This window comes from Candoia aspera, chromosome 1 (assembly GCF_035149785.1).
Source record: "Candoia aspera isolate rCanAsp1 chromosome 1, rCanAsp1.hap2, whole genome shotgun sequence".
NCBI classification, from domain to species: domain Eukaryota; kingdom Metazoa; phylum Chordata; class Lepidosauria; order Squamata; family Boidae; genus Candoia; species Candoia aspera.
This window is the reverse complement of record NC_086153.1, coordinates 13,281,027-13,341,974: the sequence shown is the minus strand read 5'-3', so window position 1 is coordinate 13,341,974 and position 60,948 is coordinate 13,281,027. Positions and strand designations below refer to the sequence as shown.

The 60,948-nt window shown below is 41.1% G+C and overlaps 1 long non-coding RNA gene across 2 annotated transcripts; it reads left to right on the top strand.

The window, feature by feature from the left end:
- The first annotated feature begins 12,244 nt into the window (after nucleotides 1-12,244).
- Nucleotides 12,245-32,447, top strand: LOC134501734 (uncharacterized). Of its 2 annotated transcripts, XR_010068429.1 has the most exons (4): nucleotides 12,245-12,353; nucleotides 29,591-29,676; nucleotides 31,047-31,081; nucleotides 32,041-32,447. It is a non-coding gene; the product is annotated as an uncharacterized LOC134501734 (long non-coding RNA). The 2 variants fall into 2 exon arrangements; XR_010068403.1 differs by lacking the exon at nucleotides 31,047-31,081.
- Nucleotides 32,448-60,948: the final 28,501 nt, after the last annotated feature.

The following is a 60,948-nucleotide window of genomic DNA, read 5'->3' as shown; positions in this document are numbered from 1 at the left end:
TCCTCAAATGCTTCTCAAAAACCAAGCACAGTAGTCCTCATTTAGCAACTGCCTCATTTAGTGACTCCTTGCAGTTATGACAGTGATGAAAAAGTAACTTTATGACCAATCCTCTCATTTATGACCTTCACAGGTCTGTTGTCCTAACTACCAGGAAACACACTGAGACAATGACTTGGTCTCTAATATTTATTAGTAGTACTTAACAAGAATCCTAACAAACTGAGGAAGTGTGGGAAAAACCCAGCCATATAAACCCCAAAGGTTAAGGCGGTCCCGATCTGTGTCTCTTTGAATGGCTGAACAGTTCCTCAGTGCTACGCATGCGCTTGACAGTCTGGGTGGGAGCCCCCTGCTCGCCATCCTTACTCATGACATCTGTAAAGCAAAGGAAAGCTGAAGTAAGATCCTAAGCACAGTCGCCGTTTCACTTAGCAACCACTTCGCTTAATGTCCGAGTTGCCAGTCCCAATTGTGATCACTAAACGAGGATTACCTGTATACAAAACCTGTTGTAAAGGAAGACACATAAGGGACCCTTGAGCCCTTTATAATAGATCCAAATTTTTATTTGTTTATTTATATTTGATATACCAGGCTTATATGCTGCTCCGATCTCTGTGTTAAAACAAACCAAGTTTACCATGTTGTATGACTGCAAACATGAGGTTGTGACTGGTCAGATAATAGCTGATACAGTATGTTAGAATGATGGAATTGCTGAGGTAGACATCTGATCTGAGTAGGGGAAATTTAATCTCAGACTGTCTTTCTTCATCCCTCCCATCCGCTGGGAATCCCTGATTTTGGAAGGCTGCAAATAGAGACATGTTTAGAAGTAAGGCACAGCGAGCAGTGAATCTGTGGGTACTAAAAGGCATCCTTACCCCTCTACTGCCAGACAAGGGGAGAGATTTGTTTCACAAAATGAGCAGGGAAGCATCCGATGTAGAGGTCCTGGCTTTGCCCTGCTGTCCTGTTGCCGGAGGAGGTTTTGGTAGAGTTGCTTGGCTCCAGCAAAATGTCTCATTGGTTTCTTTGCTCAGTCCTGTAGTCTCTCATCCCAAGAAACCACAATTTTTAATAAGATGTTGACAGTAAAAACTGTCACCATCAGATGTTTCCATTTCATCAGTTATTAAAAAGCCATGCAGCTCTGCATGTTTTACATTACATTATGGCCCTGTTCTTTGTTCTCTGTGGAAATCAGCCCCTCCTCATTTTTCTCTCAGGCGGTACATTGTAGAATTTGAAATCGAGAGTTCAAGCAAACATGCTTTGAAGGGGGTTAGATAACTACTACAGAAGATTGGTATTTCCCTTGGTGCAACGAGGAAGAGCTGATGGGAGGCGGGCAAGCAGAAATAAGGGAAGGATCAACGGCTTGTTCCTTTTGCTTTAAATGTGCTGTAAAAGGAAGACACAATAAATGAGATGGGGTCCCCGTGTCAGTGTTGCAGGGAATGATGGACCTAGCTGTTTGTCACAGGGTGGGCCTAAGAATGGTCACATTTGATGCAGCCCCCAAATATATTTTGTTTGATCTCCTGCTACATTTTCAGCCTGCAAACCTGCTCACTCCATTTAGTTCTTCCCTCCTTCCTTCCCATCTGCATCACTTCTCCTCCTTTTTGATCCCCCAGCTGGTTCCAATGTGCAATTTTTTTCTGTGTTTTGTAAAGTACCTTCTGATGTCCCAGTCTAGCTTATGTGGATGTGGGATTTTCAAGTTCTCCCAGTTTCAATTCTGCATCGCATCTGAGCCCAGACAGGTTCAGCCAGATACTGCCATCACTTGAGGCCTATAAAACATGTGCGCATGAGCGCACGCACACACACACACACACACTGGGGAGAGAGAATGAAGCAGAGGTAGGCGACATCCTAGGGACACATTTTCAGAGCACCTGATGAGTGAGTCACAAAATGACTGCCCTGGTGGGCCTAACTTTTTTGGGGGTGCCTTCAAGTCAGTTTTTGGCTCCTGGCAACTGCCTGGACAAGTCCCTGCAGTTTTCTTGGCAAGGTTTTTCAGGAGTGGTTTGCCATTGCCTCCTTCCTAGGGCTGAGAGAGACTGACTGGCCCAAGGTCACCCAGCTGGATTCGTGCCTTAGGTGGGACTAGAACTCCCAGTCTCCCAGATTCTAGCTTGGTGCCTTAAGCACTACACCAGACTGGTTCATGGGCATAACTACTCACTAACACATTTACTAGGCCTACCAGATCAAGGCTGAAAATGGATAACCACTATCCAGAGTCAGGTGGTGCTGAAATTGAAATAAATACATAAATAGATAGGAATGGGGAGTTAGAAATTTCTGCATTTCTCTACTGTCATCTAATGGTTGTCTGGAGTTCTGCATCTCAGAACTGGTAGTCTTTTCCTGGAAGGTAAAAATCCCCCTGCCTCCCCCAATGATAGCAGATTTTCTGTGAGCTCTAAAAGGATACTTGGAGATATATATGATGCTTCCCCCCTATACTGTATATGTACCATTGTCTGAATTCTATTTTTGTTTTTGTTTTTTAAAGCTAATTTGAGAAGCAGTGCTAATTCCCATATTTTGTTCCCTTTGAAACAGCATTCCATCCAAGGACAGATCAACCCCAAACTTGCTGGCATTTTGAAAAGCCACTAACACTTTTGGGATTGACAGTATTTTGGCTTCCTCTTTAAGCTGATGATTGGTGTCACTGTGATTGTTTTCTTTCATCTGTTCACAAATAGGAAGGTTTTATGGTTGTCATAGACTGCTGGTTTCTTGTTATAATTGACTATGTTATTGTTTAGATTTTATCCTTTGTAAACTGCTTAGAGAGTCTTGGAGAATTCAGGGGCATATAAATTCGGCAATAAATACATAATGAATAAATATTTTCTTGGATTCATTCTGCGCCTTATACAGGGGCATCTGTGGAGGAGTGTGTCTATATGTGTGTCAAAAAACTCAAGATGTCAACCATGATGGTGTGATTGAAGCACTGCTCCATTTTTCCATATATTGTGTCTGGTTGTAATGGATGTAGAAAATGGGCGGAGCTTCATTTATGGCCACCATGTTGATTATTTTGGCTCTCTTGCTATGGATGCTCCTGTCTTGAAGACTCCTCAATTGATTTTCTTATTTTATCTCTTTCTTAATGAGCCCCAAATAGATGTGTTAAGCTTCTCATAGCGTTAACGTATGTACCTATTTGAAATAAAAACAAATCTGATTCAGATGTCCAAAAATATGGGCCCAGATTCCTTCAAAGGGGTGCCTGTGTCTGGCCCTTGAAGATGGACCTGAAAAAGTGATACTGAAGGCCTCAAAGAAGCCCATTTCTGGGTCAGACCAATCTATACAACTACTGCTTTCCAGTAATGCACAGTGCAACTTTTAGCTGCTCTTAATAACATTAACATAAGTTGTAAATCTACGGTTTGTTTTAAATAGCACACTTAAAATCCATTGATAACAACCTTTCATCAGGCTCTGTAAAAAATGTGAACAAATAAACCAAGCAACTCAGCTTAAAAAAATGCAAAACTGAAGAAATAATTGCCTTATTACTGTGCTGTGTAAGGGGTGGGGGTGCGGGAATCCTATTTGCATTTCATTCATCAGTCATTAGATTTTCTGTTACATGAAGTTGATTGCTTGATGCAATTTGAATGTGATGTGATTTGTATTCCATCTCCTGGGTTGACCTATAAAATTCTAAATGCTCTCCACCCACCACCTAGAAATGATCCCTTTCCATGTGTGCCATAGCCATTTTGGTGAAGCAAAAACCTTATCCTCTCTGTGTTAAGTTCTGCTGAATTTTATCTGATACTTAAGAGCTTGCCTGTAAGATGTCTTGCGTGTGCACCCAAAAATCCGTCAGGGAACTGACTTGTCTACAATGCAGCAAATCCTGGTATACTCAGTCTGCATAAGATATGGGAAGCTAGGCCTCTTGAAATTGCCTATTCTGTTTCTGGGCAGAGGCTCACACAGTGGCATGTAGAAAAAGTCTCTTGTGAATTGATCCCATCATTTCTCATTCAGTGTGCTGAAAGCGAGTTTGCTTTTGAAATTACTTTCAAAGGAAGAGAGAATCTTGATAAAATTCTCATGGTGGAGCTCCGTATGCAAATGTCCCATATGCAAATGTGCTTGCATTTATTTGGTTATAAAATAGCAAAGGTGTGCATGTAACTGTCCTGTCTTTCATGACAAAATGTACTTTCCAGTGGTCTGTAGCTTCTCTGACTTCCAAGGCTTTTAGCACACCCCAAGAGAAGAAAAGTCTTCCTCTGGTCTGTTTGCAGATGGGGGAGTAGAAGCAGCCAAGGAGGCTGCAAAGTGATCGATATAGCACTTTCCACCACTTTGGACAAATATAAATGTAAATATATTTGGAAATGAATTGGGAAGTGATCATACTGCAGAGTTCAAGCTTTAAGAATCAGGTTTATTTCTAAGAAGGTCTTGGGTGGCTGGTTGCAACCTGGCTTTGTTTGGAAGGAGGAAAAGGACCAAGTAAGCTGACGTAGTCCAGAACATCATCAAAACAAGCTGGATAGAGGGGATTGCAGGGAGAAATCCTACCAATTTGCTATATGGAAAATGTGTTTTTGTGATTAACCATGCCCTTTATAGCTACTACTGTTTTGTGAAAGTGACTATGACATTTGGGAAAGCATCAACTAGCCCCCAAGAGTTGGGAATCCCTACTGTCCCTTCTGCCTGCACACACTCCTTCTGCCTAGTGTTTGCTGGCTTAGAGTCTTCATTCATTCATTCATTCATTCATTCATTCATTCATTCATTCATTCATTAACTCACTCACTCATTCATTCATTCATTCGATTTATATAGCCACCCCTCTCACTTTTACATGACTCTGGGTGGCTTATACATTATTAGGAATTCATTCATTTAGGCACTCAGTCACTCACTCATTCAGTAATAATAATAAGAAAGTATGTCAGTGTTTAACAGGTTATCCTCACCACCCTTCCCAACACATTCAACCGCATTCAGTGGGCTTGTTGTTTCCATTTTAGTTATGAGGTTTTTATACCTTTTGAAACCTGTGAAGATATAATAAGGATTGATAGCTCAGGGGTTAAGAGGAATTTATCTCCACAGCCTTTGCTCACACGCCATTCCCTTGCCTTGTCCTTTGAAGGATAAATGTCTTATTCAGACAAATCCCAATTGCTTTTCCAATAGACTCAGATTGCAGTGGCTCCATGTTTACTATCAACCACGTAAAAAAGCACTCACTCAACCACCCAGCATTCAGCAGCAAGCAGCAAAAGATGGGAATGGCTTCCTCTGGGTGAGTCCTCAATCCTTGGAGGAACAGAACTGTACACAGATCTTCTCTGGAAAGGAGCAGATTGGTAAAAGTGTGTCAAATAGATTTGGAACAGGCATTGGGGTCTGCAGGGATGAAGGTGGTGGCCATAATGGGCAAGATGGTGGAGACAGCATTGGGATGCAAGACCTGACCCTTTGAATGTGCACACTGGGAATAAGTCACCGGATGCCAGTTTATATGGTTTAGTTTGTTTAATTTACACCATGGATGCATCATTCCATAAGGGTAGTTCTTGAAGCAATGTTTACTAAACTTTAGTGCAACTGATGGCTTTCAGGATAGAAACAGTTCAGTTTTTTTCTAGTACCCTTCACCTTTGCATGTGTTTACTGTACCTCAGTTCTGTCCTTTTTCTGCATTTTCTAAAATTCCCAATGAAAATTTCTGTTTATGTTCAAAAACGTATTTTGAAAGGAATACCTTCCTACCTACCTACCCTGTCTCAGACTTTTTTTTCCCCATTCAATTGTGTCTGATTCTCGGAGACTGCCTGGACAGGTCCCTGCAGTTTTCCTGGGAACGTTTTTCAGAATTGGTTTGCCATTGCCTCCTTCCTAGGGCTGAGGGAGAGTGACTGGCCCAAGTTCACCCAGCTGGCTTTGTGCCTAAGGCAGGACTAGAACTCACAGTCCCCCAGTTTCTAGCCTGATGCCTTAACCACTACACCAAACTGGCTCTCATCTCAGAAATATCGATTTGCAAAAAAAAGCTTGTACAAAATATGTCATCAGTTCATACCAGGATACCAGAATCCCCTTTCCGGGAGAGTTGGGCGGTGAGAGAAATTTGAAATATAAATAAATAAAATAAATACGCAATGACAAAATCTTCAAGCATTTCTAAGTGTTCTATTTTAATCCCCACCCCACCACCACCGTCCCAGAATATTTAGGCCAATTTAAGTATTTCCTCCTCCCTTTTCTGTTGAATTTCTGCTCAACTTTTGAGTTGCTTGTTCTCCCTCGCTGATAAAATTTTGGTTAGTGGAGTCCAGGGGAAAGATGCTTTTCAGTCATGGCAATAAGATTATGGAATTATTTCTCTATTTTCCTTCTTGCCTTTTCAATACTGTAGATAGGGAGATCTGTATTATTTCAGGTGCCTTTTAAAAAAATTAAATTTCGGGGGGGGGAGGGAGGAGGAAGAGATGTGTTTTCTTATGTTTCAGCTATTTTTATTGCTGTCAGTTGATTGTCAATAGTTCATCTTAACCTTGGTGAATGTCATTCCACTGTATAATATTGTAAGCAGTGATTGTCCTGAGAAAGGTAGCACATCAGTGCCAATAAATTGTTATAAACGAGGGACTAATACAGCGCCATTTTGGGCATGACCTTAAATACTATAGGTCATCAATCAGGCTTATATATTTTGGAATTCCAGAAATGAGACCATACTTAATAACTAATCAATACCATTCCTAAATAATATTTGAGGCTAATGACGTATAAGGTATTTAATAACCGCCGGTATCAGTTACAAAGATGTCTTAAACATTTAATGGGGAATTTAAGACGTTCAGTTCAATGAGAGAAAGACAAAGAATCAGTTCAAAGAAAGGTGGGAGAATCCAGCGATTATGAGGATGACTCACTTCAATAGAGCCACAGGTTCAGCCAAAGCAGACAAATAAAAATAAGGAGGTAATGATAAAGTTCCCTGCCTCTGCAAAGGAGGAAAGGTTTATGGCATCTTCTTCAAGGAAAGAAGGCAGGGAGTTTACAAGTTGTAGAGTCACAGAGACACACATACACAAAAACCACCCAGAGTCACTGGGAGTTGGGTGGCATATGAATTTAAGTAGTAGGAGTAGTACAAGTAGTAAGTTACATCAGTGTATTTCAAACTTGGCCACTTTAAGATGTGTGGACTTCAACTCCCAGAATTCCCTAGCCAGCCATGCTGGAATTCTGGGAGTTGAAGTCCACACATCTTAAAGTGGCCAAGTTTGAAAAACACTGACTTACATGCTTAAAGGGGAACACTTTTGGCACAGGCACAGCCTTGCTTCTGAATGGAGAATATAAGAGACAGAAGGCTGTGTTCCTGGGGAGAAAGAGAGGATCAAGAATTCTCAAGATAGAGAAAGGGGGAAAAATCACTTTGCAGCGCTGGACTGCGTGGATAAAGAAAAGACTGAGAACAAGAGGAGAGCTGTCAGTTGCTGCGTTCTCTTCTGCATAAAAACCAAAAAGGAAAAAAAAAGAGAAAAGAATTTGGTTGAGCAGGACTCCTTTCTTCTCCTCTTCTCACTTGCTGGATGATCGAGGGCCTTTTTTATACCTTTCCTGGGGAATTTGGCAAATCCAATTAAACCCAAACCAAATTCTCACTTCAGGATTTAGGAGGTTGTCAATAAAGTGTCAAACAAAAAGAATAATTATCTTTCTGGCTGAGGGAAGAGGGAAAAGGAGGAGAAGATTCTTTAGCCGAAATCTTGGTGTGAGACAAGACAATGATGATTATCCCAGCAAAAGGCTTAAGTGAAAACTTCAAGCCCTTGACAAAATTGAACCTTGGAATTACAGATTATTCTAATCTCAGGATTTAGTTTGTTATTATAAGAGTCTCTCTCTCTCTCTCTCTCTCTCTCTTTCTCTCTCAGGATCATATGCTGTTTCTACTTGAGCTAAGATAGGACTGATTTCTAATACTGCCTGATTTCTAATTCTTAATTTTAAGTAGCTGTGGTTGTAAAATGTGAAAGAGATTGTAAGGGCAGATAGAGAATATAGAGAACTGAAAACTGAGGAGGAAAAATCATATCTTAGTTCCTAAAAACAGTTATTGGATAAAGACAAGTATAAGATATCAAGGTGGGATATAAATTCAATAAATAAATGTAAAAAGGTGATGCTGAAGATGTGAGGATGTGTATAATAGAGCTCAGTGTCTAGTTTGGTTTAGGGCTTTTCTTCTGCGCATGAGCCAAGGATAATGACCAATAAGAAATAAAAATAAGAGTAAAACCCATTGTGGCCTCCATCTTCAAGTACTTCACCCATTGTTTGGTTGCTTCCATTCAATCACACCCTCCTTGCTGATTGACTGATTATGTACCATCAAGATGTTTTTAACTCCTAGCAACCACATACATAGATTTTCTCCATGACAGTCTATCCTTCACCTGTTCTTTCAAGCCTCCCAACAGTGCACTCATTGCCACTGAGTCCAGGCTCAAATTATCCTACTTTGGACACATTATGTGAAAAATGAGCTCTCTAGAAAAGGCTGTAATGTTGGGAAAGGTGGAAGGAAAGAGAAGAAGAGGACGATCAGCAGCAGGGTGGATGGACTCAATTACAGTGGTGATGGGTGCCCCACTGGAAGATCTGAAAGACCAGGTTAGATCATCCTGGAGAAAATCTATTTATGTGGTCACTAAGAGTCAACACTGACTTGATGGCACATATCAATCAATCAATCAATCAGTCAAGGCATTAGAAAAAGCTTTCCTTACTTCTCAGGGTAGGAAAAGATAAGCCCAAATTCTACTAGATTAATTTTCTTTTGACATTTGCCTTATTTTTTACCCTGCACTAGTTGAACCTTAATTTAGCTCTTAAGTATGGAACCTCTCATAGATTTATGCTAATCATCTTTAAATTTGTGGGTGCAAATGATCCAAACGAATGGGAGGTTTCCTGAGCATCTTCAATTAAAACGTCTGGATGCACTCCAGTCCTTCCGATCCCTTCCTTAAACCAGGAGGGAGTGATAATGAGCAAAAGCTAATAGAGCTATAAAACTCTGTATTTGCATAAGTAATACAGGGCTAATGCTTGGGCAGAATTAAATTTGAAATGAAAATATTATTAAAACAGCCATTAGTGAATTTTGAGAAATTATGGGACAGGTATACTTGGCAGCTGGCTGGAGCAGATAATTCCAAGTGGAAGTCTACTTGAATGAGAATTCTGTAAGAAGCTGGAACCATTTTCGTCTATGACATTTATATAAAAGTCATTTATGTTTTGACATTTGATATTTGGATTGGTGCTACAGAGTATCAGCCATCCTTCCATTTCCCCACCAAACTTGATGCAATTTTCTAATTAAAGTTCCATCACCGAACAGGCAGTAATTGCTTTAGCTAATCATGATTTGCATATTGTGAATTCTAGGTAAAATAGGCCACTTGGCAAGGAGAGTTATTACAAAGTACACCAGGCTCCTAGGAAGGAGTAGAGAGATCTTTTGAAGCAGAAGTAAAAATAAATCACTTCCAAGCCTTGGCGCTCTTAGGATTAAGCGACAAAGAGTGGTTTTAAGACCTGTATTCCAGGAGTCCCAAAACAGTTAAGTGAGTGGTGAGGTAGTCATAGGTGAGATGACAGTGGCGTAGGTGGGTGGTAATTACAAACAGCTATGGCTCTTCATGGCTCAACAGGCTGAGAATATCTCTTTTTCTCAGTTCCTTCCGATAATATCAAGTATCTAATCCGTTCTCCCTTTTTTTTGACAGAGAACACTGAAAAATATTGGAAGACTTTTTATTCTTTCCAACTGAATGGACTGTTGTAAAGAAATTATGTAAAGGGGCTCAAGATTTTCTCTGTCAATTTGCCAGTGGGATAACTCCTGAGAACAAAGCAAACAAGACTTAATCATTTTCTGCGACATCCTTTTATGTATTTGAAGATTAGTATTGTTTCTTCTCTCGGTTGACCTTTCTTAAGAGTTCCCTCAATCTCTCTTTTGTTTTCCTTGTAACCATTTGACCTAGCAAATCCTTTGTGATAATAAGTAATTAAGCTTTCCAATCATAGAACAAATCAATCCAGACTTTCCACTTGAGGCACAAATGACCAGGCTCAAAGTATCAAATTGTGAATGCATTGTGCAAAGATCTAGCTATCTTCAGAAATCTATAATGCTGGGAAAGGTGGAAGGAAGGAGAAGGATGACCAGCAGCCAGGTAGATGGACTCAGTTACAGAGGTGATGGGTAAGGGAGGTGATGGGTAAGGGATGGGTGATGGGAGACCTGTAGGGTCTGGACTCCTGAGATATCCTAGTATAAGAGTTGGTTCCCAGACTGATAAAGGTTCTGGAGACAGACAAACAGGAGTTGCAAGATTCCCTATTATCAGTGAAGAAATTCACCTCCTTGACAGATCATAGGAAGGCTGTAAGAATGAAAAACCCACACTGCTTAAATTCCACTTTTTTCTATTTTGCTCAGTGCACCCTTGAACATCAACAATATAATCTAATTTGAATTCAATCCAGTTCACTCCTGAAACATTTACTTGTCTTGAGTGGCTGAGAGATGCTTTCCTTTCTTTTCTGTTTTAATTCTATATGGATCATTTATATAAAACTGTTAAATGCTAATAGGCAAGTGAGGGTGTGCAAAGTTTCATTTAAAAAAATGTTGATTGGAAGGGCAATTTTCTTGTCAACTCTGTAATTAATGCAGAATACATTACCAAAGGCGATTGTTAGTTGAGATTTCTGGGAGATTCCATTCAAGTTGAATGACTGTTTTAAGAAAACATTTGACAGACTTACTAACCTCTAGGGGATTCTGTCCATCAGAGTTTTTGCACATTAAATCCCAAGTGGGCAAATGCAATTCTGCATTCTGTATGGCCAAGAAAGCTATATTATATTTTAAAAATTACATTCTAGGCTTTGTCTCAGAAGCCTGTCCTTTAACAGTGGCAAAATGGAAAGTCTTTCCTGGTTCTTCCCCAGTGGCTGCTACTTCTGAAACACCAGGTTCCAACAAGTCATAATTCTTTGGATAATAATGCTGTTGGAATTTTGATTGTTGTCTCTGCTTTGTTCTGCAGCTGTTTTGGAAACTGAAAAATGTAGCAAAGAGATTTCAAGCAATACCAGAGTGAAGAACCAATGGCTATCCAGATGTCGCAGAACTACACTTGCCAGCGTTGCTGTTAGCTGTGCTGGTTGAGGCGGTTCAGAAGCATTTGGAAGACTACACATTCCCCATTCCTGTGAAAATGTATTCAACTGTATCTAGATCAATAATGTTGGGAGGTGTCTCCCTTAGAACATGACTATCAGTCTGTATTGGGCAGAAATGAGATACATGTGGATCAGGGTGAGCTGGAAGATCTTGGTGTTATAAAAAATAAAATACTGGGAGAAATAAATGAACAGATTTGAACCCAAGGAAAAATGTAGAAGGACAGAGGAGGGTGAAAGAGAAGGAAGTCGCCAGTAAAGATCTGGATACCATCTACTACAGATAAGAACTTCCATGTAGAAGGTCACAAGGAAGCAATCCGTCAAGATCAGGGAAGGTCCAGAATGACAATGACGAAAGATAAGAACTGCCATGCAGGTCACATAATGGTCAATGAAAGGCTAAGGTGACATGGAAGGGAATGTGTGATGGATGCTGCTGACAAAGAATGAAAAGGAAAGCTGTAAGGGACCTCATTCTGAGTGGCTTCACCATTTGTGCATGGTGCACAACCAGATTTTGGTTCCTCATGGCTGTCTCCCAAACCCTTTACAAATTTGGCCAATTTGTAGTAGAGAAATGCAAGTACAGGTATGTGAATGTGCATATGGGAGTACATAAGATGCTTAAGCAAACTGTATCCAATAAAAAAATTATAAGTTTACAGACACACTCTGTGTGTTGTGTGTTCTGTATCTCTGTTGAAAGTGTGTGAGTGTAACCACTAGTATCCCTCCCGCCTGCTGCCAATGGCTATGTAATACTAAGCCTTTACTGCCCCCATCTAGCTCCAGGTAGGTTAGGGAGATCACAAGGGAGGGGATCTGCATGTGTGTTTCAGTGGGGAGTTTGCAAAAGAAAAAGAATGAATGAACTATAAATGGAGCAATGTGTAACATTGGGATGATTTGCATTGGATTAGCAATTATCCACCTGATATTTTCTCTCATTAGGTTCCTGAAATGAAGAAAGTGTGGGAAAACCAGCAATGAATTTTGAGTGAAAGAAATGATTCCATTCCATTTTGGTACTAAACACAAATTTCTGGGTATATAACATCAAGGTACTCTATTCTTTAATTATATACCTCTTTTTGGACATGGCTGTTTGGTGGCTCAGGTGACATCACTGATGAGTTGACCTAGTCAGCTCATGAAACGTCTGCAAGCCAACCACCAAGCTCAGAGAGCACCAAGGACTCCACAGTCCAACCCTGAGCTACGGATATTCTCTACTGTTGAAAAGCCAATATATAAAGAGTATATGGAAGTGGCAGAAACAAGGGTAGTTTGCAAGGATACAAAGATATTGATAGGTATTTAAATAGGGTTTTTGTAAACTAGCTTTAGCTACGTTTCTTTTCCTTTATCCTACCCCATGCCTTTACTTTTTTTGCCTTAGAATTTCTTATTCTTTTTCTTCCTCTTACCCTGCATTCTGCAAGATTTTGTTGACCTCACAGTCAGGATCTCACTCATTGCCATGTGCGAACCCTGAAACTCATTCCGTTTTGACTATGGCCACCTGGTATATTGCAAGAAAGCTGCAAACTCATGAAATCTGTTGATTCTGCAAGGGCCTTGGCTGCTCTGATTTTAACACTCTATTGCTGGGCTTTCTTTGGTTTCTCCTTCGGTCCTGCCTTTTGATTTGTCTTATGAACTTGGCTGCTCAATCCTAACACCCAGATGCCAACAACAGGATCCTGCAGCCATAGCAGCATATTAGATGTTGTAAGAACCCAAGAAGTACCATGCCAGATCAGGCTAAATCTGTAATGGTATGTGGGAATGACCTTAGGAGATAAGAGGAAGAGCTGCAGACTTGACACAGTCAGTTAAGTGACAGCTGAGCTGGCAGAAGGAATTGGGGTGTGGCAAACATCCCAGAAGGGACCCTCTCTAGTTTCTTGTGAAGCCAATTTAGTGGCCTGCTAGAACCACTGAAATGGAGCAGAGCTTATAACACAGCTGAGAAGCTGGCACAGAAAAAGAAAATTATCTTAGATAGCTTTGATGAGCATGCCAGAGAAACACAGGTTATTGATCTTACACATTCAGCCCTCCCAAGCATAAAGAATCACACGCTTAGACAGATTAGGTTACGAAGTAAAAATAATCTTACTGACTTTATTCTTTGTTGTTCTGTTACCTCCATCTTCGTGGAAAAGATGAAGTTCCTTTGTTCTTTTCTTTCTAAATACTTAGTTTGCCCTAAATTCTCAGCCCTACAGCTGCCAAGAGCTGTGTGGAAGACAGGGGCAGAATTCTTCATCAAGGCCCGAGGACATGGCCCTGATGAATGGAGAGCAGAGCAGCATGCTTGCTTCTCCCTGAGTGGAAGAAGGGGAAAGAGGAAGTGGGAATGGCAACAAACAGCTTCCTCAGAGTTGCACTGTGGGACAACTCAATTTACATGCTAATTCACATGCTAATGAGGCATGCTGGATTTGCCAGGACTTCCAACATCTTGGATTGTAAAGGTGAGGGGGGAGAGATGTATTTTCAGACTTACAAGATTCTGTTAATATAACCTTACTATAAAGTTAGAGCTAGTGCTTTTGAGTGTGCTTCTTGTCTGGACTACCTCATAAGGCTGACAAAATCTAACATTCTGTGCTCCAGATGCCCCCAGGAAATTGATAAGCAAGCCTAGAAGGTAAGAATCCTCTTCCACTGTTGCTCCCCAAAGGCTGGAATTTAGAGTCCAGTGGCTTTGATTCAGAAGTTAGTTCATAGCCATCAAAACCAGCAGCTGTAGAATAGTACAATCCTCCATGGATTTGCCTTGCTACCTTTTAGAATCCTTTTGAGCCATTTTGGAGCATTCAGGGACAGATACATATTTTGGAGAGAGAAGGGAAGAAGAGAGAGGTCATTTATCCTTCTACCCCCTGCCACCACTGAAGTGGTATGGAAAGTCAAGAGTGGGAAGGATCTTTGAGGCAAATTGTTGGAGTTGAGCTCAGTTCCTGCTTGGATTAAAACCTGAGCCATCATTTGCAATGGAAAAATGCTGCAGCCCAAATATTTTGAATTCTGCAGCTTCCTGGTTGTTGGGAACAGGCTGGAAACAACAAATGCTGGCATTGTTCCCATGTCTGGTGTTCCTCCGACACCATTTGTGAGTGTCTCAAATCCTGGCTGCCTGCTGTTAGCACTGATGTCAAACAGCCCTTCCTTGAGAGAGACCTCCCTTTGAAAAATAAAAAAATAAGGAAGGCACAAACAAATTTTTATACAACTCATTCCTCTATGCTTATGTACAGATAACAGGAAAAAAAATTGGGAAGAAGAATAAATGCAAAAGGGGAAGCCATTGCATTCTAGCCACAGCAGATTTCATAATCAAAATCCTGAACTCCAAGCTGACACCATGGAATGAGTTTTACACCTTTGCAGGAATAGATCTGTATAAGAAAACGTCGCTGCACTCCTTTGGCCCTGAGTAGCACTATTAATCAAGATGAACAGGCAGGGAAATGGCGGAAAAATGTTCTTTGTGGTGCCCAGTTTAAGAACGGGCCTGTAATAGAGCGGTGCTTGGATTGCCTGCACAACGCTTGCAAGGCTATGCATATTTAGATCAGTTTGTGGAAATGAGCGGAGAGAGAAAGACACACACTTCTCTAGTCCGGAGGAGGAGGAGGGGAGGAGGAGGGGAGGAGGAGTCTCCTTTGGGTTTAATTCTATTCCTGCTGACTTCACAGTGCCCGTGTTGTTTTCTTGGCAACATTATGGAAATGGTTGCTACTGATTTTAGGATCTTACTTCTAGGAGCCTAGCCTTCAGCTCAGAGATTTCCTGGTGGTCTCCCATTCAAATTTTAAGAAGACCTGACCCTGCTTTGCTTTCAAACCCAGACAAGGATAGCCAACTGCTACTATGCACTGAGACTGGACAACCACTAATGCCTTGCCTGGGGGAATCTCTCTCTTAATGGTATGAGAGAGTGGCATCGATTCCATATGCCATTAAAGCGCCAAGTGAATGTTGGATGAATCCAGGAACTAGATGGAACAGAGAAAAATGTTCCATCAGCATTGCACTAAGTGCAGGTGAGGAAGTGAAGGCCGTGTTTTGTTGGTATTGCAGAAGGTGCAAAATTATTCAAAGTGAAACAATGTGCGTAAGGGATGCGTATTCTCAGGGTGCATGGTGATGGCAGCTTTCTTTCTTACTTTTTCTTCTGTTGACCCTAGTGGGAAAAGTGTAGGTGGTGATAGAAGTAAGTTGTTGTTTGGGGGGAGATTGGTGTCAACAAAGCACCGCAATTTTATCCCTCTGCAGGGTTTCAAGAATGAGACAGTAGATGCAAAATGACTAATTTCCGACAGGGACCAAAGCAGAAGGGAAGGGGAAGGACCAAGATGCCTTTTACCTTGTAGCTGGGCAAAATTATTCCAAAACACATCGAGCATCTGCAAACCATGCCATGGGAACAGCCATTCTGCCACTCACCTTTTCTTTGGAAAACCAGCATGTGTGCAAGTGTCTGGGGCTTCTCCATGCAGCACTGCTTGATCTGAAAAGTTTCTAGCAGGCCGTGGATCACACCCCAAAGAATCACACCGCAAATTCTGCTGGGAGTACATTGGGATGGTCTGTTCCTGATGGACGTCACCGTGGTATAAACAGCACTGAAGTTCTCCTGCATTTGTTTCTTCCAATTAAAAATCCATCCCCAAAAGAAAAAAGGTATTTGGGAAAAAAGAAACCCAGTTGTGATGTTTAAGTTGCACGCCAACAGGGATAGCTTTTTAAAAATGCCTACATTAGGAGAAGCTGCACTTGAACAGCCTGCATCAGGAAAATGTAGGCATAAAAGAAGAATATTAATACCATCATCAACCAAACAAGGTAAATGTGAGGAAGACAAATTCAGAAGTGTTGTATACTGTAAACATTCACAGCTGCAGATTTTTCTACTGTCTTTTTAAAAACAACCTGTAGGAAGACACACACACACACAAAGAGAGAGAACAGAAATTACACTTTAATAACCTGAACGAAAAATGGAGAGGAATTTTGAAGAACTCACATCTTCTGACTCACACACTTTTGGCTTGGCTACAAAGGTGGGAAAAAATGGTGGCATTTGTGCAATGCTAAGGCCCTATACAGCATGCCCTTTTACAACCTAGCAGCCCCCAAGGTACATTTTGAGCTCTTGATAAAATATTGTTAAGGCAGTTACATTTTCCTAGCCCAACGGCAACAGAGGCAAAGCTATTGCAGCATCATTTAACTTTTCTAGGTTCTGCTTCAGCTGCCAAATAAGAAGAACAGCATAAGAAGGAGGAAGAGGGACTAGAGTTTTTATCCTTGCTGTGCTATGTTTTTGTCCGCAAGAAAACCATAGTGAAGCTCTGCTGGAGCTTCACAAACTCCGAGTTGGAGGAGGATGCTGTAGAGCAGTGTTTCTCAACCTCAGCGACTTTAAGCTGTGTGGACTTCAACTCCCAGAATTCCCCAGCCAACTGCTGGCTGGGGAATTCTGGGAGTTGAAGTCCACACAGCTTAAAGTCGCTGAGGTTGAGAAACACTGCTGTAGAGTACACAAACTTGTCCAACAATCCCCTCTCCCTCTCGGTACAGGAAATCCAGAGCTAAAACATCTTTGTCACTGAGAAATGAATGAGGCCATGACCTGAATGGCCCTTTTACTATTTTACTATTTACTTTTGGCCAATTACGAGGGGGAAAAAATAATCAGGCTGAGCCTAGAGACTCCTTCCTTTGATAGGCTCCCTGCTAACAGTTCATATGCAATCATTTATTTGGAGCTAAAGGTTGCAATCCGCTAAGGCCCTTTTGTTAAAGCTCAGGGTGCTTCCCTGGTTGAACTTACGAATTCGTCACTAAGGTCAACACAATTAAAGAATATACCAGGCATGCTTTACAAAGTGAATGTCTTAGAATGTGTGGGTTTTGTGCTACTTTGCTGTAGGTGCTTGTGTTTCTAATGACAGGGATTTCAAAAGGATTAACTCCTTTGAATTTAGGCAAGCATTATTTAAACCCTGTATTCAGGTACTTTGAATATAACCATGGAAAAGCAAAATGCAAGTGTTAATAGTTTGGGGAGGAGAATGGCAACTCTGCCTGTCACATTGATTTGGATTCCTGCCCTGAACAGGGAATTAGACTCAGTGACCTTGGTGGCCCCTAGCCAGGGTAAGATTCGATGAACCATTAGCACCAGGATGAAAGGCCAGATCACATTTAGAAGGTTTGAAGGTTACTGCTATAGAAGACCAGACCTTTGACCAGGTGTAGGAAGGACACAATTTCTTATAGATAGGGACACAATTTCTTATAGATAGGGACTGGCAAAAACATTGTGTAGAAATTCAATTAAACCGGAAGCTTAATGTGGCTTTCAGCTGGTGCCATTATGTCAGTGATGGTGTATTTATTTTTGGTGAACTTACTGATATTTTATTAGGATCAAATGCAAGTTAGTGTGTGCTGCCCTGAGAGTTTAGGAGGAACTGATTTTCTGTCAGGAAAGATCAGGATCAGTGGCATTGTTCTCCTTCCAAGATAATGCTAAAACATTTATTTAAGGGTTCATATCGTCTCTTGGCCTTATCTGTATTCTGAGCTGCTTGTCCAATGAAATAAGATTCATTTGCACCTTCCTTCACTGTGTTATTGACAAAGTGTAAGCATTATGTGACTGGAAGCCAGATTCCTGCCTGTCAAGAATCCCTCTGTCTTAATTCATTGGCACGGATTATTTTATTGCCATTGTCATGCTTGTTTATGTAGGTTGGCTGGGTAAATCCTGGTTTTTCCACTGCTGTTTGAATTAGGGGTAAGGACAATGTATTAAGTCATGCTACACCTGGAAAAGAAGACTGCACTGCATGTGGCTCTTCCAAAATGAGTGGGAAATCTTTGGCCTATGGCCACATCTGGCTCCAGATCTTTTTTTTTTAAATCTGGAGACCCCAGGATTACATCACTGAAATTCAGAAACAGCAATTTTGAAGGGTATGCAATTTTCTTCTCTTTCTCTCTCTCTCTTTTTGCAGTTTAACCAATAAAACCAGTGCATTAAATCTCTGGGAGCTGAACCTTGTTTTATGTTATTTTAAAAAACAAAACCATCCCAGATCCCTTTTGAACACCTGCTATGCTTGGGGCATATAGGAAGTTTTCTAAGTCACTCTTCTTTCTTGCTGTCCTACATGGCTGCAACTATCCTGAACCTTTTGAACCAATTCTTTTTAGCTCATCGCCTGCTGAAATGAGGGCATTTTCAGCTGTTTCTTAAGCCAACCTCAGAAATTCCAGTCTGGATTGCAGTGGGTTGGCAGCAGGGCTGGGCTGGAGCTCAATCCAAACTACAGCCATGGCAAGAACCTTTTGGCTTATCCTTCCCATCCATGCCTGTGTACTGGTGGGATGCATGATCAGGTACCCAGATATTGACTGCAAACTGTGTTGGGTCTGGCAAATCCAGCACATCAGAGGCCACTCACTGAAGGAGCTGTGCGGCTTCCATGAATAGCTTTCTTCCACGACATTTTGGTTCAGAATTGGATCAGAAGGATGGTTGGTAGAAGGGGAATTATGAAGGACCCAAAGTTGGCTTGATGATTTAGTGTTTGAGCAGAAACATTTTCAAAACTTTGGAAAAAGGACATGTACATCTTTTTAGGCAGACCACTGAGATGTTATTTTCTCTTTTCAGTAAGTGCCTTGTGGTATCCACATCTCTCTATTCCATGACATTTTATATATCTGTATCTGTTTATATTTTTATGTTGTGTTACATTTTTATGTCACAAACCACATTGCCAAATTCTGAGGAGCCCAGATTTTAGCATGTGTGTGTGTGTGTGTGTGTGTGTATTCTGCACTGTTCTGTATACTTGGAAAGCCTGTAATTAGCATATCCGTCCAAACATTCTGATTGGCCAAATTTCTCATCTATCCCTAACTAAACAAATGCTCAGAATTTGTCAGTCTAAATTTTATTTCTGATTGTTGTTGTTGCTTACATTGAAACAGGCTAATCCAGGAGGTGCTAGGCAAGAAGCCTTTGTTTTTGAAAGAACTCAGTGCTGGAAACATACTAGACTTAAAAAGAAAGAGTTAAAGACAGAAGAGAATGTTGGCCAACCTGTGAAGTTTCAGAAGGAGTTGCAATTCCTATCCATCTCATTATGGATGTTTTCCTGAGAAGGAGAACTTTGTTCTGGCTAATCCAGAACAAAGACAGACAGTGTGGTGTGTTGGTAAAAATGTGAGACTAGGAGTTAGAAGACCCAGGTTCTAGTCTACGTTTAGACACCAATGTCAATGAGTGATTAAGAGCTTGTATTTTTTTTAATTCAACCTGCCTCACATGGTTACTGTTGTGGGGAAGAATAAGAGGGAGTTGCCCAAAGGGAACACTGTTTACACTGCCTTGTACCCCTCTTGTACAAAGGTGGGAAACACACCTTCTTTGTATAATTTATATATTAGAATATATAAATTCCCTTCTCACCCCTATGGGTGGTATGTGTCTTCCTCAACCTCGGGTCCTCTACCAGAGGCCTGGGAGTTTGAGGGTTCTACACAGTATCTTAGCTGTTCCTAGCACTGCACTGCACTCTTCTGGACGGAGAGCTCTGATGTTGCTCCTGGGATCTGCTGGAGCCACCCTCCCTGCTTAGAAGTCATAGCCCCGAGTGCTCCTACCACTACTGGGACCACTTTGGCTTTCACTTTCCACATCCTCTCTAGTTCCTCTTTTAGGCCCTGGTACTTCTCCAGCTTTTCATACTCCTTCTTCCTGACGTTGCTGTCACTTGGCCCCGCTACATCTATCACCACTGCTGTCTTCTGGTCCTTGTCTATTACCATGATGTCTGATTGATTGGCCAGTGCCTGCCTGTCCATCTGGATCTGGAAGTCCCACAGGATCTTAGCCCTGTTATATATATGGCAGCTCAAGGCAGCAAATGTACTTAATACTCCTGCCTCCTAGAGGGAGAAAATGTAGAAGCAGTGAAAGACTTTGTATTTCTAGGTGCAAAGATTACTGCAGATGCTGACTGCAGTCAGGAAATCAGAAGACATTTAATCCTTGGGAGAAGAGCAATGACAAATCTCGATAAAATAGTTAAGAGCAGAGACATCACGCTGACAACAAAGGTCCGCATAGTTAAAGCAATGGTGTTCCCCGTAGTAACATATGGCTGCGAGAGCTGGACCATAAGGAAGGCTGAGAGAAGGAAGATAGATGCTTTGGAACTGTGGCATTGGAGGAAAATTCTGAGAGTGCCTTGGACTGCAAGAAGATCAAACCAGTCCATCCTCCAGGAAATAAAGCCAGACTGCTCACTTGAGGGAATGATATTAAAGGCAAAACTGAAATACTTTGGCCACATAATGAGAAGACAGGACACCCTGGAGAAGATGCTGATGCTGGGGAGAGTGGAGGGCAAAAAGAAGAGGGGCCGACCAAGGGCAAGGTGGATGGATGATATTCTAGAGGTGACGGACCCGTCCCTGGGGGAGCTGGGGGTGGTGACAACCGACAGGAAGCTCTGGCGTGGGCTGGTCACAAAGAGTCGGAAGCGACTGAACGAATAAACAACAACTCCTGCCTCCTATTTTTCCTCACAACAACAACCCTGTGAGATGGGTTGGGCTGAGAGAGAGTGACTGGCCCAGAGTCACCCAGCTGGCTTTCACGCCTAAGGGAGGCCTTGAACTCACAGTTTCCTGCTTTCTAGGACAGCACCTTAACCACCACACCAAACTGGTTCTCCATCAATTCATTTTATTACTAAACAAACAATCCTAATCCCACTGTGGACCCACCTTGGCAGCCAAATTGCCAAATTCATGCCCTTCAGAATCTGTGGGTACTTTTTAATCCCAGCCCACTGTGACACGGCTGCTGTGAAACAGCAAAGAAGGGTAAAATACTGTTAAGAAGCTCCTACTATTATGACGCAGTAAATATCTCACTTTTGATGTCTGCAGGAAAAGAATCACTATGATCAGCCCCCATTTTTTGTTGCCTGTGAATGCGGCAAAGTGACAGGAGCTATATTGCAACCAGTAGCTCAGTATAAATTGAGATGCATGCATCATAGTTTTGTGCATTTCCATAGGTTGCTGTTTCCCTTAAAGATGAGGGTTTGTGTGTTTGACACTCCAGACCTGTATTGCTTTGCTGAAAGGCATCTGTGGACTCATCCAATGGAAAACCACCAACAGAAAAAACGGGGAGGCGCAATGCTTTTGAGTACATGAAGCTCTTCTGATGAGAACAGAATGAGTTCTGCTTGTCGATCAGATACTGCTGGGGAATTGCTGTTGAAAAATGACCTCTTTTGACCCTGTGCTGTTATGTTCTAATCCCTCTGGTCCTGTTTTACAAAGTAGACACAAATAACAAATCACAGAAGGTCTAATTGAACCGTGCACGTCACTTCAAGCTGCTGGTTGGTCTTTCTCATTCTCTCTCTCCTTTGTTTTCAGTGGAGGGAGTTTAATATTTATAACACAAGCAAAGTTCTGTCATTCCCAGAATTGCAGATAACACATTTAACATAACAGCTGAAGCCAAGGATGGAGCATGGTTGACAAATTATCTCCTGGGCTTTGGGCTAGTTGGAGCCAGTTCTTGGGTACACGATATGCTTGTGGTTCACCAGATTTGTCATCTTGTTTATTGTTGTGGGGGGAGGTGCTTGCATGTTGTTGTTTTGTTGTTTTACGTTTTTCATTGCCATCGAGAGTCAGTTGGAGTTGGGCAGCATCTAAGCTGAGTAAAAAAATACTGAAATAAGATGAAATGTTGTCATAGGTCTTCTGATCCCCATCCCCACCTTTAGAAAACATGGTATTCTTGGCCTTGGCTATAGAGCCAAAGCAGAACAGAGGTGACAGCAGGTTTCACAACAGGATGCCAAAGACACTGTCATCTGTGGCAGATTATGCTGTAATTGGCTGTGTGCACAACAGTAACAAGTATACAACACAGATAGTCATGCTCGCTACTTTGTCACACTCACGAGGATGGTGTCACTGAATACCCCATCCTCAATTTGCCATTTAGTTCACAGGCGGAGAAGTTGGGATAAGAGTGATGGGATTCCTGATTGGGACAAAAGGTGGGTTCAATTTACTGTTGATTGTGATTGTATCCACTATTGTTGCTGCATGGCTCAAACAAAAAAAATAAAAACCCAGAAGTCAATGAGGATAGGATGTACAGTCCTCACTCTGAGTTGTCTTTGCAAAGACACCTTGCAATCATTTCTGAAGCCAAATCAGAATGAAGGCATTGCTGTGGATTTGTTATGGCTCGGGCAGGGATTACAGCGACAAGCAGAAAGGTTATATATATAAAAGTTAACAATGGTTGGATTGTTTTAGTAACTACTAAGTCAGGAGTGGACTTGAGACTAGTAATGAGAATCAGTCTAGCAATTGGTGTAGAAAAATATAGCTCAGGCCTTGAGAATGACGTGGTGGAGGCAAAATGACTGCTCAATCCTGGGAAAGTAGAAAGCATGCCAAAGAGATGTAGAACAGCCCTGCCTTGACTTTGTTGTCCTTAAAAAGCCCCCCGCCCCCCGATGGCAAAAAGGAATGTGGAGTGAAATGTATTCTGGATTCTAGACGCAGGAAGAGACACTTAGAATATCTGATTGATTGGAAGGACTATCCTAAATCAGTGTGGTCCTGGGAGAGGGTGATCACTGTCCATGCACCATACCTTGTGCATCAATTCCATTTGCAAATTCTTCACAAGCCCCATTCCTGTGATCTACCACCACTAACCACAGACAGTGAGACCCAGGATGAAGAAGAAGCAGTAATTGCTATTTTAGTGGATCCTCTGCCATGCAACAAAGGGGTGGAGGAGCATTCCAGTCCTCCACTGGACTTATCAGTTGAACTGGGTGAGCTACCAAGTCCACCAGGTAGCAAGGGAGGGGAGAATGACTCTCTGTCCATTGCTATGAATGAGTTGCCTGGAGGAAAGGGAGAGTGATTCTGACAGGAGAAGTGCTCTATAGGAATATAGCTCTGGTCTTGAGAAGGGAGAGGCAAAATGGTTGCTTGGTCATTGGAGAGTAGAAAGCATGAGAAAGAGATTCAGAATAGACCTGCATTGTTCTTGACCTTTAAGAGGGGGAAGTGAAGATTTTGGAGAGGATTTCAAGATTCTGACTTGGCCATCCTTGAAGGGCTGACAATTGGTAACTCAGAAGGCAGTTATCAAGTGAGTGAATTCAGACAGTAGGTGGAAAACACAGTCCAGGAATTGAAAGGGATAAGATAGAAAGCAAAGTCAGAGGTGAATGGGTAGCAGGTTCCTTACCACTAATACCACTACTAGACCAACAGAGATTTTTTTTAGTGCTGACCTGCTTCTGACATCAGAGCCTCTGGACAGACAGACAAGTAGCTCCTTTGGTTCTAACTGGTCAAAGGGTGTACATGGATTCTCAAGGTTGATTCCTGAGTAGCTCTACTGTCATAAGGGCTTTATAGATTTACGGGACACGATCCAACTCACAGCTCACAAGGTATCTCTTGTAATTTCTTCCCTCTTTTATTAGTACAGCAGGCAACCTTAAGTGCTAAGTTTCATTTTCAGGTATGAAAAATAACTTAGGCACTAACATTCCTCTCCCCACTTTTCTGATAAGCAGCAGAGAAGTAAGTGCTCCAGTCAATTCTGCCCTGGTCCAACCCCATTTGGAGTATGGTGTGGGTGGTGACAAGTTGTAGCAAGTTCACTGGAGGCTACCAAGATGGTGAAGAATCTGAAAATCAAGCCCCTTGAGGATCAGTTAAAGGATTTGGATATGCTTAGCCTGCAGAAAAGGCAACTGAAGGGAGGTATGATAGCAGTCTTCAAACATCTGAAGGGTTGTCACACAGCAGAATTTTCTATTGCCCCATTTTCTATTGACTGTAAAGATGAGGGGGGAGACATGTACTTTTAGACTTGCAAGATTCTGTTAATGTAAATTTACAATAAAGTTAGAGCTAGTACTTCTGGGCGTGCTTCTTGTCCGGACTACCTTGCGATGCTGACATCAGTCTTGGAAATCTGAAAGTAGATCCATCTCTCCTCCCTCACCTTTACAGTCCAAGAAACTGGGGAGGGTCCCTTCTGAGATGTTTGCCATACTCCCATTCCTTCCAGGGGCTCAGCTGCCTCTTATCTGACCACTGTCTAGTCTTCAGCTGTTCCTCCTCTCTCCCAAGGTCATTCCCACATACTATTAGAACATCAACTCAAAAGCAGAAATGGGGTAGAAGAAAAGACATGTTGGGATGAATGAAGGCAGCCATCTTTTCTTTTATTCCCCAGATGTCCGCTCAAAACAGTGATACGGATGGGAGAGAGAGCTTTTAAAAAGTAAGCTGAGCTGGTGAAAAATGCCACTACTGAAGTCCAATCTTGCCCCGCAGAAAACCAGGCAGCCAATGAGCATCCAAGGTTCTGCCTTTTTCCTGCTAAAGATTGCTCAGCTTGTCTTCATTGTAAAACAAGAAGAGAGAGAGAAAGAGAAAAAAGAAGTACATTTCTACAACATAAATCATTTTGTCTGCCTTCTCTCCTCATGGCTCTTTATATCTCTTTCTCCTCTTGCCCTGACTCCAGAGATCTAATTACTTAAGATAAATGTCTATAAACACGAGCTTTAAGCTTTCTAATCGCTCTTCTGCTTTGCTTGTTTCCACAGAGGTCAAGACGATCAGTTTAAATGTTTCTAAATAGCAAAGTAGAATACGTTTTTCTTTTTCACATGCCAGATGCAATTTATGACATTTTATTAGCAACTGCAGAGTTAAGAAACTATTATCTTTTGATTGGTCTCATTTCAAATCAGGGCTTTTATCTAAAAGAGAACTCTGCCAGCATCGAGAACAGCTGGTAAAAAGATTAGCAGGGAAAATAGGATATACTGTATTTTCCCAAAGCATTAATTCTCTCTCATTCTCTCTCTCTCCCCCACCCACCAAGCTCTCTCATAACTCCTGATTTACAGAAAAGGCCAATACATTATTATTCCCAATGCCTGAAATTCAATTATGGGCAGATTACAGCCTCCTTTCTTGATCCTCCTTTACAAACAAAAACATCAAAACCACCTTACTTTCACCAAAAGGCTAGAAATGATTTCAATTTGAAATCACAAGGATATAGAGACCAATGCTTTAAGGGCATGACATTTTCTTCTGATAGGTTTTGCTAACGCAGATTGAAGTTCATAGCCACAGCTATTGTACAGTAGACTGCTGGGCAGATCTGAAGTTAGGGCTTGGGTCTCAGGGCGAGGCTCTAGGCCTTGTTGATCAAGAACGGAAGAGGAATGTGACAGGCCAGGACCAAGGATGATGTTGTTTTAGCTATTAGCTGTTCTCTGAGACCTCATCATCACCATCTTATAGATAGTAGGGCTGAGCTGTCCCAGTAAACACTGTGACAGAATGGGGATTTGAATCTCCCCAGTCTTCATCCAGTATTTTCACTACTACACCAAAACCAGGAGGACTTTTTTTTGGCTCACACAATGTCAGAGGAACAAATCTGTTTCTTCTCTTCCGCATTTGGCCATTTTGGCTAGTCAGGGAAAATCCAGGGCTGAAGATCCTTAACTGCTTAGTCAGGTACTTTATTGTGCACCTCTGTAAATTGCAACATGGAACTGCCAAGTAGAAGTTTGAAGATTCCTAGTTCAAGCCCCAGCAGCTCTTGATCTATGGGTCATACCTGTGGACCAAAATATCTACTGCTCTACCAATCCCAGCAGAAAGGGGAATTAATCAGCAGCCCACTCTCTCAGCTACTTTCTTCCTTGATTTACTGCCTTTACCACTTTGGATTATAACGGCATCCTGGCCTTCATAACTTGGAAGATACATCCCTGGGGTATATTTATTTATTTATATTTATTTATTTATCTCATTTGTCCCCGCCCATCTCCTCCCATCAGGGGACTCTGGGTGGTTTACAACAATCAATTAAAACAACAATCATAAAATATACAGTATAAAATTACAATAATAAATAATATATTTCCTGTCCAGGCAACTGGTTCTGTCTTGATTGGGGCCTTGTTATTCTATTTCATTCTGCTCTATCAAATAGAGCCAGAATGCACATAGCTTGCAATCTGAACAAAAGTGGGAAGACAAAGCTCTATCTAATGGTTGTTAATGTTAAGATGATTTGGGGGATAGAGATATGGGTCTCAGTGTCGATCGGAAGGTCGGCGGTTCGAAACCGCGCGGCGGGGTGAGCTCCCGTTGCTCGTCCCAGCTTCTGCACACCAAGCAGTTCGAAAACATGCAAATGTGAGTAGATTAATTGGTACCGCTTCGGCGGGAAGGTAACGGCGTTCCGTGAGTCATGCTGGCCACATGACCCGGAAGTGTCCTATGGACAACGCCGGCTCCAAGGCTTTGAAACGGAGATGAGCACCGCCCCCTAGAGTCGGACACGACTGGACTTTACGTCAAGGGAAACCTTTACCTTTACCTAATCTTAAATTAATTCTTTAGGAGCAGAGTCTGTTCTTATTAGCAAAGAACACTTTTATTCCTTATTATGGAATATTGCCTCTTTTTGGCATTTGACTAGTGATGGGTCTACACACCTATGTTAGCCCTTTGAGGTAGTCAGACAAGAAGCACAACCAGGTGTACTAACTCTACCTTTATCGTAAGGTTACATTAACAGAATATTGCAAGACTGAAAGTATTTCTCCCGTATTTTCCTTTTACTCTCTGGAAAACTAGGGAGGGGTCTCTTATGAAATATTTCCCACACACACTCGTCCTTCTGTGGGCTGAGATATCTTTTACATGCTAGATGTCCAGTGTGAGGCTCTCCCTCCTGTCTCCCAAGGTCATTCCCACATACCATTACAACCTAGCTCAACTTGGAATTGCCTTCAAATCTCTGAGGAGAGTTTTTGCTAAAATCTTACCTGTTTTTGAATATCCCCCTTGGTCTGGTTCACTTGATGGATATCTGCCTATGGTCAGTCTCATACAAGCCATTCCTTCATTTCCTCTGGATAAAGTGTGAATGAACTCTTCAGTCATATCTGAAACTCAGATAAACCTCTGCTGAAAAGGATTGTTTGAATGGGCCACCATGAGAGCTATGGCAATTTTTACTGGGACCTGAATCACCCGCTTAGGATTTTAATGGGTGTTCTCTTGATGTTTGAAGTACAAGCAAGCCATAAAAAATCCTATTATTCCCCTAGATTGTTTGTAATGGAGATTGATTGTCTTGGCCAATCAAGTAGGAGGAAATCATTACTAAGAATTGTACCACTGCTTTTGCCTCTCTGGAAATGAGACAGAAAACAGTTCTTGCTCAGGCAAAGGCTCCTAGTTGCATGAAGGAGGACAAAGCTGTGCTTGATAGGCTGCATTGCTTGCATTTCACCACTGATGGGAGACCATTTGAGTTTGGAATTTAGACCCCCTGAACTTCCTAGAATTTCGAAGATACAACTGCTATACTCCTTGCTTTTGGGGGCAAAATAACAATAGGACAGTGATGTTTCTTGCAAATAATTGATGTGCCTTATTATAAACCTATATAACCACAGCAGACCAGTTTTCCCTGCCTAAGAATTGACAGATCTGTCACTTTTGCTTTCTTTCATTTTCAGATTGCAAAAAATTGAGGAAGTTCAGCAAGTTCTTATTACTAAAAATGAACAAAGTTATTAGACATCCTCTCTCTAGGACAGTGGAGAAAATTTATAAGTGATTATAAGTTGCAACAGGTTGCCACTTTCAACTGAGGTTCACGAGCATGAGCATGCAGATACATGGTACAGAAGATAGGATAAAACCCAGGCAAATGCAAAAGACTGTCCCATATTCTGAAATGGTTGGGTGAATCAATAAGAGGTTATGGATGAAGCAGGCTGCCCCCTAATTTTTTCCACTGTCCCCATGGTTACCAAGATTAGTCTGTTGAAAATTTCCATTTTGCAGGATTGACAAAGCTTGGCATCCTTTCAAAACTACTTCTAAACAGCTGTTTTCATGCAACATGCTTAATCTGGTTACTGAATTAATCCAATTTATAGGTTTGCCCAATGTATTAATGTAAATGGCTAAGCAACAAAACTGTGGAGTCCGTGGTGCTCTCTGAGTTTGGTTGTTTGCTTGCAGATGTTTCATGACCCAACTAACCTCATCAGTGCCCTCCAAGGACTCCACAGTTCAACCCTGAGCTTCATATATTCTCTTCTATTGTAAGCCACAAAAATGTAATCAAAGTTGAAACGTCAAGCTTTTCTTCCAAGAACAAAAAATAGTACAAAGCCCATGCTTCCATTTTTACATCTAGTTCAAGAATGGTACTCAGAAGCTTTCCCTAATGACCAGTGTCCCCCTCTGTCTTCTGAAAAATTACATTGAGTCCATGTAGAAAAGATACACCTCAAGAACCACAGCACTGTACACACACAACCTTTCTTGGCATTATGGACAAGAGCTGATTCTGCTCTTCCTATCATTTTCTCAGGATTTGTTTCCTGATTAAGGCACAATGCCATACAAGTTAGCTCTAAAAAGAAAATAAAGGAGCTGTCTTAAATTAAGCAGCAATCTACATTATAAAAATATTTACAGTCCTTTGACAGTTATTACCTTTTTAAAAAGTACTACTGTTTCCACATGAGCATGATTTATTTGCTAACTGTGCCATTTTGGCTGGGAGAAATTCCACCTTGTGTCTTTCTTGATGTACATTCTGAAAGGTCCCATCTGTCTTTCTGTGATCCTTCTGGTGCCCCTTGGCTAAGAGATGTATGCATATGGACTGGTGCAACAATGTCATTAGAATGATTGATGATCTCAGCTGAAACTATGCATGGAAGAAAGTAGAACTGCAAGGATTTTTCTGCTCCAGGAGAAAGTCCTATGAAGGGGACTAGGAGGCAAAGGAATGATTTCTCTCTTTGTTCACATTGGGTTGCAAACAAACCAATTCTAGTAGTAGGTTTTGTTCATAGAGATGGGCTGAGTAGTGCATCTTTGATCTAGATAAAGAATGCTCTTAGAAAGGGAAGATAAGAAACATCATCAGATGTGCAAATTTTTTCATAAGTGGGATGAAATATGATATAAAAATTGAATATAGGAGAAAGGGAAACTTGATTGATTGGACACTACAGATAGAGTTTTGTGTGCTTAATTCTGAAAAGTTGGGGTTTGAACTCTAGTGAGTTAAACCATGTTTGTGATTCTGTGTTGGGATTGCTACAGACATGTTCCTTCTCTTTTATAGATCCATGGAAAGAAGATCCAACACATTTCTCTTCCAGCCAAGAACAAATGTAACTACTGGCTATTGGCTTTAATGGATTGAAGTGGGTGAGGATTTAGTCTGCTTGTTCCTTTTAATATTGCTTACCAAATTTTCAATTTTTTTGGTAAGTGGGATGAAAACAATCTGGAGGTTTATTTGTAGAAATGAACGCAGGAGAAAGCAACAGTGACATTCCTCATTGTCATGGAAAAAAGGCACGAAGTAATTGATTTAGTAGCAAAATAACAGAAGATTACCACCCTTAGACCAGCCTTCCTTAATTAATGAACTCCCAATATATTGGATTACAGCTTCCACAGTTCCTGTCTATAATTCATACCTGGCAAAAAGCTATACAGGCTCAAGAGAACGAATATTTTGCTCCAATGCATCCAAAAGGCTGGAGAAGTTTCCTGAAGTGAAGGCTAAAACTGCCAAGGGCAGAAGCAAAGTGCCTGGGGCCAGACAGATCTGTTATCCAAAAGCAGTGCAGTTTCCTTCCACTTGGATTGCTAAATTGTTCAGTAGTTGATCTTCATTATTAAGGATTCTTGTATTTGTAATAAAAGGAAGCGTTGCCCTTGACTCTTCTGTTGCTAGCTCCCAAGTGCTGTTGAAATTTCAAGAGAGAGAGATTTATTGCTGTGCCCTAGGTGAAACTCTAAAAGCAAGATCATCTACTCCTAACCTCAGGGGAAAATAAAATACACCCAGGACTCCAGGATTAAACCCCAGTGATGTCATGCAAATTCATTGACAATGAATTTAAGGGGCTTAAATGACAATTTAAAACTCTCTCTCTCTCTCTCTCTCTCTCTGATGAATATGGGATGAGCAGATTACTCAGGGGACCTCTAAATTTTCTCTGCATTAATCCAGCTCTGTTTAGGGATTGATGGAAGACTTGAGTAGCAGCAGAGTATGGGTTTGCCCAAGAAATCTGCAGCAACTCATGCAAGGGCTATGTTTATATTGTGGAGAATCTAGCCACCTTGCACAGAAGTGGACTGCCAAGGCCATCCCTTCTAAAGCATCAACAAAGTATTGCCTTTGTGGAGAAAGGGTGCCATTTTGCAAGCAGGTGCACTAAATGCTCTTGATCTGGCTTATACAACCTAGAGGAATTGCCCTGTAATACAACTTCAGTCTTTAGTGGATTCTAGTGTCATGGGCAACTTCACCAAGTGTTAAGCTTGTGCAAATATGTTTTGTTCACTCAAAGTATTAAAGTCCCTGTGAGAGTACAAACTATTGATGGCACATCTAGGTTGATTTGTTCAATGATCCATTTGTTTGTTTTCTTGGCTGTCCATGGAATTCTCGGAAGTCTTCTCCAACACCAGTGCCATGGGAAGGTCATTTTATTGTGCTGTTCCAATTTTGCTTGCCAACAAACTGAGTTTGGTCTGATCAGTCTGTTTTTCATTTTGTCCAGATTCTACTTTTTAAAGAAATAACAAAGCCAGCATGGTAAAGATAGTTTGCTTTGAATATATTGTTACTGTATTATAATTTACAAAATGAACATTTTTGTATGAATAAATATGTTTGTGCATGTGGGTGTGTGAGTATGGGAGACTTTTCAGCTTGGGTGGTAGCTTGGGACAATCCCTCCTTGCATTATGTGAACCTGATCAAAGTTCAGCTTAGTATTATTTTAAATCTCCCAGATGTAGGATTGCTAACTACCCAGTGAGAATCATACATTGCTTGATTCTTACAGTGCAGTTTTGGGTATATCTATTCATAAGAAATTAAAAGTAGGTTTCCTGGGTCGCAATCTCAGTAAGGCAATAGAGCCTCATTCATCTCCCCAAGAAACTAATTTCAAGAGGTTTACGGTCTCCATTACTAGAGCAATCACAATCATTCGATCAAGTAGCTGCTGTGCTGAGAGCTTTTTCCTCTATAATTTTTTCTAATCCCCTTTGAAAGCTGTTCAAGTTGGCACCCATCTTTGCATACTGTGGCAGAGAATTCCAGAAGTTAATTGCACACCGTGGGAAGAAATCCTTGTGTTTTGTTCCAAATTGCTTGCCATTGATTCCAGGGACACTTACTTCCAGACCAGTGAGCATACTCTAGGACAGTGTTTCTCAACCTTGGCAACTTTAAGATAGGTGGACTTCAACTCCCAGAATTCCCCAGCCAGCCGTCTTGGCTGGGGAATTCTGGGAGTTGAAATCCACCCATCTTAAAGTTGCCAAGGTGGAGAAACACCGCTTTAGGGTTACAGCCTTTCTATATGTGAAAAAGGAGATAATAAGAAGAATATGGGGTGATCTGATTTTCCAGCCACAGGGAAGAAAGGTACCTTTGATAGTATGAATGTCATAAACTAGCATTATCTATGGCATGTCATACTAAGTAGCTGTTGAATTACAGTTATCCCTTTTCTATTTCTTTTTCTAATTAAATATCTCCTAAAGGACCTTCAGCTTACCTGTCAGAGTGATCTGAGCCTCCACGTCTGAAAGTGTTAAACAGAAGCAAATTGTTTGACTCAACCCTGAATGATAGAGTCATTTTGGAAAGAGATGGGAAATCGATGCTTGTCATCCCCCAAAGCAGAGCGCTTTCTTCAGACCAGCAATTTGTACAGTGTAATCTGCCCTGAGTCCACAAAGTTACAATGCCAAGCGTAGCAATCTTAAAATGACAGGCTGTAAAATTTAGGCTTATCATCACTGGATTCATAGGAACAAGAGTGAACTTCATAATGATCGTGCCACACCACAAAGGGATAAAATAAAAACCCAACTCAATGTGATGAAGCCGGCTTTCTTCCTTCTCTTTCCATCTTAAATACTGGGAAATCAGATTTAACCGAATTCCTCTACTGACAGGGTCAGAACAGAGCTCTGTGATTGTAATATGCAATGAATGAAGGAGGTACATGGATGGAAGTAAATGGAATAAGTGTGGCCACGTTAGTCTCATTGCCAGTGCCCCTGCACACACACCCCTTCTTTGGAGTGGGAATTCAGCTTCTATTCTGCTCCCTTGAACACTTAAAAAAATCCACAGAAATATGCATTCGTTTTTGCTTGCAACTTTCCCTAAAATAGGATGGCTTTGTATGCAGTCTTCGGTGGTGCACACAGTTTGTAATGTAAAGTCTCTCAGAAATGTGAATGCAAATTTCCCTGATGCTATTCTTTGTTATGTAAATCTCCCTGATGCAGACTTTTAAAACATAAACCTTGAACAACTGTAACAACCTTTTTAAAATTGTGCTCAATGTTTTCAAACGCAGACAAATGGATCTTTTTATTTTTGGCCAGAGAAAAATGAATGCTTTTAAAATGACATTCAATGATGCCATCCATGTCTCTGCGAAGTCCATTTTGGCTTTCACAATTTTGTTCCCATAGAAATCCATGTCAGATTTCTTATATATCCCTAGTTCTACTTCCTTTCTAGGAAATGCAGGTAGAATGCCCTGTCTGAACTTCCTCTCTTGTCATAGGAATGCTTGGGGCATGGAAGTCATGCCTGATATTCATTAACAATAATGCTAGAACAGGCTGGCTCAGCCTCTCATCTGTGTTTTTATACAGGTAGTCCTCGCTTAACAACTGGCCGCTTAACAACTGTTCAACGTTAAGACAGTCTTGGAAAGGGTGCTTTACAGCCCATAAAGCACTTCTGTCTGTCGTGAAACATTGCACCACCCTCTGCAGTCACGTGCCCGCATTTCAGGCGCTTGGCAACTGACTTGCATTTATGACCGGTTGCCAAGCGCCCTGCAATCATGTGATCGCCATTTGCAATCTTCTCTGCCGGCTTCCCCAGAAAGTCAGTGAGGAAGCCGGCAGGGAAGATTGCAAGCAGAGGGGACAGAAGGGGGGAGAAACCCTTCAGCAGGATTTCAGCTTCGTTCCTGCAGCCCCATGAAGGATTTCCCCTCCATGCACAGAGGGGAGGGGAAACTTTTCCACAAACAGCTTCTTTGCTCCATCCACTTAATGACCTGGGAGACTGCTTAATGACCACAACCATGAATGGTCGTTGAGTGAAGCAGTCATGTGGGCATCTTGCTTAATGACCAATTTGCTCAACAACTGAGATTCTTGTCCCAGTTGTCGTTGTTAATCAAGAACTACCTGTATTCTGTTCAGCCCTAATGTCTACACAAGTTATGTCTTCTTGCAATGAGATAGTGACATAGTTAGACAACATATATTATAATTTGGTTTATACTATAGTCTGGGCTGCTGTGTGATGCCTAAAGCAGGACAGGTTGTCATGTAGGTCTTTGAACTGAGACCTTGTAACAAAAGCTGAGGGGAAAACATTGAAAACTGCTGCTACCATTTTTGAGAGAACAAAGCCACCCTTTGATGATTGTGGTTGTAGATAAACTAGAGAAGACTATTTTGTTCCTAACAGTAGCATATACTTCCAATGGCAGGCTGAAGAACGCATTTGGCAGATCATGTTATTCACAGATGGATCAGGCTTGGTACATACATAATTGGAACTATGTGGAATGAAATGAGACACACTCTTTTGTGCCAGCTGCCCAGCTAGAAGCATATGTAGAGAAATTACAATGGTGGCTTCAAAAAGTGAAGCATGGGTTTTGAAATTATCTGTAGATTATCTGGGTAGATTTCTTACATGTGTCAGTTAAAGAGAAGGCCTATTTCATGGGAGGGGGCAGGCAGGTTGGATCTTGGGGGTCTCATCAGACTATTATTAGACAAATAGCCTGTTACTATCAATCATTTGGCCCACAACAATTCTCTGGTTGGACTATTCACCAAAATAAATTTTGCTGATTCAGTAGTAGACCCAGTTAAGGATGGACTCCATTTGGATCCTCCATCCATATCTTCTTTATTTTACCTTCAGCTTCTGAACTCCTCTTTGCAGGAAGATTTTGAGTGGTGTCAAACCCTCCAGTTTTGGTTAGCCATCCATGTTCCACCATCCTCTTATTATTTCCTCCACATCTCCCCTGGCATAAGCAACTTGATGACTTTAGTCAATTAACTGATGATGAGATTTTGAGTTCATAGGTAGAAAAATACATGAATTAGTATTACAAGGAATAATCATGGCATGACAGAACAGTGTTTCTACCACCTCAAAAAAGAATTAGAAATTGCGGGATGTCTTAATCAAAGAAACAACTCAAGAACTCAATTGGGGAGAATTTTGGAAGCATTTTTCCAGGAATTTTTATTGCTTTGTAAGGACTTCTTAGAGGTGGCTAGTCAAAAGGGTGTGTGTGTGTGTGTGTGTTAATCACCAATTTTAACCCATGGATTACCAGGTCATAAAAAAACCCCACTATTTTAATCAGCCTGCAGATTTTAGGACGAAGACGTTTAGAAAGCAGATTAGAACTGCTAATTCTAAAGGGGGAGAATCTGCATCAATGCTTAGTTTTATGCAACTGCTATTAATTTGATTTTCCAGAAAACCAAATTTTCCAGAAAACCTCACAAAGACTGCATTAATGTGATAAAAACCCAGTTTGTAAAGGCAAAGATAGTTAAAGAACAGCCCAGTTGGAAGTTCTGAAAACAGACAGAATATAAGCAAAGCTAAAATGATTTTTTTTCTGCTTTAAGAAAAAATGGATTTAGTTGTTAACTGCAGTTACTCAACAGCATTTGACAGCATTTTCTGGCTGCTGTATTAAAAACTGGATGTGGGTTTACAAACTAGTGGCACTGAAGTTTCAAGGTAGAAGAGTGGAATAATCAATAAGAAGCTCTTATACATCTTTTTTCCTTCTTTTCTGACATCGTTTAATCACCTATGAAACACTTAAACGCTAATGCTACACAGTTGTAAAGTTAGATCCTACTTTTCACTCTGCTGAAGCTTAGCTTGCACTCTGAAGTGTATACATAAAATATACACCTATTTAGCTCACTGAATGATTGGACTGAATTAGTCAAGGAACACCAATTCTTTAAATATCTGCCAGTAGGTGGGCTCTTCCTTGATAAGAGGTTTCAAGCAAAACTTTGGGAAAGCCCTAAATTCAGATTTATGAATGCATGTATCTGTGTATATATGTATGCATATATTTATTTATGGTATCAAGCAGAGGGTTAGACCACCTTTCTCCAACCCAACTGTACAACTTCCAGAATTCTCAACCATGGTCATGCTAACTCCCAGTTTGCATCATATTATTCTCTCCCTCTTCTTCCTTCCCTTTCCAAACTGTTTTCAGAAAGTTCTGTCTTCAAGCTAGAACAAAAGGCAGCAAAAACTATCCCGGAGTATCCCTATCCCTTTAATACTTTTCTTAAGATCAGTCAAATACCAATTACATGTGAAAACCTTTGAATTCTGCAGAACTCTTCATCAGGCTGGGTGGCACAACACAAAAGATAAAGAAAAATCAAACCAAATACTCCAAATCAGGTCAAGTGTTATGGCTATGAAGTTTGCAACTTAGAAGATGCAGGTTGCAAGTGGAAGGCAGAAGCTAGTAGGATGTGAGGATCCCCAAATCCATTTCATTCTGCTGCCTGCTTTGGTAGGGCAGCTTTTCAGTTCAACGCATTTTTTTTTAAAAAAAATCCAAGTAAATATTCATTGGACCAGATGGAAGCAGACAAAAATGGACGGATGGAGAAGTGGAATGTCACCTTCTGTTCTTATAAACCTTTAATAACCTGGTGTGTTTCCAGCAGCAGGAAACTTATTTTGGAGAAGTTTCTTTTCTCCTCTGGTCTGTTCCTGGAATGATCATGAACAAGATTGCTTCATCACATGGTCATTCCCACTTGAGGTGAATTTCTTTTATTTCTTTTATATCCTTGTGAGCTGGAAAGTATTTCAGATATCAAGATGCAAAGTTTAATCTTCCAGTTATTCTAAAATTTTGTATTGATAAATCAGAATAGACATGGAATCACCATCAACTTCTACTTTTGACTTTTCTTCATATAGTTGATTCACCGGAAATCACGGCCCACTTCTTTTAACATTTGTCATGCTTCGATCATGCAATAAGCTTGCAAAACTTGTGTTGTTATTTTGCTCCAGCTATTTTTGTACTTTGTGCTTGGCATGGAAGAATCCTTGGCATTGCCAGGTAGGTCTGGGAAAGATTCCAGCCTGAAAACGTGGAAAACCACTGCCTGTCAAAATTGAAAATACTGGGATAGATGAATCTGGCTCAGTATAAACCATTTTCCTATATTCCTCTGTGGATCTGTGTAGATAAATGAAGACCATTAATGAGTCAGAATGCAAGGTTTTGATATTAAAATGTTGCTTGTATATTTCCAGCTGCTTGTCCCTGTAAATCAAATTCCAGTCGACTTCCATGGCCAGGAATCAGCACAATTGTTTGCCCTCCTGTTGATTGGTCTATTCCTGATTATATTAGCAGACGCTTGATTGATGTAAGTGAAGGTTAGAATAGCAAAATAACTGTCCAGAAAATTTAAGGTGTGCCAAGGCATGCCCACTGGACAACTCATGGCTACCCCAATGATCTGACTGCAATTTCGTTCCTTTGAAAGAGAAAAATGCTATGCCAAGGCAGCCTATTCATCATGTTAGATGGAAAGTCCTCTGGGCCCCTTGGTTGTGGGCGCAACTCCAGGAACTAAAATCCTCTTTTAAAAAATCATCTGTTGAAATGGGCAACTTGGTTTCATTAGAAATGATTACTGCTTTCCCCCATTAGAAATGCAGCTGCTTCCACAATAGGAAATTTTACTGGTGAGATGGCAGCCTTCTAGGCTGCAGTGAGAGAAGAGGAAGAAGAGGAAGAGGAAGAGGAAGAGGAAGAGGAAGAGGAAGAGGAAGAGGAAGAGGAAGAGGAAGAGGAAGAAGATTGGCTGTAGTTGCATTCAGTTATACAGAGCTGTCACCAATCATGGCCAGGATCCAAAGACTGGCTCAGTTACATGTGGTAAAAGAAGCTTTAGATATGTTCAGTGACAAAAGGCAATTGAAGCTAGGGAGAACTGTAAAATTAAGTTAGGTGTGTCGTAAAGGTCTGCTGTTCAGTGCAAAAAAGTTAATTATCAGCGTTATCACCACTACCACCACCACACTGGGTCAGACTCAGCTTGGGCTTATCCTAAAGCAATGGTAGATCTTGGTGTCCTCTGAATGTTTTCAACTGCAACTCCTATCATCTTTTACTATTGACCATGCTGGCTGGGTTGAGGAGATGAAATGGAAAATATCTGGAACATACCAAGTTGCCAACTCCAGGCCTAAAGATCCCTGCTAACTTTTATTGAACAAGAGGAACATCTTTCTCAGAACATGTTAGAAGACACTTATTTCCTATCTTGAAAATGCTCTAGGCCATTTCAATTACTTTTAGAGATACTTCCAAAATGTTTCAGATGAATATAACACATCAACAATATATTTTGGTCTCCCATGACACTGTACAGGTAATTGTGGAGTCCTTGGTGTTCTCTGAGCTTGGTTGTTTGCTTGCAGACAACCTGAATAGGTAACATCATCAGTGCTAGTGAGTGTGGGGTTTGTTCCCTGTTTATATACAGTAGCTGCCAGTGGTGGTGGAGGTGTGGTTTTCTCCTTGGTAGTTTCTTGATTAGGGTATTGTTTTCTGCTTGATTGTTTGTCTGGTGTTAATCTCTGCTTATCTGGGTGTTGGTTGCTGGAGATGTGTTCTGATCTTTTTGTTTCTTTCTTAGCTTTTTTATTGTTTCTTTTGAATGGTGTGTAAATGTGGTTTATCTCTACAACCCTGAGCTACATATATTCTCTTCAACTGTACAGATATTCCAGTAGATCTATTCAGGGATCTAGACAGCCATGGCACCAAAGTAGGGACTGGTTGAGAAGCCTGGTGGTGGAGTGAGGTGCCAATACAGTAGGTCCTGTTGGTTTCTCGACATCAGGAGAAACTGGATAGAAGATGGAATGAATATATATACTCTGGAGCTACAGAAATATCCTATTCTTTGAATATTCCAGCCTGTAAATATCAGATAAGAAAGTAGCACACAGACCATTCAATTTCTAATTTTATTCTAAGTGATCTTGAAACACTGAGTATAGGAAGCAAAATTAGAAGGCCATCAGAGTCCTCTGCAGGTAGCTAGCCATGGCTTGTGATTTCTAGTGTGGTCAATGGTATCATTAGAAGAACTGTCTTAAGAATATTCAATAACTTAATGATCTTCTCTTGATCATTTGCTCTCTTTAGGTCAAGAAATCTAATATGTGGTAGATCTTTTAATGCAGACTCAAAACTATATTTCTTTCTTCTAAAGAGTTTCTTAAATTCAAGGCATAGTCTCTTTTGGAAGCTTAGCAATATGTTACTGTAAGAAAATGTCCATATACCATATGGCAGTGATTTGCATTCTGATTTTTTTTTTTTGGCTGTGCTGGTGTACAATTCTGTAGGAGAGATATTTCTGTGCAACAGGTTGATGAAGCTCCTTGTGGGGCCACTACCTACATCTCTGTAGCACGATTCTCATCTCAAGGTGGAATAATTTGTCATATGCCTCTACCATCACAAATGTATGCATAGTGAGTGGTCATCAACTCTTCAAATTTTGGACAATCTTCTCTAAACTTGGATACATGTTCACCCTCAAGATTTGGCTATCCCAGGAATATTCAACAGGGTGGCTTTCTGGCATTAAGAAGACTTCTGACATTTATTTATTAGATTTATATACTTTCTTTTCCCCAAAGCTCCAGAAAGCTTACATGAGAATCTGTCTTCAACTTATTTCTACAGCAACCTTGGCCTGGTCTAAGACAGAGTAACTAGCTCAAGTTGCTAAGTGAATTCACATAGCTGACGGTGGACTTGCACGGGGTCTTCCCAGTCCAGGACATTAGCCAGCACTCCACACTGTCCTTTTTAATGTTTTTCTCTCATAGACTTGAGAAGGTGAAGTCTTAGGTTTGATACTCTGAGCCATATGTTTCTGCAACAAGCCAAGATTTTGTCAGAATGACAAAATGTACATTGCAACCTAAACTCCACCTATTATGTACTTGTATACACTGCTGCAACACAAGTACAAAAGGAGTGGAGTTTGCATTGTGACAGCATGACACATATTTAATCCTTTGTTCCTCTAGCCATCCCATGCGATGAGTCTCTGCTCTTTCAAGAAATATCTCTTAGCAAGGAAAGATATGTGGATATGAGTATTTGATTACTGTAGTAACTTTCTCATAGTGGAGCGGAATCTGGGAATGGAATCTGGCCACCCAGATATTGATGAACTACAGTTCCCAACTGTCCAAACGACTGAGAGGTGCAGGGAATTCAACAGCACCTTTAGGAATACAGATCTCCCACCACTGCCACACCGAATCTAATGTGTGTCCTCTTAATATTTTCTACTACAGATTAAAGTTACTATGGTAACTAATCATTTTGGCCGGGTGAAAAGGTTGAATTCAACTGTCCCCTTTTCGAATGTTAATTTTCTTGCACCTGGGGGGAACAACTTGCCTGGACTTGTTTTAGTTTCTGTTTCCCTTCTGTGTAGGCATGTAGAGAGTCAGAGCAGCTCTCACTGAGAGCCTGAAAGAATGCAGAAGCTTTTAAATATGTTTTGCTTTCTGTAAATAAAATTATTTTTATAGAAATGCCTGGTGTGTGACTTTTCTGATCTCTCCTGGGCCAAAGGCTTTGCCAACATGTCCCACCACTACTTTCTCAAATTCACAGTTCTTGCTCGGGGCTGATGGCTCAGCATATAGTTCTATCATTATTCTTCCCACTGAATATTTTCCTCCTTATGCAAACTATCCAAACTGTATATAGGGCAGGATTAAAAAAAAATTGTTTGAGGTGTCTATATACACTGCATAGCAAATTCAACTGTTCGTGATTTGCAAAGGCAGCCATCTTGTCTGAGCTTCTGGCTGTAGATAAAGGGAAGTGCCACTAGAGGGCTCATCCAGTCCTTATGAAGACCTTGCCTGTTTTCCCCTCCGCTGCTTGGCTTCATTGCTTGAGACAGCACTGGACATTTCTGTTTGAAAAGAAGCTATTAAAGAGTTCAGCCAATTGAGTTTGTGGCACTGTTAACAGCCGTTAACGTAGATTAATTATATATTTCATTAGTTAAGCCAAACCCTATGTCCTGACCACTGGCTGGAAAGCATCCCTGAATTAAATCAAGGAAATTGAAGTAAGAACCATTCAGTGACAGCAATTAATAAACCATGACTAAGTAACTAGAAGAGAGCTAAAAATAAAACCCGGCTTTCAGTTGCAAGCTGAAGGCATCAGAAGGCATGTGATGTTGTGGTGCAAATTAATGAAAACTTCAATCTGACTTACTAAGCACCAATAAGAGACAGATGGGTGCACAGGTTGGTGTACCACTTTCACTGTAGGAACAGATTTTGGTTCATTTACTTATTTACTTAAAAGACTAAGATGGCCTCCCGCTTATGTGCCATAATCCTGGCTGGCTCACAAAACAGCAGTAAGAACACCCCAAACCATAAAACTGTAAGAAAAAACTCCCAGCACTCCACTGGGAAATACTGCTCTATACATTAACATTCAGTTTTGCTGGGCTTCAGACTCACCCTTCCTCAAGGATCACAGGAAAAGCCAGCTCTCCAAGGGTTTCTGGAAGGCTAGGAGGATAGGGGCCTGCCAGATCTCAGGGGAAAGGGTGTTCCTCAGGACATGGACTGTTATGGAGAAGACACACTATATGGGTCCCACCAGATGACAATTTTTAAAGCAAGGGACCTGGAGCGCGCCCACCTTGTCTAACCTGGTAGAATAGGCAGATACTTTCAGGGAGAGGTGGTCCAGAAAATAGCCTGGCCCCATGCCATTCTTTAAAGGTGATAACCAGAACCTTGAATTGCACCTTGAAAAAACTGGAAGCTAATACAACTTTCAGAGCAATGGTGTAATACGGGCAAACCATGGAGCACCCAGACCTGTCTGTGCCACTGCATTCTGGAACAGTTGTAACTTCCAGATGGTCTTCAAAGGCAGCCCCATGTAGTGTGTGTTGTAGTTATCCAACTGGGAAGTGATCAGAGCATGAGTGTAGAGAGGAAGGAAGACCACCTTAACAGAGATATGCAAGATCCGTTGCTAGGGTGACAAGGGGGGAAAAATATCTTAAGTCCACAACAGATAATATTTGGAAGCAGCTCAGACAGACACCTCCCTAATTTACTGAACTATAAGTAGCAGGAAGAGGTACAACATAATCAGACTTGCAAGATTGACGTCAGCCCCACCATGTAGACCAGACCAAGAAATTAACTCCACAGAGAGGCTACAACTACTTTTATTGAGGTTGGCTATAATAGCAGAATCTTGCTAGTCCATAATTGGGTGGCATCAAGTTGAATAACATAAATAATAAATAAGTAAATAAATGAATGAATAAATGCAACCTGATGTCTCTACTTTACCATTCATGGGAATCCTAAGGGAAACGTGGACCATTCTAAATGAATAACTTCTTGAACTACACTCAGATAACCTCCTTCCCATAGGCACTTACAGCAGAAAGGGCTCATATTTTCATTTTCTACCTCTGTAATCCTGACTTCTAGGCACTTGTGTACTTGTTAGCCAAGTTACAGATGTATTCCTTTGTTGGGGGGTTGTACTGATATCAACAGAACACAGCAGAAGGGACCAGTTTATGTCAAACTTTCTTGGCTTCTTGGTACAACCAGATTATCAGGAAACTAAACCACGGTAGGCATTTTTCTTGGGCTCAGTAGGAAATTATAATCTCAAATTTCCTGTCAGAGACACTGCCCCAAAATGGCTGTGACAGGAGGCTTATGACTCACCCAGGAGCTTGCCATGATGGGTATGGCTAGTTGTAAAGCATCTGTTTAATAGAGGTGTTTCTCCTGTTTGCCTCTCTAGCTTTCCCAGTATATATTCTACCCCCATTCCATTGTCTTTTTTCTGAGGAGGGGGTCACCCTTCCAACAAAAGGGCAGACAGCCATCATGTTTATTTTCTGAAAATGCCTCTGAGGCATATGGGAAGCCAAGGGCATTGATGGAAATTAGGGTGGAACTTGAGGGTCATGCTATGCTTTGCAGCATGCCAGCTTCTCCTACATGTTTCTGAGAAGAACCTTCCTCTTTTTAAAGTAAGGTAAGGCAGGGTGCCTGCTGCATAATAGGTTGACTAGATTTGAACCAGACTCTGTGAGTAAATGTCATAACAAGAGATCCAAAATTCACAAAGGTGGCCTGATCTATGTTTTTTATAGACTGCAACTCCTTGATCAGTTTGGCACCTGATACTGAGTCTGAAGGAAATCAGTAGAGAACTCATCATCTAGAGCAGCCTTTCTCAATCTTTTTACCCTGGATGAACCCTTGAAACAATTTTTAGGTCTCAGGGGACCCTTGGATAAAAAATATTATATCTATGTTAAGCATCAAATTTGATATTTATTATTTTTTTTCGGTCACAATCTCTTGCGTAATCCCTAGTGACCTTTTGTGGAATCTTAGGAATTCTGTGGATCCCCAGTTGAGAAAGGCTAATCTACAGCCTCCTAACCGAGGCAGGTGTCATCCTGCGACATCAGAAACTGAGGCTTATCTCCTGCACAGAACGTGACGTTAAAGTTAATGGGAGGTAGAGCTTTGTGGCAAAGAGGAGAAACCATACAGGTAGTCCTCACTTAATGACCACAATTGGGACCAGAATGTCAGTTGCTAAGCAAAGCAGCCATTAATCAAGTCTGACCTGATTTTATGACCTTTTTTCTGGCAGTCATTAAGTGAATCACTGTGGGCATTAATCAAATCACATGATTGTTAAGTGAATCAAATGGTTCCTCATTGATTTTCTTGCTGGGAGCTGGCTGGGAAGGTCAAAAATGGTGATCACGTGGCCACGGGATGCTGCGACAGTCATAAATGTGAGGACTGGTTGTAAGTCAGTTTTTCCAGCACCATCATAAGTCCAAGCCATCACTAAATGAATGGTTGTTAAGCGAGGACTACCTGTATTCCTGGAGTTACTGTATAGAATTGCCATGATACGTAGTAATGCTTTAGTGGAGTTTGTGCAGGGAAGCAAACTCTTCCCAGTGGCATGTTGGGCAGAAGAAAAGTTGGACCTTTGGGGGGATGGACCTAGAGATGCAGCAGAACCATAAATTGTGGAAGTTGGAGAAGTGTGACTTGATCTGTGAGCCAATGGAAGTGTTCGGTAAGGAAGATGGTGGTTGGCTTGACCCATATGTATGGAAGTAGAGATCAATGTACACTTGGTTCAGACTGGTGTATTCCATTCTGTGGACAACATTGGTAAAGTAGTTCTCTGATCTGTCAGTTTTTTATGGAGAAAAGAAAATCTGGGGGAAAAAAGATGCAACTTTCCCAAATATAGAGAGCTTTTGTATAAAATGTCCTCTAATGTATGCATTTAAATGTAAACGCTGTAAGAAAGCTATATAAAATGCAGATTTCTCTGTTATCAGTCTTTGTTATGTAAAATTACTCCAAGGCAAGCTTTTAAAATGTTAATTTCATAAGCTCTCTTTCTCTTTAACATAATTACATCTACTGTAAGTTACTGTATGCAACTTTCAGAAATATGCATTCATCTTTCTCTCTCACAAACCCATTGAACAAGTTCTTTGGTAGAGGATTGGGATCACAGATGGATGAACACTAGTGGACTTCCGTCAGTGCTATTCCCAAGTGGCTGCAGAATCCATTTTGGTGGATCTCACAAATCCATTTTGGTGGATCTCACATCTCTAGAGATTGTATAGAATTTCTTTAACACCATTCTTTGATTCATTCAAAAATCCCTTTACTGCCCAATTCCAAGATTCTAGGTGGTATGCAACAATAAAAATAATGTGAGAGAGAGAGAGAGAGAGATTTAGAAGCCTCAGACCAAATGCAACAAAAATACTTGGTGGTCCTCCACTACCTTAGGCACTAAAAGCTGTTGAGAAAAGAAAGTTTGTTGACATCCTGTTAAGTGAAGAGAGAAGACTAGGCACAACTTTGGGTTAGGATGAAAAAGACCTGCTTTCTGTTTCATGCCCCTTTTAGAACATGCCATGATGAGATTTTAAGCAGTCCCTGTCTAGATGTCCTCATAGGCTGGGCAGGCTTACTTTAGATTAGGTGGATATGGTCCCTTAAGTAACTAAGCAGAGTTGTATGAAATAGATGAAGATGAAGGCATTGTTGCATCAAGCTTTGTCTTCTTCTGGGGCCTATATATTTTTACTTCCCAGTTTAGCCAACTGCCCTGGAATTCCCAGGTGATCCCCGTCCAATACTAATCAGGGCTGAACAAGATCGGCTAAGATCACCTGCTGAATCTTTGTGCAAACAGGATATATAAATTGATAGAATTTATAGAGTTGGTAGTGGGCATTTAGGTCTTCTGATTCAGTACAGGAAACTAAATTGAAATAACCCTGGAAGATGGCTGCCCAGTGTTTGCTTGAAGATGTCTATTCTGGGTCACTGAATCACTGAATAATAGAAATCAGAATAATGTAAGTGTTTGGAGGACAGTACAAATCATCTTGTCCAGCCCAGCTCAAGGTAGGAATCTACTTGGGATGGGTTGTTTTGGGAAACTGGTACAGACCACAGGGATGAAGTGAAGTTTTCTCTCTCCTTGATTTACTGTACAAAAATAAAGACTTCTCTACAAACAAATCTAAGGATTTATCATCTTATTTCTAGAGTTTTCCAATAGATTTCTATGGCTTTTTCTTTTCTGTCCACTGTTTCAATAACTATTTTGTTTTTATTTCCCTATTTTTGTTTTTGCAAACTACATATATTTTTATTTTAAAAGAATGAAGGAAAGATACCAATAGAAGTACAAGTTTAAAAGAATATTTAAAAAATAATGATGCAAATACTCAAAAACCCAATACAGGTAGTCCTTGCTTAACAATCATTTGTTTAGTGATGGTTCAACCGTATAAAGGTGCTGAAAAAAAAACACCTTATGACTGGTCCTCACACTTAAACCGTCACAGCCTCCCCGTGGTCACATGATCACAATTTGGGCACTTGGCAACCAGTTCACATTTATGACCATCATAGCATCCCATGGTCAGATGATTGCCATTTTTGACCTTCCCAGCCAGCTTCTGGCAAGCAAAATCAATGGGGAACTGTGTGATTCACTTAATGACTGCCACAAAAAAAGATAGTAAAATCAGGTTGGATTTGCTTAATGACTGCTTCTCTTAGCAACCAAAATTCTGGTCCCAATTGTGGTCATTAAGCAAGGACTACCTGTATAAATAATAAAATACAGCCAGATAACCAACTAAAATATCGTATGGCTAATATATACTAGTACATCATTTAAAGCTTAAAACACTACAAGACTTTTCACACCTATTTTCTAATCAAAACATGTCTCTATTAAACTTTAGAGACACTTGGCAACACATCTGGAATCCCTAAAAAGCACAAAGAAAAACTGTAAATAATAAACCAAGCACCAAACTGTACATTTTATGTAGATTCTATATCATATTGAAATAGAAGCTCTAAAACCCCAAGTTTGGATGTGGCACAGTTCCATGTATAATTGATAACTATTTTTTTATTTGTGTTTGTATTGATTTCTAAATCTGATTTCTCTCTGAGAATTTCTAGAATTACCTTATTCTTATTGGTTTCTATGGGTTTCCTACCCTCCCCCCTTCTTTCAAAGGCAGGCTTGAATTGATACTCCTGTGTTAATTACTCTATTAGGGCTCCTCCTGTCCTTAGCCACTCCTCCAATGGTGGAGTGCAGAGAAACTGATTCTTTTCTTCTTAGCCCAAGTCATTCATTCATTCATTCATTCATTCATTCATTCATTCATTCATTTTTGTGCTTTCGAGTCAGTCCTGGTGATTGGACAAGTCCCTGCAGTTTTCTTGGTAAGATTTCAGAAGTGGTTTGTCATTACCTTCTTCCTAGCTGAGAGAGAGTGACTGGCCCACGGTCACCCAGCCAGCTTTCATGCCTAGGGCTGGACTAGAACTCTCATACCACGCCTGATTGGCTCTTGGGCTGAGAGAGAGTGACTGGGCCAAAGTCACCCAGCCAGCTTTCATGCCTAAGGTGGGACTAGAACTCACGGTCTCCTGGTTTCTAGGCTGATGCCTTCACCACTACACCACACTGGTTCTAGCCCAAGTCCTACCCCTTCTTTAACACCTCAGGCTGTCTGCTCTTGCCTGCAATATTCCTTCTTGTTCCTCCACGACACCGTATTTCCTCCCAACAAACCCATGTTCAGGTCTGGATGGCACCTCCTTTCATGCTGGACTGCAGGTGTGGTCCAGCTAATTCAGGCTCCTCAAAGTCCTGGAGGGAAAGTAAAGAGCCCCCACATCACTTCTATCCTGCTCCTATGCCAATTTGTTCTATTGATGAAGTTGGGATGTTTTCCCCAGAATCCACCTGGGGCAGTGTTTCTCAACCTTGGCAACTTGAAGATGTGTGGACTTCAACTCCCAGAATTCCCCAGCCAGCGTCCACACATCTTCAAGTTGCCAAGGTTGAGAAACACTGACCTGGAGTTTGCCTTGTACTGTAATTCAGTAATTAGTATTCAGTGTCTTGCTGTTTGGGCCCAAGGAGAACAGATTATAATCTTCTTCTGTGCAGCGCCCCTTCAAATGGGATCCCATTCTCTTATCCACTGTTTTTCTCAAAGCTCAACTTGTTCCCTTAATCTCAGATCACTGATTTCATTTATAATCCCCTGACTATCTTTGCTGTCCTTCTTTATACTTTTTCCACTTTGTCTGACTCTTCTTAATAGCCTAAAACAGGATACAGCAGAGCCCTGTAGTGGAGGCTGTACTTATACTTCCTCATGATTTGGAAACGATACTTCTGTGGCAACCTCCTAAAACTGCATTTGCCTTTTTAGCAGCCCCATCATGCTGATGGCTTCTATTCAGTTTGCAATCAGCCACTATTCAAGAATCCTTTCCACCTTACAGTGATTTAGCCAGAGAGCCCCTATCCCCTGTGCATTTTCCATAAAATAAATTATGTATCAACTCGAGTGATTATGGAGCAATCGAGTGATGAAGGCTATTTCACTGCATTTCTCCAGGCAAGAAAAAATTATCCAGTAGTTTGACATCCACATTGGTGGTAGAACAGATTCTTTTTTGAGATTTTTAAAATTTTGTTCTTATAAAGGGCAGCAGTAGCATTTATAATGACACCCGGGCAGCGTTATTCTGGAGGCAATGTTGAAAAAATGAAGAGAACCATGCACATATACATACATACACAAATACAAACTAGTGGTGAATCTCTTTTTAGGTAGTGGAAAAAAGGAACAATAGTAAAAATTGTCTTTGAAAATATATATTGAGAAATTTCAGCTCTATTCTACTGGTAGCCCACTTGGACTAAGAGGCCTTCTCCAGGGACTAAGTGTATCTCTCTCCCAGAAACTTGAAACCCTGTCCCTAGAGATAGCAGGAATTCAACTCTGAATCTCTGACTTAGAAAATATGATTTCTTCTGCTAACTTATCCTATTCCTGGTCATGGACATCCATGGGGAAGGACAAAGGAGGAAGGTGATGTCACAGTTGTTATGACATCATCCCACGAATGATGCAGTGATACACTTGACATCGTGGTGGCTCCCATGTCCCCAGTGGAAATATGCCATGAATAATTCTGGGGGTGACAAATTGAAAGCAAGAACACACTGGCATCCCTGCCCCACTTTTGTAACATTGATCTCCCCTTAAAACAAATGTAAAAATCCTTGATTTATTTATTTTTATTTATTTATAAATTTATTCACCTCCCATCTCTCCCAAACAGGGGGACTCTGGGCAGCTTACAATAAAACAAGATTAAAATATGAAACCATTACAATTAAAATACAATAAAAATATAAATATAATAAAATCTGCATGGCGAAGAGATCTTAATCAGTCCTTGAGTGTGGTAGGCCCCTCAGAATCACTTTACAGTGCTAGCCATGCCCAGGTGTAATTATTCCCCCTCCCCTTCCAAGCCTGCCTACAAAACCAGGACTTTAATCTTTTGCGGAAGTCCAGGAGCAAGGGGGCCTGTCTCACCTCTGGGGGGAGGATGTTCCAAAGGGCGGGAGCTACAGCAGAGAAGGCACGCTTTCGAGACCCCGCTGGATGGAATTCTTTTATAGATGGGGCCCGTAACATGCCCTCCCTGCATGACCGGATGGGGCGGGTCGATGTCATAGGGAAGAGGTGGTCCCTCAGGTAGCCTGGCCCCATGCCATGTAGGGCTTTAAAGGTGATAACCAACACCTTGAATTGGACCCAGAAGCAAACTGGGACCCAGTGCAGCTCACGCAACAGAGGTGTTATGTGTGCAAATCTTAGAGCACCCAAGATTTGATAATTGTTAGCCCCTCAAAGTAGTCCAGGCAAGAAGCACAACCATGAGTACTATCTCTATCTTTATTACAATGTTACATTAACAGAATCTCATGAGACAAAGTATTTTCCCCCTCCTCTCCTTTTATTCTCCAGAAAACTAGGGAGGGTCCCTTCTGAAACACTTCCCATGCCTCTTCTCTTTCAGTGGGCTGAGAAATCTTTTACATGCCAAATTTCCAGTCTGTGTCTCTTCCTCCGGTCTCCCAAGGTCATTCCCACATACCATTACAATAAATGAGCTTTTACATTTTGGTTAACATGGTACTTGACACAGCTGTATGTGGGACAATGTGGATATAAAAAGTAAATGTGTGAGCTTTCTCCAGATGGACTGCTCTGAGGACCAGAATCCACAAATGTCTGTTTTTCTCCAGTGAAAAAGATGGTAAAATTCTTACCCCCTTTGTTTGTGAAGTGTCTGAAGAAAAATATGTATTGCTGAAAGCTGAATACTAAACTCAACTTGGTAACCAACTAAAAGAAAGATAGTGAATGTATAATATGTAATTGGGGCACCTGCAGGAGAAGGTCAAAAACGTCAAGATGGTGGCTGATCATGTAATCAAAGCCTGACCCTGTTTTTATGGATAGTGCTTCATGTAAAAAAGGCTTTGATTGCATGGTCCAAGTAGCCATCTTGATATTTTCAACCTCTGCTGTGGATGCCTCTGTAGATAATAACCTCAGGGGAATCTGTATGAAAAAAAAATTCTTTAAAAAATATTAATATTTTTAAAGGATAAGGAGGAGTGAACAAACAAGCAAAAGAAGGAAAGGAAAAGAAAAAAGAAAAAACTAATTGGTACAGAAATATAATACCTAGAAGTGGACAAAGGAGTTACCAAGATTGTAGAATTAATGCTCAGTGTATCTTTAATTTGAAATGAACTATTTTATGGTGCTAAAATTATCCTTGCTGCTATAAACATGTATCTTAGTAAATGGCAGTACTTTTTGTTAATATGTGTTGGAATTATGTCTTGTAAGAAGAACGTGGTATCAGTTCAAATTTGATTTCTAAAACTGAACAACAACAACAACAACGAAAGTATTCCCAGGCCCTAAATGAATTTACAAAAACTGTATACAAAAGCTCTGTCTTTTAGGGTAAGTTTTTTAAAGGATGTTGCCTGCCCCTGGTCATTCGAGCATTCACACAATCACAGTCAAGAGGTTGAGATTCCTTTAACTGTTTAATGAAGCGAAATGAACGGTACAGAAGTAAAGCTGCGAATGGAGAGTTCCCGCCCAAACCTAGATTTAAAACTACATTCCCTTAGTTAGTTCCCTTTCCCACTAAAGTATGTCACCCCACCTCCCATCCAGGTGGTGTTCCTGGTGTATCTCAACCCATTGTCCTTGATGTCTGCCATAGCCATAATAATCCACTTCACATTCCAACCTCACACCCCCTCCCATCTGGCGACACAGAGTCTACACCATTGACAAGGAAATGATGGCAGATCCTCCGATAAGGGGTTCTGTGAATCCTTTGATTGGGGGGATCTGACAATGCGGGCTTTTTAAATTAACACAAACAGCAAATGGAGCAGTAGCCTATTTAACTGCCCTTTCCTTTCTTTCTAGAAGCAGACCACTGATGCATTTAAAAAGCCACACTCCGTGACCTGTATGGGGGTGATGCTGCCTACGGTTAGCTGCTTTCACCTTTCCCTGAGTAGCAACCCCTGGCCTCCAAGGAGTTGTAGGTCAGCATGCTGAGGAAGGGCAGTCTCTCCCAATAGTGTCATTACCAATTCCTAAGCAACAATCTTCAGGCTGTAAGTCACTGGTATTTGTATAAGCTTCAAAAATTAGGAAGATTTACTCTGCTTTGGGATAGACAGTGAGTGAACAGCTGACAAATCCCTCACCTGAAAGAAGACAACTTGCAACATATGTCACACTGCATTGCTGCTAGGTTTTGCTGGTTGCTTTTCTTACAGACCATTGCCTTCTCTAAGAATACTAAAAAATCTCCCACCTTTTAAAAAAAGCATTGTAACAGTCTAGACTGTTGGACCTTGAAGAAGCAGGTTAGGAAGAATATTGATGCCTTTGAAGTTTGGTGTTGGACAGCCAAGAAAACAAACTGTTGGATCATCGAACAAATCAACTCAGAGTTCTCACCTGAGGGATGAATGACCAGGCTGATATTATCCTACTTCAAACACATTAGGCGAAGTCTCAGCTCTCTGGAAAAGGCTCTAATGCTTGGAAAGGTAGAAGGAAAGAGAAGAAGAGGATGATCAGCAGCAAGATGGATGGATTCAGTTATAGTGGTGATGGGGACACCATTGGAAGACCTGAAAAAACGGGTGAGGGGTAGATCATCATGGAGAAGATCTATCTATGTGGTTGCTAGGAGTCTATAAAGACTTGATTGCACACAGTCAGTCAGTCAGTCAGTCAATCTAGAAGAACTAAGAGAAGATCTGTGTTGTTCTGCCATCTTCCAAAGAACAAATTGCTACGTCCACATGACCAACCAAGTTACAATGAGGCTTGGTGGTGAATGTGCCAAGGATGTTTTGCATCTACATTTGTGTAGAGAGCATAGGGCATAGCCTTGGAGGACAGGAAAAAGAGCCACCACTAAAGTCATGGTCAGATAAATGGGGCTTGAGCCCGGGCCAAGAAACTAATATGAGAAAACATCTCAGACAAGCCGTTCCCTAGTTTGCAGGAAGATAAAGTGAGGGAGGGAAAAACACATTCAGTCTTGCAAGGTTCTGTCACTATAGCTGTTCTAATAAATGTAGTTTAAGACCTATATAGCATTGGTTTCTTAGTCTGGTCTACCTTGTAGGGCTGGCAGTGAGTTTTTCCTTTAATCAGCAGGAATAGAGTGATTTCAGAATTCAGGGGAGGAACCTGAGCCACAGCAGAGCACTGATCCGGTATGATGGTTGTTGAGGCTTGAGATGAAGCTAGGTGGTACAAGGGCATCAATGTGTCTTTTCCTAGTCAGTCTGTTCACCCCATCTTTCATGACTGTGGCCATGTTTATACTTGTTGGTAGTCTTTGTTAAGCATAAGGTGCCTTGTGTTGCCAAGAAAACTCTGCATCTTGGTTTCAGGATCATTATTATGGTATTCTTGAAGACCTGATAGTGGTTATGATACCGGTTCAGAAGACCTGGTAGTGGTTCAGTATGAGTTGAGTCCATGTGAAGGTCTATGCAGGACTTTGATTCATCAGGTCCCCTTTGTAAGTTGTTGTTCTAGGGTTCTTGTCTAGAGGATTTTCTCCATTGACTTAATTATGCTGTGATTGATGCTCAAGAATGGAGGCCAAAGAGAATGTTGGCATTTGATGTTTTAGATGTCTTCTGTGTTTCAGTACTGATATATAAACTAATGCAATAGAATTACCCATAAGACACACTGCAGGTTTATTACATCTAGTATTAAGTGTGAGAAAAGCAAATAAGGGTTTCTTTTGAGCCATGGGAAGGATGAGAACAAGGCACTGCTGAGTTTAAATGAAGTAGGTAAAAGAAAGAACAGGAAATGAGGATACCTTCCGCTGAATTTTGGGATATCTGTAGTGACAAAAAGGTCAGTGTAGACATTTGGTTAACCACCAGATTTGCTTTATTTGGCAGCTCTCTGTTAGATGGCAAACAACTAGTGGATTATGTCCTCATGGGTAGTAAAGATGTTGTGTTGAGCATCTGGGAAGCTTCAGCCAAGTTCATGTCAACTAAGGGACAGCAGAGCACACCCTTTGGAAGCTGAAAACTCAAACTTCTTTTCCTAAAAGGTTAAGGAACCGCAACTAGTGGATAGGATAGTTGGGTTCCTGATTAAAACAACCTGTTTTGTTGGTGGACAAAGTCTGCAGAACATGTTGGACACGCACTCTTAAAATTGCTATCTTGGGCAGCTTCTCAGATAACAGAAGGGTTGCCATGACAGGCGTCTTTGGTCATAAAACAATATTTTAGAAACTGATAAATGGGCAAGTTTCCTTCTTATCCCCTTCCTAATTCCTGGATGTTCTTGTCCACCCCAATATACACCTTTGTCTTTTTTTCTGGGTGGGTGGGTGGGTGGGTGGGGATCCTGTGAAACACAGCACCAGGCTGATGCCATTGGCATTTCATTCTTTTAGAAATGCTTACGGGCATATGAGGGCCCAGGAACATGATTGCAAATCAAGATAACCCTAGAGATCAATTAAAAGAAATTTAAGATAAATTAACACCAGGAAGAGAAGGAAACTGGTGTATGTGTGTGTGTGTGTGGGAGAGATAACTCAGCCTACCTCCAAGCTAGATGGACCATTAATGTATCTCAGTGGCTTTATTCACAACCATGGTTATTGACACTTGACATTCAACAGAACATGCTAGGCCATAAAAAAACTAACAGAGGTTAACACTAACCAAGTTTAGCGTACTGTGCGACTGCAGTTGCGAGGCCTTAATGTGATCTGGTTAAGCATGTTGTGAGAAACTTATTCAGCAGTCCATATAAGCAGTTCTTATATTCTTACATTCCTTATAGGGTGAATCTTAGCTGACGTAAATCCTGCTGCCAGGATCACCCAGATCAGTCAAATCTAATGGCTCAGCAAATGTCTATTTTGCCTTTTGTTACCATAGACATTCCCAGATGCAGATGAAAATATCTTCAGTTCTTGCCTCTTTCCAACCTTTTGTGATTGTGTATGCTTGGCACAACCTCCTCTCAAGACCAATTATTTCCTTGGGAAATGGCATGACAAGTGGGTATAAATATTCTGTCTAATATCACAACCATTATTCCTCCTTTGATTTATACCATGTTCCTCTGGTGTTACACACAAAACAAGCTGCTTGTTCATTTCACTGAAGTTGTATGTATAAGTCGAGGGAACACAACATTCCATAGGCCATCGTCGCATCTCTTCTGAGCCAAACACTTGGGACCTGCTTCTTTAACTTGTAATCTGGAATTCTCTTGGCAGTAAGAAAGGGTCCGGATAATTGTTACACAGCACAGTTGGGCAACATGATCCTGAACTGTAGAATTTGTGGCCCGTAGAGCCTCTTCATATTATCAGGGCCAAAAATCTGTGATTTTGAGAGAAGATAAAGTTCTGAGCTCTTCTCATCAGGAAAAGAAAAATCAGAAAATCCTGGTCCATTGTGATGCATTTCTCTCTCTGTCCCTTGCAGACCTCATACTTCTGAAATATATGGGGCCAAAACGTTCCTCACTTCTGTTGTACAGCAAGTTGAACTGTCTCTTTTTGTTTTCTAGCATAACTTGCCAGTTGTGACAGCTGCTTCTTCTCTTCTTCCTCATCATTACAACCCAGTGGTTCCTTGCCAAGCAGAAAACTGATAAGCAAGCACCAAGTGGTATCTTCTGATCTATTGCTTATCTTTCATGCCACCACAGTGGCCTAGTCTAAAACAAGAGATGATAGAATAAGCAACTTCCATGGTGAAGAGGAGGGAGAGGTCTAGGAAGAGCTTGATAGTGGATCTCCTGTTGAGGTGTCAGTTCTTGGATGAGAACATTGGATGAAGGTCCAAGAAAGGACAAACTTCCTTTCTTCATTTCCTGATTAGGAAAGGAAGGTGGAAGCCAAAAGTAGTAAGAGGATCATATAAGATCACAACTAATTTAGGTCCTCCAAATTGTAGCTCTCTGGTTCATCTGATTTTTTTTTCCATGTCAGAAGCACCTATCAAGGTGCTTCTGTATTGAAAGGATTTGCCAGTGACGTCACCATTGCCTGGAGGACACCCAAGGGGGCTCCTTTCACGTCTCTGTTATTTTCCCACTGAAGTGATACCTATTTATCTACTTGCATTTGCATGCTTTGGAACTGCTAGGTTAGCAGGAGCTGGGGCAAGTTGACGGGAGCTCACTCCATCAAGCGGCTCACACGCTTGGGTTTTGAACTGCCGAGCTGCCAACCTTAATGGTCCTCTGACTCAGCCTTAACCACTGAGCCACCGCAGCCCCATGGTTCATCTGATTTGAACTACAGTTATGAAGAACTTCTCTTATGATTCATTTGAAAGAAAATGAACTTTTAAAGGTGATTCATAAATCGTGTCAACATTAACTTACATTTTGTTCTCTGAATGTCCTTCCAAGATGAACATAATTAATGAACATAATCCTTGGACATCAGTTTTTAGTGGGAAGCATGAAGAAACAATATTAAGTATGAAAGAGCTGCTTTAGACCTCACCATTTTTTACTTTGGAACTTTCCAAGAGCTTTCATAGAATAGATCAACATTGACTTAAGCTACAAGAGGGTAGGTTTTTTTGGTTGAAATACTAGGAGAAATGTATGGTTGGTATCACAGTGTCAGGGCAGCCACGCTTCGAATAAAACATGGACTCACTTAGAGGGTCTAAGGATTTCTGGCTTTATTGAAACGGAATGCATGCAGAGAAAAAAGACGGGAATGGGGGTGTGGTAGCAGGGCGCCCCGTTTATACTTTAGTGGTGGACCTTGCTCCCCTCCACCCCCCATTGTCCCCAAGCCGGGTCCGGATGGTGCTTAGCGCCGGTATCGCTCTCTGATGGGTTTCCCGGGCTATCTCCGATGTCTTCTCTTTGTTTCTTTGCCTCCGTCCGGTGCAGGTGCGTCCCCCGGGGTAATGGGTGGGAGTTCCCCTGATCCGTTGATGGTTTCCATGTCCTGTTTGAGTTGCTCCTCTATTATCTGGTGATGGGTTTTGGATTATGTGTGCTTAAGGGATTATGTGTGTGGTTAATGGGACAATAGTTATCCCTTCCTCTTTCCTGATGTGCATGTTCCCCGTTGTGATGTACTTTTGCCTTGCAACGGGGAACATGACACACAGCTGGGCAACAGAATGAGTGATCTAAACAGGTATTGGACTTCTCTTACTGGAATAGTCTATCTGACAGTGAATTGTTGGGAAAGAGGTTGGAGTGGATGATCTACATGGCCTCACCCAACTTTACAAACACCTCAGAGAACAATTTTGCTTTCTATCTCAGAGGTTGGCTTCACACAATGCACCAAACTCTAAACCTGGGTTTACGAAGTGTAATTGCAGTGTCACATAAACTGCTATGCCCCAATAAATAAAGCACGGTATGGCTTACCTGATGCCTTGGTTCACACAACATGCTAAAAGAATGGATGAGTTCCCACAATACAGAAAGCCACAGGCTACCCACACTATTTAAGCCTAATCTTGTGTACTCACCCACTCAGATGCTTAACACACTTAACCTGGTTACTGAATCATCCTATCTTCTGGCTTTGCACAATATATTGAATTATAAATTAATTAAAACAGGCTGAGTCTACACATGAAAAACTTAATCAAAGTTAATATTAACTCTGAATTTCTAATGTTGTCTGAATGCAGCTGCTAGATCTTTACCTGACCTGGTTAAGTATGTTGTATGAACACAGACAAATCAATTATATGCCATCAAGTTGGGGTTGACTCTTAGCAAACACAAGGATAGATTTTCTTCAGAAGTAGATGATATTCTATATTTATAATCATGCCAATCTTGCTCCTGGGTTTGCAAACTTACTCTAAGGGGGGAAAAACCCCCAGAAAGGGATGAAAAATAAGCTGAAGCCGAGAAAAGTGTTAATGCAGACCCTGGGCATCCCAACACATTGGAAGTCCCATCTTTGCCTAGAAACTCCTGCAGGAGAACCCCCTGCTTCAAACTTCGATGTGCATTCCTCTATTTCTCCCCTAAATCTCCCACTTTTCCTATCCTCAAGAAAAAGCTTTTTCCCTGAACAGCAGTTGATTGGAAACAAAAACCTTTCCCCATCTGGCCAAGCTTCAAATTACAGAAACAAAAGCCAATGGATACTTCAAAGAAGTTCTTCATTGGCATTCCAGGAAAAGATAGGGCAGTGGAGGGGGGCAGATATAGATCTGTGTAGCTGCTGCTTGGCTCCTGTTGGTGCTATTCTTTGGGTTGCTCACCTCCTAGATCTAATTAATATGTTTGCTGGATGCTGCAGACTTGCTGTTAGACTTGTAACACTGCTTTCTGGCCTAACTGATAGAGCAGGGAATCCAAATCATAAACCGTGATGGAAACAAGACAAAGACTCAACCCCCTCCTGAAATATCAAATTGCTCTCATGATCAAATGCTCTCTGGAGAATGCCAGGAAATGTTTTCCCTTTGTCCAAATGCTCTGATTGTAGGAAATAACTACCAACAGAATGTCTTCACTTGGATTGTCTCTCAGTTCTTGAAATCCCCACTTCCCATAAGTAATTACCATCTTCTAATTGGTTTTAAAAATAAAAGATTTATGTTTCATTTAAATCTAGGGCACTGTGACTAAAGTAGAACAGGCACTTTCCGATTCAGAATCTCCTAAACAAACAAACAAACACAAACGCTCATGGAGTTCTATCAAAGAGTTCCAGGCAACTGAGGACAGGAAATGGAGGTGTTTCAGTGCTTTTGCATTGTCACTTGCTGAGATGGGCAGCCGATGAGCCACTTGCTGAGATGGGCGGCTATAGAAATCGGATAGATAGATAGATAGATAGATAGATAGATAGATAGATAGATAGATAGATAGATAGATAGCCAAAATGGGACCAAATGAGTGAGAAGTCAAGATGGCTTGGGATTTTGGCAGAATAAATATCATTGACACATACATGGACTCAGAAAACAATCAACCTAGTTTTGTGGGGGGCCAAGGTGTGGTCTCTTTTTACTGCAGTATAATGTACAATATATATTTTGGTGCACTTAGCACTCAGTAAGGGCACATTGATACTATCTGTCCATCCATCCATCCCTCCATCCATCCATTGTCCATACAAGAGACAGAGGTCTGTGCATTCTCCAGAAGGACTTGACTACAGAATTGTCCTAATCAGTCCTTCAAAATTTACAACTGGGTCAAAAAATACTGAGATGCTTTCAGATGTTATCAATGAACACACATCATTTGATAAAGCAGTACAAAAAAAGTGATCTATATATAGTATATTGACATATTGTACCATTCATCGTTCACTTTCATCCTGGACAGAGCAGCAGGCAGTTTTTGTTTCAGAGGAGTTACTATCCTAGTGTTTTTCTATTAACTTTTTGCAATTAGTGAAACAGCTGTTTCCTAAAGCTTCATAGTCAGTAATTAGATCAAAACTTGTATTGATGTATCGTATTTCTACCGGATTCAGGATAGATGGAATGAAACAATTTAAATTAAAAAAATGCCTTTTCAATTCAAAAATTCTGACCTTGTGCCAGAATCCATTACTTCGTTGTGCAAATTAAAGAGTCTTTTCCCATAATTGCCACCGTGCTGGTAACATGAAACATATTAAGCATTCATGAATTTCCGTATGCTTTACAAAACAACATAGGTTTTCTCTGTGCCTGAGAGTGTGGGAGATAATAGCTTTTTATAAGGAGATTTCATCAGGCTCAGAGATATTTCTCTTTTTAATCCTTTGTGTAAAACATTGACTTTTCTAATCAATTGCACGGGGAGCAGAAATAAATCCTTCGGATTTGCTAGATTATACGTGAAATGCAATAGGGAACACTTAGACTTATCAGTAAATAAACAAACACATAAATCAAGCATCAGGGAGAGAGAGAGAGAGAGAGGTTGCAGAAACCCTTTGTATGCTCTCCTGGCTTCTATCCATATTTATTATTTAATTTTCAAATGACAAATCAATAGCTAAATGGAAGTACGTGGCTATGTAAGCACATGGGGACTGTTATCTGCAGGTGAGAAGGTGCAGGCCTTACTCAGTGCAAACCCAAACTGATTTATTTTTGCAGTGGTGTGGTTGCAAAACTGGTGGACTGCTTCGGAACACAGGGTGTGGAAAGAAGAGTTGTGACTGGAGTAAGTAGGCCTTCTGTGGTCGAACCCCAAAGGAGATGCAGAAGGATGGAAGATGTCAAGTTTTTAGGACTCAAACAATGGGAAAAAGGGTTGCAATGGGGCAGTTGGTGCCCTATATGCCCATTACAGTGGAGATGCAGGAGGATAGGAAGGGTTGTTGTGTTAGTATATGACTTTGATCCCCAGCACATCATCTCTGGATACTAATGTGTCTGGTTAACCTCTCTCTTGCTGCCCACCAGGCTGCGTGTCTCTTCATTTTATTTTACTTTTAAAATTCTTTCATTCAAAACTGAAATGATGGGAAGCTAAGATGCAAAAAGCAGCATCCTTCAAGCATATGTATTTCCAATAATACCTCCGGACTTCACAGAGATGGAAGAGGTACACTTAGAAAATAGAAATGCTGAGCAGATGCAGCTGCATGCCGTGACGATCGGGCCATCTATATCCCCAAATGTCAAAAGATGATAGAAATTATCCTAGTATACTAAGGGGTGGTGGTGTCCTAAATAAACTTGCCTTCTGGATAATAAAATGAATGTTTTGTGATTGATATTGGCCATTATGTAAGTTGTGTGAGAGTGCCTAAGATGCTGTCAAAATGCCAAGTGATTCTCCAAAGTCAGGATCCCTGGTGTAGACCACAGTGAGCTTGATGGACCACAGCTGTAGCTGGTAGAAGGCAGCTTTCTCTTGCCCAGCTGAAGAACACTTTCTTGGTTGAAGGTTTGACTGAATCCTTGCACCAACTCTATAGGATGGTGGAAGGACTACTACTGGAGACTTCCTACCAGTCAGTGTAAGCAAAGCTCTCCTGAGGATGGAGTTGTCCTCTCCTTCCTTGGTTGAATGTGAGGCTCTGAAAGTTTTCTTTGCTAACGTCTTGACTACATCTTCCACTCTACTATGGTTTATGGTTTGCGTGCATTGTGTGTTTTGTGTGCATTGGACCTTTGATCACACTGTTACAGCCACCATCTTGACTTGCATGGTAGCTCTGGCCAGTTGAAGTAATTCAACATTTCTGCCACACCAACCCCTTCTTTTAATTGCATTGTGTTGGGAGTTAATTCAGTATAATTAAAACATGTAAATGCATCATTATTATTAAACAGGTACATGGAGATGCTGAAGTTGAAAATTAGATGGATTGCTGCAGTACTTACATGGGAAGGAGAACAAAGCCCATGTGATTTGATTGCTCTTGAATATTTACATACATCAACTATGCATATTCTGTGTTTATAATTTTTCAGATTTCTTTCACCCCTTTCAATGTATAGCAAGCATGGGGGCTCAACAATTTCCTATAGGTATGCAATATTTTTAAAAATAAGGATGTAGCATTTACTATAAAGGGAAGTTGATTGCTTTCCATTTGATCTGACCGAAGTCTAGGTCATCAGTTCTATATTTGTGGCCCTCGAGATATTGATCGATTGATTATGTGCCATCAAGTATTGTTGACTTTTAGCAACCATATAGATAGATTTTCTCCATGACAATTTGTCCCTAACCTGGTCCTTCAGCTCTTCCAACGGTGCCCCCATTGCCACTGTAACCGAGTCCATCCACCTTGCTGCTGGTCATCCTCTTCTATTTCCTTCCACCTTTCCCAGCATTAGAGCCTTCTCCAGAGATTGCTGAATTACAACTTCTAGCAGCTCTGGGCAGTTTGACTGATAGTGAAGGATGCTGGGAATTGTAGTTTTGCATAGTCTGTTGCAGCACCTGCCCTCTGGAATAAGGTTCCCCTTGAGATCTGGGTGGCCCCCACCGTACTGGTGTTTTGGAGGACCTTGTAGACCTGGCTCTTCACCCAGGCTTTTGGCAAGGGTGTTTGAAGACCCTTCTGAGTAGGATATGTTTTTTTGTTTTTGCCTGGTTCTGTCATTTTTTGTTTCTTTATTGTTGTTGTTGTTGTTCATTCAGTCGCTTCCGACTTTTCGTGACTTCATGGACCAGCCCATGCCAGAGCTTCCTGTCGGTCGTCAACACCCCCAGCTCCCCCAGGGATGAGTCTGTCACCTCTAGAATATCATCCATTCACCTTGCCCTTGGTCGGCCCCTCTTCCTTTTGCCCTCCAC